This window comes from Hypanus sabinus, chromosome 25 (genome assembly GCF_030144855.1).
Source record: "Hypanus sabinus isolate sHypSab1 chromosome 25, sHypSab1.hap1, whole genome shotgun sequence".
Taxonomy (NCBI): Eukaryota; Metazoa; Chordata; class Chondrichthyes; order Myliobatiformes; family Dasyatidae; genus Hypanus; species Hypanus sabinus.
This window is the reverse complement of record NC_082730.1, coordinates 1,153,005-1,213,952: the sequence shown is the minus strand read 5'-3', so window position 1 is coordinate 1,213,952 and position 60,948 is coordinate 1,153,005. Positions and strand designations below refer to the sequence as shown.

The 60,948-nt window shown below is 47.9% G+C and overlaps 1 protein-coding gene across 1 annotated transcript; it reads right to left on the bottom strand.

Annotated features, from left to right (window-relative positions):
* Positions 1 to 12,734: 12,734 nt before the first annotated feature.
* cadm3 (cell adhesion molecule 3) lies at positions 12,735 to 55,019 on the bottom strand. Its single transcript, XM_059950628.1, has 9 exons — positions 54,874 to 55,019; positions 47,086 to 47,235; positions 34,590 to 34,742; positions 32,881 to 33,018; positions 31,705 to 31,872; positions 28,205 to 28,295; positions 26,795 to 26,967; positions 16,443 to 16,568; positions 12,735 to 13,065 (listed from the first exon to the last, which is right to left on the bottom strand). The coding sequence occupies exons 1-9, from the start codon at positions 54,953 to 54,955 to the stop codon at positions 12,947 to 12,949; spliced, it is 1,200 nt and encodes a 399-aa protein (XP_059806611.1). The 5' UTR covers positions 54,956 to 55,019; the 3' UTR covers positions 12,735 to 12,946.
* Between the last annotated feature and the right edge of the window lie 5,929 nt (positions 55,020 to 60,948).

Here is a 60,948-nt window from a genome sequence, read left to right as displayed (position 1 = left end):
TTGTGTCTGGGACCAGTCTGTGACAGATGCCACTGGCCCAGGTTTGTGTCTGGGACATGTCTGTGACAGATGCCACTGGCCCAGGTTTGTGTCTGGGACATGTCTGTGACAGATGTCACTGGCCCAGGTTTGTGTCTGGGACAGTCTGTGACAGATGCCGCTGGTACAGGTTTGTGTCTGGGACATGTCTGTGACAGATGCCGCTGGTACAGGTTTGTGGCTGGGACATGTCTGTGACAGATGCCACTGGCCCAGGTTTGTGTCTGGGACCAGTCTGTGACAGATGCCGCTGGTACAGGTTTGTGGCTGGGACATGTCTGTGACAGATGCCACTGGCCCAGGTTTGTGTCTGGGACCAGTCTGTGACAGATGCCGCTGGTACAGGTTTGTGGCTGGGACATGTCTGTGACAGATGCCACTGGCCCAGGTTTGTGTCTGGGACATGTCTGTGACAGATGCCACTGGCCCAGGTTTGTGTCTGGGACATGTCTGTGACAGATGCCACTGGCCCAGGTTTGTGTCTGGGACCAGTCTGTGACAGATGCCACTGGCCCAGGTTTGTGTCTGGGACATGTCTGTGACAGATGCCACTGGCCCAGGTTTGTGTCTGGGACATGTCTGTGACAGATGTCACTGGCCCAGGTTTGTGTCTGGGACAGTCTGTGACAGATGCCGCTGGTACAGGTTTGTGTCTGGGACATGTCTGTGACAGATGCCGCTGGTACAGGTTTGTGGCTGGGACATGTCTGTGACAGATGCCACTGGCCCAGGTTTGTGTCTGGGACCAGTCTGTGACAGATGCCGCTGGTACAGGTTTGTGGCTGGGACATGTCTGTGACAGATGCCACTGGCCCAGGTTTGTGTCTGGGACCAGTCTGTGACAGATGCCGCTGGTACAGGTTTGTGGCTGGGACATGTCTGTGACAGATGCCACTGGCCCAGGTTTGTGTCTGGGACATGTCTGTGACAGATGCCGCTGGTACAGGTTTGTGTCTGGGATATGTCTGTGACAGATGCCGCTGGTACAGGTTTGTGTCTGGGACATGTCTGTGACAGATGCCACTGGCCCAGGTTTGTGTCTGGGACATGTCTGTGACAGATGCCACTGGCCCAGGTTTGTGTCTGGGACATGTCTGTGACAGATGCCGCTGGTACAGGTTTGTGTCTGGGACATGTCTGTGACAGATCCCACTGGCCCAGGTTTGTGTCTGGGACATGTCTGTGACAGATGCCACTGGCCCAGGTTTGTGTCTGGGACATGTCTGTGACAGATGCCACTGGCCCAGGTTTGTGTCTGGGACATGTCTGTGACAGATGCCACTGGCCCAGGTTTGTGTCTGGGACATGTCTGTGACAGATGCCACTGGCCCAGGTTTGTGGCTGGGACATGTCTGTGACAGATGCCCCTGGTGCAGGTTGGATGCTGTCCATGTGGAGTACTTAGAAATGGAGAGGACAGTTGAAATGAGCTGATCTTTGGCAATGTTTCAGGGTTGATCGCGTGAAGTAAGGGATCAGTGGAGCATCGGACCAAAAGTCCGTTCAATGAACTGTGAGAACAACTGAGAGGATAATAGGGGTCTCCCTACTATTCATCGAGGACATTTATCAGAAGCGCTGTGTACGTAGGGCTCTTAGTATTATTAAGAAACATAGAAAACCTACAGCAAAATACAGGCCTTTCAGCCAACAAAGTTGTGCCAAACATGTCCTTACCTTAGAAATTACTAGGCTTACATACTGTATAGCCCTCTATTTTTCTAAGCTCCATGTACCTATCCAAAAGTTTCTTAAAAGACCCTATCGTATCCGCCTCCGTTTGCCACCGCCGTTGCCAGCAGCCCAATCCATGGACTCACCACTCTCTGAGTAAAAAACTTACCCCTGACATCTCCTCTGTACCTACTCCCCAGTACCTTAAACCTGTGTCCTCTTGTGGCAACCATTTCAGCCCTGGGAAAAAGCCTCTGACGATCCACACAATCAATGCCTCTCAACATCTTGTACACCTCTATCAGGTCACTTCTCATCCTCCGTTGCTCCAAGGAGAAAAGGCCAAGTTCACTCAACCTATTCTCATAAGGTATGCTCCCCAATCCAGGAACCATCCTTGTAAATCTCCTCTGCACCCTTTCTATGGCTTCCACATCCTTCCTGTAGTGAGGCAACCAGAGCTGAGCACAGTTCTCCAAGTGGTGTCTAACCAGGGTCCTATCTAGCTACAACGTTACCTCTTGGCTCCTAAATTCAACTCCATAATTGATGAAGGCCAATACACCACATGCCTTCTTAACCACAGAGTCAACCTGCGCAGCCGTTTTGAGTGTCCTATGGACTCGGACCCCAAGATCCCTCTGATCCTCCACACTGCCAAGAGTCTTACCATTAATACCATATTCTGCCATCATATTTGACCTTCCCAAATGCGCCACTTCACACTTATCTGGGTTAAACTCCATCTGCCACTTCTCAGCCCAGTTTTGCATCCTATCAATGTCCCACTGTAACCTCTGACAGCCCTCCACACTATCCACAATACCTCCAACCTTTGTGTCATCAGCAAACTTACTAATCCATCCCTCCACTTCCTCATCCAGGTCATTTATAAAAATCACAAACAGTAAGGGTCCCAGAGCAGATCCCTGAGGCACACCACTGGTGACTGACCTCCATGCAGAATCCCACCCATCCACCCAGCATCCCTTTGACTTTCTCCTGTCAGGCAGGAGCCTCCGATGCATAAAAACAAGAACAGTCAGAATGGGAATAAGTTTCTTGCCTGGGTCATTAGGCTTCTGAACTCACTGCTGCATCATTCTTGAAGTGTCACTGCTTAATCTATTCTGATTCTTACAATATTTAATGTTAAATCACTTTAGTTAGTTACTTAGTCATCTGTAGACTTTATCCTTACCTTCGTAAGTTGTTGTGTGTGATTTGTGTTATGTGTTTTACACCCTGGTTCAAAGAAATGTCTCGTTTCTATATATATTATACACATGTATGTAGTTAAATGAAAATAAGCTCCACTTGACTTGAGCACAGTCCAAAAATATCAAGAAGCATGAAGAAATGAAGGTTCAATTAGGATCCATGTCAATGGGATAAGTGGGAGTGATGTGGATGTGATGGGACAGTGAAGATGGAGATGTGACAGGATGATGTAGATGATGACATGGGAGTGATGTGGATGTGATGGAATGGTGTAGATGGAAATAAGTGGGAGCAATGTGGATGTGATGGGACAGTATAGATGGAGATGTGACAGGATGATGTAGATGATGACGTGGGAGTGATGTGGATGTGATGGGACAGTATAGATGGGGACATGGGAATGATGTGGATGGGATGGGACAGTGAAGATGGAGATGTGACAGGATGATGTAGATGGGATGGGACAGTGTAGATGGGGACATGGAAATGATGTGGATGGGATGGGATGGTGTAGATGGAGATAAGTGGGAGCGATGTGGATGGGATGATACAGTGTAGTTGGGGAAATGGGAGTGATGTGGATGGGACAGACAGTGTAGATGGGGAAAGGGAGTGATGTAGTTGTGATGGGCTGTTGTACATGGGGTTGTTGGGTTGATGTAGGTATGTTTGGACAATATAGTTGTGGATGTGGGAGTGATCTGGATGGAATACTCTCCCTATATATATATAGCCTGCTTTAGGAAAGATGACATTAAGATGAAAAGTGTTGCTGTTGAGATTAACCAGCGTTTTCCTGGGAATCAATGGACTGTGTTATGGCGAGAGCTTGAGCAGGATGGGAGCGTTTTTACTGGAACATTGGAGACTAAGATTTATCCTATAAAATATCAAAGGGCTTCAATGGGGTGAATGCACACAATTTCTTTCCAGGGTTTGGGAATGATGAGCCTGAGGGCAGAGGTTTATGGTGATCAGGCAGAGACTTTATAGGAACTTTAGGGGCAAGTTTTTCACCCAAAGATTATATAGATATTATATTGATCCAAAATTAAATTACAGTGTCATAGTGGCATTGTGGGTGCACAGGTATACAAATATTATTAGAGAAGTAAGAGAGAATACAAGTAAGTTACCTCAAATAGTCTGACAGGAGGAGGTCATCACTCTCCCGGCTATAGGTTGACTCATAAAAAAGCCTCATAGCCAAGGGTAAGAATGACCTCCTGTAGTGCGTAGTCTATTACTAATAGTGCACCTCTGTTCAGCCAACGTGGCATGCAGAGTGTGAAAACCATTGTCTAGAGTTGCCAGGATTTTCTGTAGGCTCCTTTGTTATATTCCAGCCTATAGGGTGTCCAGTTTGATTCCAATAACAGAGCTAGCCTTTCTAATCAGTTTATTGAGCCTATTGGCATCACCTGTGTTGATGCCATTGCCCCTGCACACCACCGCATAGAAGATTGTACTGCCGATAACAGACTGGTAGAACATGTGAAGGAGAGGCCAGCATACTCCAAAGGACCTCAGTCTCCTCAGGAAGTAGAGGTGACTCTGGCCCTTCTTGTACAGAGGTTGGTCAGTATCTGGAATGAGCTGTAGGGGAAGTGATTGAAGCAGGAGCATTAACAACATTTAAAAGGCACTTGAATGAGAAATGTTTATCAATGGACGACACATGGGCACATAGAAACATAGAAAAACTACAGCACAATACAGGCCCTTTGGCCCACAAAGTTGTGCCGAACATGTCCCTACTTTAGAAATTATGAGGATTACATATAGCCCTCTATTTTACTAAGCTCCGTGGACCTATCCAAAAGTCTCTTAAAAGACCCTATTGTATCCGCCTCCACCACCGTTGCCAGCAGCCCAGTCCATGCACTCACCACTCTCTGAGTAAAAAACTTACCCCTGACATCTCCTTTGTACCTACTCCCCAGCACCTTAAACCTGTGTCCTCTTCTGGCAACCATTTCAGCCCTGCAAAAAAGCCTCTGACTATCCACACATTCAATGCCTCTCATCATCTTATGCACCTCTATCACAGGTCACCTCTCATCCTCCATCGCTCCAAGGAGTAAAGGCCGAGTTCACTCAACCTATTCTCATAAGGCATGTTCCCCAATCCAGGCAACATCCTTGAAAATCTCCTCTGCAACCTTTCTAAGGCTTCCACATCCTTCAGTGAGGCAACCAGAACTGAGCACAGTACTCCAAGTGAGGTCTGACCAGGGTCCTATTATAGCTGTAAAATTCAATTCAGCTCCTAAATTCAATTCCACGATTGATGAAGGCCAATACACCATATGCTTTCTTAATCATAGAGTCAACCTGAGCAGCTGCTTTGAGTGTCCTATAGACTCGGACCCCAAGATCCCTCTGATCCTCCACACTGCCAAGAGTCTTACCATTAATACCATATTCTGCCATCATATTTGACCTTCCCAAATGCGCCACTTCACACTTATCTGGGTTAAACTCCATCTGCCACTTCTCAGCCCAGTTTTGCATCCTATCAATGTCCCACTGTAACCTCTGACAGCCCTCCACACTATCCACAATACCTCCAACCTTTGTGTCATCAGCAAACTTACTAATCCATCCCTCCACTTCCTCATCCAGGTCATTTATAAAAATCACAAACAGTAAGGGTCCCAGAGCAGATCCCTGAGGCACACCACTGGTGACTGACCTCCATGCAGAATCCCACCCATCCACCCAGCATCCCTTTGACTTTCTCCTGTCAGGCAGGAGCCTCCGATGCATAAAAACAAGAACAGTCAGAATGGGAATAAGTTTCTTGCCCGGGTCATTAGGCTTCTGAACTCACTGCTGCATCATTCTTGAAGTGTCACTGCTTAATCTATTCTGATTCTTACAATATTTAATGTTAAATCACTTTAGTTAGTTACTTAGTCATCTGTAGACTTTATCCTTACCTTCGTAAGTTGTTGTGTGTGATTTGTGTTATGTGTTTTACACCCTGGTTCAAAGAAATGTCTCGTTTCTATATATATTATACACATGTATGTAGTTAAATGAAAATAAGCTCCACTTGACTTGAGCACAGTCCAAAAATATCAAGAAGCATGAAGAAATGAAGGTTCAATTAGGATCCATGTCAATGGGATAAGTGGGAGTGATGTGGATGTGATGGGACAGTGAAGATGGAGATGTGACAGGATGATGTAGATGATGACATGGGAGTGATGTGGATGTGATGGAATGGTGTAGATGGAAATAAGTGGGAGCAATGTGGATGTGATGGGACAGTATAGATGGAGATGTGACAGGATGATGTAGATGATGACGTGGGAGTGATGTGGATGTGATGGGACAGTATAGATGGGGACATGGGAATGATGTGGATGGGATGGGACAGTGAAGATGGAGATGTGACAGGATGATGTAGATGGGATGGGACAGTGTAGATGGGGACATGGAAATGATGTGGATGGGATGGGATGGTGTAGATGGAGATAAGTGGGAGCGATGTGGATGGGATGATACAGTGTAGTTGGGGAAATGGGAGTGATGTGGATGGGACAGACAGTGTAGATGGGGAAAGGGAGTGATGTAGTTGTGATGGGCTGTTGTACATGGGGTTGTTGGGTTGATGTAGGTATGTTTGGACAATATAGTTGTGGATGTGGGAGTGATCTGGATGGAATACTCTCCCTATATATATATAGCCTGCTTTAGGAAAGATGACATTAAGATGAAAAGTGTTGCTGTTGAGATTAACCAGCGTTTTCCTGGGAATCAATGGACTGTGTTATGGCGAGAGCTTGAGCAGGATGGGAGCGTTTTTACTGGAACATTGGAGACTAAGATTTATCCTATAAAATATCAAAGGGCTTCAATGGGGTGAATGCACACAATTTCTTTCCAGGGTTTGGGAATGATGAGCCTGAGGGCAGAGGTTTATGGTGATCAGGCAGAGACTTTATAGGAACTTTAGGGGCAAGTTTTTCACCCAAAGATTATATAGATATTATATTGATCCAAAATTAAATTACAGTGTCATAGTGGCATTGTGGGTGCACAGGTATACAAATATTATTAGAGAAGTAAGAGAGAATACAAGTAAGTTACCTCAAATAGTCTGACAGGAGGAGGTCATCACTCTCCCGGCTATAGGTTGACTCATAAAAAAGCCTCATAGCCAAGGGTAAGAATGACCTCCTGTAGTGCGTAGTCTATTACTAATAGTGCACCTCTGTTCAGCCAACGTGGCATGCAGAGTGTGAAAACCATTGTCTAGAGTTGCCAGGATTTTCTGTAGGCTCCTTTGTTATATTCCAGCCTATAGGGTGTCCAGTTTGATTCCAATAACAGAGCTAGCCTTTCTAATCAGTTTATTGAGCCTATTGGCATCACCTGTGTTGATGCCATTGCCCCTGCACACCACCGCATAGAAGATTGTACTGCCGATAACAGACTGGTAGAACATGTGAAGGAGAGGCCAGCATACTCCAAAGGACCTCAGTCTCCTCAGGAAGTAGAGGTGACTCTGGCCCTTCTTGTACAGAGGTTGGTCAGTATCTGGAATGAGCTGTAGGGGAAGTGATTGAAGCAGGAGCATTAACAACATTTAAAAGGCACTTGAATGAGAAATGTTTATCAATGGACGACACATGGGCACATAGAAACATAGAAAAACTACAGCACAATACAGGCCCTTTGGCCCACAAAGTTGTGCCGAACATGTCCCTACTTTAGAAATTATGAGGATTACATATAGCCCTCTATTTTACTAAGCTCCGTGGACCTATCCAAAAGTCTCTTAAAAGACCCTATTGTATCCGCCTCCACCACCGTTGCCAGCAGCCCAGTCCATGCACTCACCACTCTCTGAGTAAAAAACTTACCCCTGACATCTCCTTTGTACCTACTCCCCAGCACCTTAAACCTGTGTCCTCTTCTGGCAACCATTTCAGCCCTGCAAAAAAGCCTCTGACTATCCACACATTCAATGCCTCTCATCATCTTATGCACCTCTATCACAGGTCACCTCTCATCCTCCATCGCTCCAAGGAGTAAAGGCCGAGTTCACTCAACCTATTCTCATAAGGCATGTTCCCCAATCCAGGCAACATCCTTGAAAATCTCCTCTGCAACCTTTCTAAGGCTTCCACATCCTTCAGTGAGGCAACCAGAACTGAGCACAGTACTCCAAGTGAGGTCTGACCAGGGTCCTATTATAGCTGTAAAATTCAATTCAGCTCCTAAATTCAATTCCACGATTGATGAAGGCCAATACACCATATGCTTTCTTAATCATAGAGTCAACCTGAGCAGCTGCTTTGAGTGTCCTATAGACTTGGACCCCATGATCCCTCTGATCCTCCATACTGCCAGAAGTTTTACCATTAATACAATATTCTGCCATTATATTTGACCTACCAAAATGAACCACATCACACTTATCTGGGTTGAACTCCATTTGCCATTTCTCAGCCCAGTTTTGCATCCTATCAATGTCCCGCTGTAACCTCTGACAGCCCTCCACACTATCCACAACACCTCCAACCTTTGTGTCATCAGCAAACTTACTAAATCATCCCTCCACTTCCTCATCCAGGTCATTTATAAACATCACAAAGAGTAAGGGTCCCAGATCAGATCCCCGAGGCACTCCACTGGTGACTGACCTCCTTGCAGAATATGATCCATCTACAACCACTCTTTGTCTTCTGTAGGAAAGCCAGTTCTGGATCCACAAAGCAATGTCCCCTTGGATCCCATGCCTCTTCCTTTCTCAATAAGCCTTGCATGGGGTACCTTATCAAATGCCTTGCTGAAATCCATATACACTACATCTACTGCCCTTCCATCATCAATGTATTTAGTCACATCCTCAAAAAATTCAATCAGGCTCATAAGGCACAACCTGCCCTTGACAAAGCCATGCTGACTACTCCTAATTATATTATACCTCTCCAAATGTTCATAAATCCTGCCTGTGAGGATTTTCTCCATCAACTTACCAACCACTGAGGGAAGACACACAGGTCTATAATTTCCTGGGCTATTTCTACTCCCTTTCTTGAATAAAGAAACAACACCCGCAACCCTCCAATCCTCAGGAACCTCTCCCGTCCCCATCGATGATGCAAAGATCATCACCAGAGGCTCAGCCATCTCCTCCCTCGCCTCCCACAGTAGCCTGGGGTACACCTCATCCGGTCCCAGTGACTTATCAAACTTGATGCTTTCCAAAAGCTCCAGCACATCCTCTTTCTTAATATCTACATGCTCAAGCTTTTCAGTGTGTTGCAAGTCATCACTACAATCACCAAGATCCTTTTCCATAGTGAATACTCAAGTAAAGTACTTGTTTGATAGGAAGTTTGGTTGGCATGGTCAGTTGGGTCAAAGGTCTTGTTTCCTTAATGTCTCCCCTGACCCTGGTCATCCTCAGGTTACACCCCTGTCTTCCGTCCCCCATTGTTTCACTCCACTAATCCAACCAACCCCACGGATTGACCCAAGCTGCTCCTACCTGCAGACGAGACAGACAGAGTGCAGAAGGCTGCAAGGACAAAGCAGATGAGATGGCTGCACGTCATTTCACTGTTGACAGAGGAAGGAAAGCCTGAGGTAGTGGGCTAATACTCGAGGGGTTCAGGGCAAAATGTGCACAGGCTGACTCCTTGAATTGCGGGCTGGATCCACCATTCCCTAGGTTGGAGGCTGTCCATCGTTTCCAAACTGGGCTCTCAAATCCCCAGCTGCGATCAGTCTGCGACAGTCCCAGTCACTCCCCTCACAACACTCCCCATCTTGTTCCTCCTCTGTCTCTGTTCCCCTCTCTACTAAATCCCCTCCCTCTCCCTGTCCTAGATGCCTCTCCTTAAACCACTTTACATCACTATTGTCACTCTTCCTTTCCCACTCCTGGTTGCCCACATTCCTTTCCCACCCCACTTTCTTCTACCAGCAAACTCCAAATACAAAATCTCCTCTGCCTTTTGTCCCTTTCTCACTGTCTCTCCATCGGTCTGTCTCTGCCTCACATCCCTTCCCACACTTTCTCTCCTTCTCTCCCTTTCTCTGTCCACTCTTTTTTTTCTTTCCTTCTCTCTCTCTCTGAGCCAGTCTCCTGCACTTCCTTTCTTTGTCCCTGTCACTCTCACTTTCTATTTCTGTGCCCTCTGACTCTTTCTCCCCTCCTTTCCTCTCTCTCTCTCTCCCTGTCCCTATACCTCACTGTCTGTGCTCTCTCCTCTCTCTCTCCCTGTCCCTCTCTCACACTTTTCTTTCTCAGCTCTCTCTCTCTCTCTCCCAACACAATCCCGTCCCTCTCGATCAGGGACTCTCTCCCTCTACACTAGACCCCTGTGCTCCTCCAGTACAACCTCAGACCTGTCCTGCCCCGAATGGTCCTGTGGTGACTGGACTGGCAGTGAGAGTTCCCAGCCAGACTGTAGCCTGCCTCCAGACGGCCAGGGTCCCAAGCCTCGACTGAAATCTGATGTCCTTGCTCTCACATTTCCTCCTCACACAACCCAGCTACAACAATAGACCACTGTCCCTCATTCCCCCAACCCCCTAACTCTGTGCTGATGGGAGGGGCCAGGAACAAAAGGTGAGGCGTTATGGCTTCACCCTGCCTGGTGTTGCCAGGGGCAACAGCCTCAGCTTACAGGCAAAATTAGGCCAAAGGCTCAGAGGCCAGCCTGAAGCAAAGAGGGAGAGATGGAGAGAGGGAGGAGGAAGGGGAGGGGGAGAGAGGTGAGAGAAAGAGAGAGGGGAGAAAAAGATGGAGAGGAGGGGGAGGGGAGAGAAAGTGAGGGGGAGAAAGAGAGAGAGAGGAAGAAAGAGAGATGGGAAGAACCCATCTTAGATACAGCCCATCAGAGACCCCACACACTGAATCCTCTCTCTGAGCCCAAGGACTTCTTTCAGAGAGGGAATATCTCTGTCTCTCTCTCTCTCTCTCTCTGTCTCTCTTTCCCACCCCCCTTCTGTTGAGGCACCAGCACTAGATGGGAGCCTCTCTCTCTCTTTCTTTGGCCTCCTAACCCCTGCAGTAAACTCTTTGAGAGTCTATGTTTCTCTAAAGCTACTCCTCTCCCCTCAAAGACCGCTAGTTGATTTTGCTCTCGTCCTGTCAGGACAGTCTTCCTCTCACCCCTTCGCTTCAAACTTGTCCCTCTCCCTCCCAGGCACTTCCTTGCCAAAACCCTGCACTTGCCTCTCCTCACTTTCCCTACTCCTTAAGACAGTCCCTCTTGTCACAATCCCTCTTCACCTATGACCCACTCTCCCAAATGCCACACTACCCTCCAAACCCACCCCTCCTGAACCCCTCCCACCCCAGCCCCTCCCTTGCAAACCAATCCAATCCTTCTCTCTGCCCATCCCATCCCTCCCTCTCCTATCAATGCCCCACTCCCACTCCAAAGGATACTTTCCAGCAGTCAGGCCTCTGCAGATTCCTGACTCTCTCACTGCAGACCGAGCCAACTATCCCGTTCCTCAGTGTCTTTCCTCGACCACCTGCGGCTCAAGTACCAACCCCGAAAGGAAAACACATCTCTCGCTGAAGGGTTTAAATCTTTCCCTTTTATTATTTAAAATATTTGCAAAAACAACACCCAGTACCCCCAGTGACCAAACCCAGATACAACACGTTGCCCTTACTGTGTGTGGGGCAGTGTGCAGACACAGCAAACAACCAATTACAGCGCTGCTTAATATACACGTGAAAACTCCCAGCCAATTGCAGTGCTGCTTTTTCAAGACACATGTAGACATCCACTTATTATTCATAGTTATATGTATATATTTATAACGTATATGTATATAATTCCAGCCAATCATATCAAACTTTGCAGAACAGGAGTAAGGTTGGGAGGGGTAGTAAGACTTGGCCATTGAGAAACTGAAAGACAAGTGATGCAGATGTCTTCCTATGCTTAGCCAGGGTAGAGGGCTTGCTGCTTAGCAGTGACCATGCAGACATTGATAATGCTGCCAAACTCCAAAATGTGGGAAATACCCGACACCAAGGCAGACCAGCAATTGTGCGGGTCAGACACAGAGAGATGCTCCCTCTACACTGTCCCATCACACACTCCCAGGGTACGGGTCAGATACAGAGTGAAGCTCCCTCTACACTGTCCCATCACACACTCCCAGATTACGGGTCAGACACAGAATGAAGCTCCCTCTACACTGTCCCATCACACACTCCCAGGGTACGGGTCAGATACAGAGTGAAGCTCCCTCTACACTGTCCCATCACACACTCCCAGATTACGGGTCAGACACAGAGTGAAACTCTCTCTACACTGTCCCATCATACACTCCTAGTGTACAGGTCAGACACAGAGTGAAGCTCCCTCTAGACTGTCCCATCACAGACCCCCTGGGCACAGGTCAGACACAGAGTGAAGCTCCCTCTAGACTGTCCCATCACAGACCCCCTGGGCACAGGTCACACACAGAGTGAAGCTCCCTCTACACTGTCCCATCATACACTCCTAGTGTACAGGTCAGACACAGAGTGAAGCTCCCTCTAGACTGTCCCATCACACACTCCTAGTGTACAGGTCAGACACAGAGTGAAGCTCCCTCTACACTGTCCCATCACACACTCCCAGGGCATTACTTGGAGGAATAATCTTGAAAACGCCCAGGTGAGGATGGACATTGCCGATGATGTCTGGTTCCTGGACCCATCCCAATTTACTGGCCCACCCCTTTCCCTACCCCTCCCCTCTGTTTCTCCTGTTCTCTCACAAATAAATCTTTGAACAGAAGGATATTAAACCAATAACTAGACTTAACAGCGATCGTGTTTACAACAGTAAGTTATAATCAGGCTGCACGCTAGGCGTAAGTTTGAGCAAACTCTGGTGGTGCTTGTGCAACAGGAGGAGCCATCCACTCTCATCGGCAGCAGACCAAGGTGCTCTCTACAGATGGCATCTCCTTCTCAACCGCCGGGACCCTTCATTTCTCTTCTCTCCCGTGCTCTCTCTCCCCCCTCGCTCCTGCACTAAATGAAATACTCCTTCTTCTCCTCCGAGCTGGAGTGACCCACCTCCGCATTAATGATGGCCGTGTCAGCATCTGGAGCATCATCCAAGCCCTTAGCCTCATGAGTCAGGTAGGTGCCTGTGGGGGAGAGGGGTTGTGTGTTAGGATGGGAGTCGGTTCTACACTGGCTTTGGAGGCAGTGTGAAAGAGGTTTAAGAGCTTCATTCCGGAGATATAGGATTTAGCCTCTGAGCAGACACCGAGTTGTCTGGGTCTGGAACTCAGAGAAACAAGAGGGGATCTTGTAGAACAATATCAATTTAGGAGAGGGGTAGATAAAATACAGTAAAGTTGTATTTCAGACTAGAAATAGGGGACAGAGACTTAAGATCTAGGATGATGATAAGAAGGAACTGCTTTCCTCAGAGAGTAGTGCATCTGAGAAATTCTCTGCCAAGGCTACGGTACCTCATTAAATAGATTTAAAACATGGATAGATTTTTGTACTGTAAGTCATTCTACAAGCATGTGAAGAGCAAGAGGATAAGATGTGAGAGAATAGGACCAATCAAGTGTGACAATGGAAAAGTGTGTATGGAACCGAAGGAGATAGCAGAGGTACTTAATGAATACTTTGCTTCAGTATTCACTATGGAAAAGGATCTTGGTGATTGTAGGGATGATTTAAAAGCTTGAGCATATAGATATTAAGGAAGAGGATGTGCTGTAGCTTTTGGAAAGCATCAAGTTGGATAAGTCACTAGGATCGGACAGGATGTACCCCAGGCTACTGTGGAAAGTGAGGGAGGAGATTGCTGAGCATCTGGTGATGATCTTTGCATCATCAATGAGGACGGGAGAGGTTCCGGAGGATTGGAGGGTTGTGGATGTTGTTCCTTTATTCAAGAAAAGGAGTAGAGATAGCCCAGAAAATTATAGACCAGTGAGTCTTACTTCAGTGATTGGTAAGTTGATGGAGAAGATCCTGAGAGACAGGATTTATGAACATTTGGGGAGGCATATATGATTAGGAAAAGTCAGCATGGCTTTGTCAAAGGCAGGTCGAACCTTATGAGCCTGAATGAATTTTTTGAGAATGTGACTAAACACATTGATGAAGGTAGAGCTGTAGATGTAGTGGATTTCACAAGGCATTTGATAAGGTACCCCATGCAAGGTTTATTGAGAAAGTAAGAAGGCATGGGATCCAAGGGGACATTGCTTTATGGATCCAGAACTGGCTTGCCCACAGAAGGCAAAGAGTGGTTGTAGACGGGTCATATTCTGCATGGAGGTCGGTGACCAGTGGTGTGCCTCAGAGATCTGTTCTGGGACCCTTACTCTTTGTGATTTTTATAAATGACTCGGATGAGGAAGTGGAGGAATGGGTTATTAAATTTGCTGATGACACAAAGGTTGGGGGTGTTGTGGATAGTGTGGTGGGCTGTCAGAAGTTACAGTGGACATTGATAGGATGCAAAACTGGGCTGAGAAGTGGCAGTTGGAGTTCAACCCAGATAACTGTGAAGTGGTTCATTTTGGTAGGTCAAATATGAATGCAGACTATAGCATTAATGTTAAGACTCTTGGCAGTGTGGAGGATCAGAGGGATCTTGGGGTCCAAGTCTTTAGGACACTCAAAGCTGCAACGCAGGTTGACTCTGTGGCTAAGAAGGCATACAGTGTATTGGCTTCATCAATCATGGGATTGAGTTTAAGAGCTGAGAGGTAATGTTGCAGCTATATAGGACCCTGATCAGACCTCTCTTGGAGTACTGTGCTCAATTCTGGTCGCCTCACTACAGGAAGGACGTGGAAAACAAAGAAAGGGTGCAGAGGAGATCTACAAGGATGTTAACTGGATTGGGGAGCATGCCTTATGAGAATAGGTTGAGTGAACTTGGCTTTTTCTCCTTGGAGCAATGGAGGTTGAGACGTGACCTGATAGAAGTGTACAAAATAATGAGAGGCATTGATTGTCTGGATAGTCAGAGGCTTTTTCCCAGGGCTGAAATGGCAAGCATGAGAGGGCATAGTTTTAGCATTGATGGGCCAAATGGCTGATTCCTGTTCATTATTTATGTCCTTTTGGAGAATGGACTGCTCAGCCTCTGTCACAAAGTAGGCCTGCGTTTGCAGGAAGGCCTGACGAGACCAGTCACTTGCTGGGGCCAGGCCCAAATGCAGCCTTCTATCTGGGCAAAAATTCAAATGCTTTCTCCATTCTAAAAATCCTTGAACATCAAGGATGGAGTGAAGGTGCATTTCATAATGGGGCTAGGGCTGAGTTGATAGATCCAGGGAGTCCTGAGCAAAGACACGCACAGGGCCAGGGATGGGGAGAAGGACAGTGATGCCCACTCCCCTCCACGTTTAATATAGGCAAGGCGCTCCAGTTCACAAGCCCCAAAACACGAGCCACTGTCTGTTCAAAATGAATTGGGGCAGTGAGCCAGCGGGGGTGATGGGCAATGGAGAGAAGCTAGTTTATGGAAGGAAATACAGAGATTAGGCCCCGTGCAACATGGACACCCATGGCCTGGTGAAGGTTGCATGCTGGCATGGCGGAAGGAGGACATTTGTGGCATTTGCAGGAGGGAGCAAGGAAATCCATTCAGAGGGTGTAAGTGTATTCTAATAGACAGGGAGGAGTATAGGGACCAGAGGGTTTTACAGAAACAGGGAGGGGTGTAGGAGCCAGATGGGGTCACAAAGACAGGGAAGGATGTTGGGACTGGAAGGGGTTACAGAGACAGGGAGGGGTGTTGGGACTGGAGGGGGTTACGGAGACAGGGAGGGGTGTTGGGACTGGAGGGGGTTATAGAGACAGGGAGGGGTGTTGGGACTGGAGGGGGTTACAGAGACAAGGAGGGGTGTTGGGACTGGAGGGGGTTACAGAGACAGGGAGGGGTGTTGGGACTAGAAGGGGTTACAGAGACAAGGAGGGGTGTTGGGACTAGAGGGGGTTACAGATTTAGAGAGGGGTGCAGGAGCTGGAAGGGGTTACAGAGACAGGGAAGACTGTAGGGGCTGGGGGGTTGTTACACAGACAGGGAGGAGTTTAGAGGCCAGAGGGGATTATAAAGAAGGGAGGGTTGTAGGGGCCAGAGGGGTTTATAGAGACAGGGAGTGATGTAGAGGCTAAAGGGGGTTATTGAGACAGGTAGGAGTATAGGGACCAGAGGGGGTTACAGACAAGAAGGGGTCTGGAGGTGGAGGGTCTTACAGAGATACAGGGGTGTGGGGGCTGGAGAGGGTTATAGACACAGGGAGTGGTGTTGGTATTGGAGGCTGGGAGGATACAGATTCAGAGAGGATTTCAGGGGCTGGTAGGGTTTACAGAGAGGGTGATGTAGGATCTGGGGGGGGGGGAAGGGATGGGTTACAGTGACAGGGAGGGGTGGAGATGCCAGAGGAGGATATAGAAACAGGGAGGGGTGTAGTCGTTACAGAGACAGAAAGAGGTCTAGGGGCTTACAGAGACTGGGTGGGGTTTTGGGGAGGGAGGATTTTACCCTTGTGTCTGATCAGATAGCGGACCAGAACGATGAAGAGACACAGTACGATGAAGACAATGACGGCCACAATCCCACCGATGACAGCGTGGTCAATGCCCGACGGGGTGATCTGTGAAAGAGGATCTGGTCGAGAGAGAGAAAGAGAAAACGGGGAGAGGGAGGAACAGAGAAATTGCAGAAACAGGAATCAGAGCACAGAGCTCTCACAAATTTAGGAACTCCAAATAATATCTGAATTGTGGCATTCCCTCAACACCCCTCCATAATGGGCCCTGCCTCACCTCCCCTTCCATATCGTGGTGGTCCTTAACTGACCTTCACACAATGCAGCACTCCATCACTTCTTCATATCAGTGACTTCCCCACTCTCTCTCTCCCATGTTACTCAGGCTCTGTCCCTGCCTGTGGGCACATCTATATCCTCTCCCTGTCGATGGGAGGTGAGGGTACCAGGTCCCTGGGTGTAACCAGGACCCCACTAATTCCCATGCTCACCTGTACACTGTCTCTGAGGTATAAACTCAATCCAGGACACTCCTCTACCCTGCATCCCTCTTCTTACTCTGGGACCACTCCTCTTACCCTACTTGTCCCTCATTCACCCTCCCTCTTGAACTTCTGCCATGTCATCTCATTTATGGACTCTCTATCTCAATCGCAAATGTTTGTTCTCTGCCCCAGACCGGGAATCCCATTTGCTCTGTGGCATCCTCAAACCTGGAATTGTAATGACTACCTCATGACTGTGGCGAAGCACAACTGCACCAACCAATTCACCGACGACACCACAGTAGTTGGTAGAATCTCAGATGGTGACGAGGAGGCAGACATGAATGAGCTAGATTGGCTGGTTGAGTTAGGATACAGCAACAGCCTTGTATTCAACATCAGTAAGACCAAGGAATTTCAGAAAAGGGAAGTTGGGAGAACACACACTAGTCCTCATTACAGGGTCCATAGCGGAAAGGGTGTGCAGATGCAAGTTTTTGGACATCAACATCTCACAGAATTCTTTCTGGGTTCAACATATTGATGCAAAGATGAAAGTGTCACTATATTTTGTCCAGAGATTGAGGAGATCTGATTTGTCACCAAACACTCTAGTAAATTTCTACAGATGTAGTGTGGAGAACATTCTGACCAAATGACCTGGACACATTTGTGGGGAATTGGAGGAGACACCAAATCTCCTCAAACTCCTGATGAAGTATAGCCAGTGGAGTGCCTTCTTGCTTTGAGATGTTGACAGCCAGGAATTTGAAACTGTTTACTCTTTCCACTACTGATCAATCAATGAGGACTGACCTGTACCCTCCTGCCTCCTCTCCCTGAAGTCCACAATTAATTCCTTGGTCTTACTGAAACTGAATGAAAGACTGGGACGATATTTGAGAAACAATCTGAGAGGCAGGTTTGATGATCACTTGGAAATGTAGGGACGTACTGTGCACCAACCTATTAATGCAGTCATGAAGAAGGCACACCAGTGACTGCACTTCATTAGAATGTTGAGATCTGGTATGCACCAAAGACTTTGGCAAATTTCTGCAGGTGTACGTTGGTGAGCATCCTGTCTGGTTGCATTCTGCCTGGTATAGAGGCTCCAATGCACAGGAATGAAAGAGGTTACAGAGTACTTAGACACAGCCATCTCCATAACAGGCACAACCTTCCCCATTATCAATGTCATCTTCACAAGCTGGTGCCTCAAGAAGGTGCCATCTATCTTTAAGGATCTTCACGATCTGGGGCATGCCCTCTTCTCATTACTACCATCAGAAAGGAGATACAGGAGCTTGGAGACCCACACTAAATGTGTTTGGAATAGTTTTACCCCTCTGAATGTTCCATGAACATTAACTCACTATATCACTTTTGCACCATAAATTTATTTAGTTCTATAGCCACTTGTAGTAATTTTTTATCTTGCAGTGAACTGCTTAAAGAAAACAACACATTTCATGACAGTTTACAATCCCCAATCACCAATCCTATTTCCTAATATCCCCAAATCCCACTCTCAAACGAACAATCCTACTGGGAATCCAGAATCCCAACCACATCTTTAGCAGGATTCTACAACTAAATGACACCACCCTAAGTAAAAAAAAAACAGCCCAGATATGAGAATGCCATTAAAAGGCCATTCTTGCTATGGAATGCAAAGACATTTCCAGTTGCACATTCGTGCAGGAAATTGTAAAATATTTACTGGCTCTGACATCTCAGTCTAGGCCCTGTAAACTAATCCACCTCTCTGTAACCCCATCCAAAACTAATCTACCCTGCAATCAAATCCCAATCTAATCCATCCCTCTGTAAACCCATCCCAAAGTAATCCACCCCAGTAATATCATCAAAAACCAATCCACCTCTCTGTAACCCCACCCTAAACTAATCCACCTCTCTGTAACCCCACCCTAAACTAATCCACCTCTCCGTAACCCCACCCTAAACTAATCCACCTCTCTGTAACCCCACCCTAAACTAATCCACCTCTCCGTAACCCCATCAAAAATTCATTCACCTCTCTGTATTCCCATTCCTTATTTATCCAAATCTCTGTTATCCCATTGCAAAATAATCCACCTCTATGTAATCCCATCTCAAATGAATCCACACTTTTCTAACCCTATCTCAAAGTAATCCAGCTCTCTGTACTTCCATCAAAAACCAATATATCCCCATAATCCCATCCCAAACTAAACCACCCACTCTAATCCTATGCCTAACCAATCCATCCCCATAATCTCATCACAAACTAATCCATCTCTCTGTAATCCAATCATTAACTAATCCACCTGCTGTAATCCCATCCCAAAGTAATCCTCCTCTCAGCAATCCCATCCCTAACCAACCCACATCACTGTAATCCCATCACAAACTAATCCAACTCCCTGTTATCCCATCCCAATATAATCCATCTCCCCATAACCCCATCCCAAAATAATCCACATTTTTGTAATCCTGTCCTAAACTGATACACCTCTCTGTAACCCCATCCCAAGCTAATCTACCACCTGTAATCCCATCTCAGACTAACTCACATCCTGTAAACCCACCGCAAACTGATCCACCCCTGGAATCTCATCCCAGACAATCCATATCTCTGTAATCCCATCCCAACCTAATCCACCTTGCTGTCATCCCATCCCAAACTAGTCCATCTCTGTGTAATCCCATCAGACAGAAATATGTCCACCTACCTGCAATCCCAGTACAAATTAATCAACCCATGTAATCTTATCCCAAACTAATCCACCTTTCTGTAATCCATCCTAAACGGATCCACCACATTCTAATCCCATTCCAATCTATTCAACCCCTGTAATCACACGTCAAACTAATCCACCCCTGTAATTCCATCCTAAACGAATCCACATCTCCATAACACCATCCCAGACTAACCCACCTCTCTGTAATCCCATTGCAAACTAACCCAGACACTGTAATCTCAATCCAAACGGGCCCCCCAGTAATCCCATCCCAAACTACTCCACGGTCATGTAATACCATCCCAAAGTAAACCATCCCAGGGCAATGCCGTCATAAACTATTGCACCTCACTGTAACCCTATCCAGATCTAATCCAGCCTCTGTAATCCCATTACAAACTCATCCATCTCTCTGTAATCCAACCACAGACTAATGTACCTCACTGTAAACCCAACTCCATCTAATCCTCCTCTTCATAGTCCTATTCCAAAATAATCCACATTTCTGTAATCCACACCTGTAATTCCATCCTAAATGAATCCACATCTCCATAACACCATCCCAGACTAACCCACTTCTCTGTAATCCCATTGCAAACTAATCCAGACACTGTAAACCAAATCCAAACTAACCCCCCAGTAATTTCATCCCAAACAATCCACATCTCTGTAATCCCATCCCAACCTAATCCACCTCTGTGAAAACCATCCCAAACTAATCTATCCTATAATTCCATCCCAAATGACTCCACCTCTCTGTAATTCCATCCCAAATGAATCCACCTCACTGTCATCCCATCCCAAACTAGTACACTTCCCTGTAATCCCATCTCAAACTAATCTACCACTTTTATCCCATCCCAAAATAATCCAGCCTCTGTAATCCTTTTTCAAATTAATTCACCCCCATAGTCCCATCCAAAACTAATCCATGCAAAGACATAGTGAGAGACAGACAGACTGTCAAATCACAGAGACCTGGAAAGAGACAGAGTGAATGAGAGTGAGAGGAAAGAGAGAGCCAGACAGAGAGATAGTGAAAAGGAGAAGGGGAAACGAGGATTGAGAGAGAGAGGGTTTGGTTAGAGGGAGGGAGGGGTGGTTACAGAGAAGTGGTGTGAAAGAGAGAAAAGAGAAGGACAGATAAAGAGAAAGAGACCGTGAGAAAAAGAGGGATGGAGAGAGAGAGAGAGAGAGAGATAATTGGAAAATGGACAAAAGAAAATGAGAGAGATGGACAACAACGAAACAAGAAAGAAAGACAGGCAATGAATGAAAGGGAGGGTGAGTTGGAGTGGCAGCATTTAGGGATGGAGTGAAAGGAGAGAGCAGGAAGAGTGAGACAATCACTAGAGAGTGCTCAGTAATGAGTGTAAAGTGTAACAGAGGGAGGTGAAGAATGAAAAAGGGACAGAGTGCTGAGAGGGAGAGCAGCCAGCAGTCAGACTGTACCTGTGTCCGGGGAGGGACTTGAGGTGGAGACTGATGGTCACACCGATGGATGAAATCAGTGATGGAGAGGGATGGGGAGTAAGGGAGGGAGTAGGGGAAGGAGAGATGGAGGATGAGGATGAATTGCCATGAAGGATGTGAGTGAGAGTGAGGTAGATGGAAGGGGAAGTGGAGGGGTCGGAGTGGGATATGGTGGAGGTGGGAAGGGAGAGGTGTAGGGGAGGGAGTGTGAAGTCAAGGAAGGGGGAGGTGGTAGGAAGGAAGGGGAGGGAGAGTTGGGCTGGAAGTAGATGGAAGGAAGGGGGAGTGTAATGGGTGGAGCAGGAGCAGTTAGTGTAGGGAGGGAGGGGTGGAGGGAATGGGGGTTGGGGTGCAGGGAGGGAGGGGTGTAATGACGATGGGAGGTGGAGCCAGGGAGAGAGGGAGGGAGGGTCGTGCAGGGAGGGGGGGTGGAGTAAACAATGAACAGAGAAATGTAGACAATGATTGGAGCAATAAAGCATGACCGACATCTAACCATACCAATGAGCACAGAGAGGTGGGACCAGACACCACTGAGTGAGGCTCAGGCAATGAACATGGAAACTCACATGGATATGGGGCAGAAGAAAAAGGAGTAATGGGGAGGATAGGGAAAGGAGGACAAAGAGAGGGGGGAGAAAGAGACAGCACGGGGGTAGAGTGGAGAAGAAAGGGAGAAAGGGATAGAGGGGGAAAGAGAGTGGAGGAGTGAGAGGGAGAGAGTCAGCAAGGGGTAGAGAATGGGGGAAGAGTATGAAAGAGACAGTGAAGGAAGAGGAAGATGATGGGGAGAGGCTGAGGGAGGAAAGTGGAAGAGAGGCATAGTGAAAGAATTGAGGGGAGCGATAGGGAAAGTGAGGGATAGACAGTGAGAGTGAAAGGAGGAGAGAATGAGAAGCAGAGGGTGTGGAAGAGAGACTAGGAAGTGGATTGACAGTCAATGTGAGAGGGGACATGTAAGACATTGAGAACAGGGAGAGACAGTCAGAGGAAGAGATAGAGACTGTGAGAGGGAGAGAGGTCGAGGGAGAAGGGTGGGGGGACATTGAGAGGGGGAGACAATGAGTGGACAATGAACGGGTAGGGGTGAGGGAGAGTTAAGAAGGAAAGGAGAGAGTGTGAGAATGCAGAGAGACACAGAGAGGGGAGGAGAGAGAATGGGAGTGAGAGGAAAAGAGAGAAATAGACAGTGAGTGGTGAGATAGAGAGGGAGACGGAAAGTGGTGAGAAGTGAGGGAGAGAAAGAAAAGATGGGGGTGGAGTAGAGACAAAGTGGGATGCTGGAGAAGAGCAGGAGGAATTGGGGAAGGGATGGGGAGTTGAGAGGAAAGACAGAGTGATGTTGGGGTTAAGTTTAGGGATGTGACCAACAGCCAGTCACACATCTGAGGCCTCGTGTGGTTGAACAGCTAGGACCTCTCCTGAGCTCACCAGTGGTCTGGGACCACCATCCTCACTCAGATTTCCTGCACACCACACCCACAACACTACAAGCAGACCTGCCCACACAAACCTTGGTGCAAGACACAGAGTGACGCGCACATCACCGGGAAAACAGAGAACACTCATCCCCTCCAGCCTCTTCCACATAAACAACACTGTTGCGATAACTGTAATCATATCTTCATTCACCCCCAGTGAACTTCCACCCCTCTTCAACCCCATCACCAATCCATCTCACTCTGCCCTGGGAACACCCAAAGGCTCTGCTCCTGGGAGGGAAAGAACCCACCCTCTGAGAGAAAACATTTCCTCTTGTCGTCCATGGCCGTGACTCCTTGTAATTATACACTGACTCCTGGTTCTAGAGCCCCACCTAGGGAGAACTCTACCCCATGCCTACCCTGCCCACTCTTCAGAACCCGTCCCATCACGCACTCTCAGGACATTGGTCAGACACAGAGTGAAGCTCACTCTACACTGTCCCATCACACACTCACAGGGAATGGGTTAAACACAGAGTGAAGCTCCCTCTACACTGTCCCATCACACACTCCCAGGACACGGGTCAGACACAGAGTGAAGCTCCCTCTACACTGTCCCATCACACACTCCCAGGACACGGGTCAGACACAGAGTGAAGCTCCCTCTACACTGTCCCATCACACACTCCCAGGACACGGGTCAGACACAGAGTGAAGCTCCCTCTACACTGTCCCATCACACACTCCCAGGGTACAGGTCAGACACAGAGTGAAGCTCCCTCTACACTGTCCCATCACACACTCCCAGGGTACAGGTCAGACACAGAGTGAAGCTCCCTCTACACTGTCCCATCACACACTCCCAGGGTACGGGTCAGATACAGAGTGAAACTCCGTCTACACTGTCCCATCGCACACTCCCAGGACATAGGTCTGAAACAGAGTGAAGCTCCCTCTACACTGTCCCATCACACACTCCCAGGACATAGGTCTGAAACAGAGTGAAGCTCCCTCTACACTGTCCCATCACACACTCCCAGGGTACGGGTCAGATACAGAGTGAAACTCCCTCTACACAGTCCCATCACACACTCCCAGGGTATGGGTCAGACACAGAGTGAAGCTCCCTCTACACTGTCCCATCACACACTCCCAGGGCACGGGTCAGACACAGAGTGAAACTCCCTCTACACAGTCCCATCACACACTCCCAGGGTATGGGTCAGACACAGAGTGAAACTCCCTCTACACAGTCCCATCACACACTCCCAGGGTATGGGTCAGACACAGAGTGAAACTCCCTCTACACTATCCCATCACACACTCCCAGGACACGGGTCAGACACAGAGTGAAGCTCCCTCTACACTGTCCCATCACACACTCCCAGAGTATGGGTCAGACACAGAGTGAAGCTCCCTCTACACTGTCCCATCACACACTCCCAGAGTATGGGTCAGACACAGAGTGAAACTCCCTCTACATTGTCCCATCACACACTCCCAGAACACAGGTCAGACACAGAGTGAAGTTCCCTCTACACTGTCCCATCACACACTCCCAGGGTATGGGTCAGACACAGAGTGAATCTCCCTCTACATTGTCCCATCACACACTCCCAGAACACAGGTCAGACACAGAGTGAAGCTCCCCCTACACTGTCCCATCACACACTCCCAGGGTATGGGTCAGACACGGAGTGAAGCTCCCTCTACACTGTCCCATCACACACTCCCAGGGTATGGGTCAGACACAGAGTGAATCTCCCTCTACATTGTCCCATCACACACTCCCAGAACACAGGTCAGACACAGAGTGAAGCTCCCCCTACACTGTCCCATCACACACTCCCAGGGTATGGGTCAGACACGGAGTGAAGCTCCCTCTACACTGTCCCATCACACACTCCCAGGGTATGGGTCAGACACGGAGTGAAGCTCCCTCTACACTGTCCCATCACACACTCCCAGGGTATGGGTCAGACACGGAGTGAAGCTCCCTCTACACTGTCCCATCACACACTCCCAGGGTATGGGTCAGACTCAGAGTAAGCTCCTTCTGCACTGTCCTAGCACACACTCCTTGGACGTTGGTCAGTCAGAGTGAAACTCCCTCTACAATCTTATTGGTTCCTTTCTCTTGCACCAAGTTTGTTACTGGCCCAAAGCATGCTTATCTCTAGACAGGCAAGGGTATTGCAAGAACCAATGGGATTGGTCACCTGGCTCTGCCTGTTTTGATTGGCTGGCATTGTCCCGAGACAACAAACCCCAATTTGCACTGATTCCCCAGCCTATTGGATTCCCTTCAGCCAATCATGTTTCCTGGAGCAGTCAACAGGCGACCAACCCTATTCCTGCACCCATGGCCATACCAGGCCAGCCCTACCCCACCCCACTGGTGGAGGGTGGAGGAGTCACGGAGAAAGCAGAAGGGAGTCAGGATAAACCTACCGCCGATGGCCAGTGTCAGGGAGTCATTGACAGAAGCAGGGGAGGAGGTGGGGGCCATCTCCAGGGCGTCCCCTGCGATTGGGCGAGAAGGAAGACACACGCGTGACACATAAGACACAAGGTGATCAGGCACGTGAAGACGCTTGGCACCCACCCTCGAGGGAGACATGTTCACCAAAACACACAGATGGGACTGGAACATCCATATCAAATTAATAACACTCACCCCCACCTAAACCTGGACCCCCACTCACTCCCCACTCAAAGCCCCACCTTCCCATTTACTCACTCTCCACCCCTCCCACTCACTTTCCACCCTCCCACCCACTCCCTCCCCACCCTCTCACCCATTCACTCCCCTCCCACCCAACCCTTCACACCCCACCCTCCCACTCACTCACTTCCCACCCTCCCATTCTCTCCCTACCCACCCAACCAACCCTTCACTCCCCATACTCCCACCCACTCCCCACCCTCCCATTCACTCACTTCCCAGTCTCCCACTCACTACCCTCCCACACACCCATCCTCACCCTCTCACTCAACCCCTCCTTCCCACCATCCATCCCCACACTCTCACTCACTCACCATCCTCCTTCCCATCACTACCCAACCCTCCATCCTCGCACTCAGCACCTCTCCATCACTTCCCTCTCCCTCCATATCTCACTACTCATCTCTTGCACTGAACTTCCTCACTCACTCTCCCATCCCTTCTCTCCTTGCCTTATTCCCCTCACACCCCTCCTTCTCCACCCCTCCCCCTCTCCTCCATTCCTCACTCTTCCTCCATCACCAGCCCTGTATCCCCTCCATCACTACCCTTCTTACCCCCCCATATCTCTCTGCCCCTCTCTTGCACTGAGCTCCCTCCAGTTTCCAACCTAAATCCTTTCCCTCCTACAAGGGAGTGTTTTTCCTCACCCCTGCTGAATCAGGCGGACCCCGTATTCTCAGACTTATTCCCCCAATCCCCCCTTTATCTTCACCACCGGAGGGAACCCTTCTGCTTGTCCCTGGTGGAGCCCCTTGGCACCTGCAGTTTCCTGAGGCACCCGGCACTCTAAATTGCAGCCAGCACCCTCTTGGTGAGAGAGAGCACCCTGAGGTGCACCCAGTCACCCTTTCTGTGCTCTCACCAATACCAGCGGATGGATCCCTGCAAAAGCAGAGACACACTGACAGATTACGTGAGTGTGTCCGGACACGTGTGGGAAAGGTGAGACCCTGGTGTCGTGAGGACAGAGACACAGCTGGCTGTGTAAACGGAGAGAGGGGCTGAAGGCTGGGTGGCCAAGGATGTGAACAGAGCACATGGGTACAGCGTCTCTCCCAGGGCAAGTGGTCAGCTGGTGTTTATCACAGAGGGGAGGGTGTAATAGTGGGCAAGAGTCCGTACCAGCAGACAGAGTGTAGTGGGACCTCACCCAGAGCACAGACAGACTGCTACTCTTGTTTAAGAAGGGATGCATGTGTGTGAGAGAGACACACACACAGACAGAGAGATACAGATAGAGAAAGAGAGAGAGAGATGAATGGACAGAGAGACAAAGAGAGGAAGGTCAAAAGGGAGAAAGAAATGGGGTAAAGAATATTTTTATTTAGAAAGAAAAGCAAACAGGTGAGAAAAGAGAGTATAGAAAGAAAGATAGAGAGACAGGGAGAGAGGTGGTGATAGCAAAAGGACTTTAAACTGGGGCTTATACACTCGCCAGCTCTGGGAACACCACACCCTATAAACAGCAGACGGCACTGAACTGGTGTGGGAAGGCAGTTACCAGCTCACCATGCACTATCAGTGTGAAGTTCTTGCCACCAGTCCCAATGATGTTCTTGGCTTCACAGCGATAGGCTCCTGCGTCAGTCTTATTCAGGTTAGTGAAGGTTAGGTTCTCATTCCGGACAAATGCAGATTCAGACAGATCCCCGTTAAAACGGACCCAAGTGAAGAAACTGGGTCTGAGGTCAGAAAGAGTAAAGAGTCACCAACAGAAAGCCTAACACCATGCAAGCACATTGACAAAATGCAGCTCCTCTACACTGTCCCATCACACACTCCCAGGGTCGGACACAGAGCGAAGCTCCCTCCACACTGTCCCATCACACACTCCCGGGGTCGGACACAGAGCGAAGCTCCCTCCACACTGTCCCATCACACACTCCCGGGGTCGGACACAGAGCGAAGCTCCCTCCACACTGTCCCATCACACACTCCCGGGGTCGGACACAGAGCGAAGCTCCCTCCACACTGTCCCATCACACACTCCCGGGGTCGGACACAGAGCGAAGCTCCCTCCACACTGTCCCATCACACACTCCCGGGGTCGGACACAGAGCGAAGCTCCCTCCACACTGTCCCATCACCCACTCCCGGGGTCAGACACAGAGCGAAGCTCCCTCCACACTGTCCCATCACACACTCCTGGGGTCAGACACAGAGCGAAGCTCCCTCCGCACTGTCCCATCACACACTCCTGGGGTCAGACACAGAGCAAAGCTCCCTCCGCACTGTCCCATCACACACTCCCGGGGTCAGACACAGAGCGAAGCACCCTCTACACTGTCCCATCACACACCCCCGGGGTCAGACACAGAGCGAAGCTCCCTCCACACTGTCCCATCACACACTCCTGGGGTCAGACACAGAGCAAAGCTCCCTCCGCACTGTCCCATCACACACCCCCGGGGTCAGACACAGAGCGAAGCACCCTCTACACTGTCCCATCACACACCCCCGGGGTCAGACACAGAGCGAAGCTCCCTCCACACTGTCCCATCACACACTCCCGGGGTCAGACACAGAGCGAAGCTCCCTCCACACTGCCCCATCACACACTCACGGGGTCAGACACAGAGCGAAGCTCCCTCCACACTGTCCCATCACACACTCCCGGGATCAGACACAGTGAAGCACCCTCTACACTATCCCATCACACACTCCCGGGATCAAACACAGTGAAGCTCCCTCCACACTGTCCCATCACACACTCCCGGGATCAGACACAGAGTGAAGCTCCCTCCACACTGTCCCATCACACACCCCCGGGGTCAGACACAGAGTGAAGCTCCCTCCACACTGTCCCATCACACACTCCCGGGGTCAGACACAGTGAAGCTCCCTCCACACTGTCCTATCACACATCCCCAGGGCACAGGTCAGACACAGAGTGACCCTCCGCGTGTACTTTTAACTCACTCTGGATTTCCCCGTCCAATACAACGCAGCATAAAATTTGCACCTTCCTCAGCAACGATTTTGGACTCCCGGATCTCAACAGTTGGGGAATCTGTAGCGGAGAGAGGGAGTGATCAGTGTGCCTGTGACCAGTAGACATGGCATACTTCATGGAAACATGGCGAGAAGAGAGGAGGTGCATTGAGTCTAAAATAAACAGGAATCATATGTAAGATTCAAGAAGATAAAATCAGACAGGACCCTTCAGGGATGTAAAGGTAGCAGGTAAGAGCTCGATGGGGAATTAGAAGTGCCAACAAGGGCTAGGAAATGCCCTTGGCAAGTAGGATTTAGGAGAATTTGGACATATTTTATATCACTAAGTGGAGGATAACTAGGGGGAGGGTTGGATCACTCAAGCATAAAGGATGGAATTGAGGACTGAAGCCAGAGGATGTGGACAAGGTATTTTACTTTGGTATTCACAAGGTGAAAGATATGAAGGACAGTGAGAGTGGTATGGAGGGTAAAATGAATCAGGCTGTTCTGAGATTGGAAAGGAGGTGGTGCTGGGTCTCTTGAGCTGGATAGTACCCCAGAGTCTAATAAGATATAGCTCTGGTTATGGAAAGAGGCAAAGGTGGAGAATATGGGGCCTTGACAAAGATCTTCATATCCTCTCCAGCAACAGGTGATGTGGTAGAGGACTGGAGAGCGGCAAATCTTACTTTGTTCAAGGAGGGAAAATGGGATGATCCAGGTAGTGTTAGCTAGCAGGTCTCACGTCTGTACCACAGAAGCTATCGGAAAGGATTTCTTAGCAATAACAACTGTGTGCATTTGGAAAGGCATGGCCTAATTGGGGACAGTCAGCATGGCTGTGTGTGGGGCAAGTTATGCCTTATTAACTTAATAGATTTTTTTGAGGAGCTGATAAAGGTGATTGTTGATGGTAGGGCTGTGGATGTTGTCCACATGGACTTCAGTAAAATCTTGATAAGGTCCTCATTGTATGCTGGTACAGATTATTATGCGTGTGATCCACAGTGACTTGGTAGTTTGGAATCAGAATTGGCTTGCCCAGAGAAAACAGAGCATAGTGAAGGAGGAACATTATTCTGGCTGGAAGTCTGTGACTAATGGTGTTCTGTAGGGGTCAATATTGGGATCCCTGTTTTATATATTCATTTAGAGATACAACATTAGGCCCTTCCAGCCTAATGAGCCCCTGCTGCCCAATTAACCTCCGAACCATTTGGAATGTCTTTGGACTGCGGGAAGAAACTGGAGCACCAGGAGGAAACCCATGTGGTCACAGGGAGAACATACAAACTGCTTTCAAACAGTGGTGGAAATTGAGGTCAGGTTGCTGATACTGTAGTAGTGTTACACTAACCGGTCCACCACATGCTCTGTTGTGTGTAATGTATAAAAATTACCTTGATGAAAATGTAGACAGGTAGCTCACAGGCAGCATAAACGTTAGTAAAGTTGTAGACAGTGAAGAAGATTATCAAAAGATACAGCAAGATATAGATCAGTAGATATGGGTGAAGAAATTGCAGATGCCGTTTAATCCAGGCAAGTGTGAGATGTTGCACTGTAGAAGGTCAAATGTAAGGGGAAAGCACTCAGTTAATGTCAGAACCCTCAAAGGGACTGTGATCTTGAGAGCCAAGTCCATAGATCACTTTAAGTGCCATGCAAGTGGGTAGAGTGGTAAAGGTGTATTCACGTTTGCCTTCACTGCTCAGAACATTTAGAGCATGAGTCAGTGAGATATGTTCCAGCAATAGAAAACTTTGGTCAGGGAACTGTGTGCATTTCCTATTGTCTCACTACAGCAAGGGTGTTGAGACTTTGGAAAGTTTGCAGAAGAGGCTCACCAGGACATTATGGTGGATTTGAAGTTATTACCCACAAGGAGAGGATGGACAAACTTGGGCTTTTTTCTCTGATGTGTTGGAGGGGAGGCATGGACAGGGTGGGCAGACAGAATCTCTTTCCCTGAGGTTGAAATATCAAAGACCAGAAAGTATGCATTCAAAGTGGGAGGAGGAAAATTTAAAGGTGATAGAGGCATGTTTGTCTTTGACGCTGAGAGTAATAGGTGTTGAGAAAAGGCTGCCAGATATGGTAATGGAAGCAAATGGTGATCATGGTGTTCAGGAGGTGTAATGCCATGGTTAAGATTTTTACTGCTAATGCTGTAGGGTATTTAATTTAGTAGATTTCTGTAGAAGCAGGGTGTCCTGCTATAGCATGTTTGGGTTTTCAGATAAAGATAAAATGGTTATGATGCTCAACTTAGGAATGTTGTGTCCTTTTATTTTATGTAATAGGCCTTTTTATTTTTTTCCCTTTTCTTTTCCCTACTGTTTGATAAAACTGAACTTTGTAAATATACTTACTTTATAACTTTATAGAGAGTACAATTTGTTATTTCTTGCCAATCAACAATTGGGTATGGGCAGCATTTATACAGTATTCACTCAAATCAAGGTTTCTTTAATCAGAACATCACAATATTCCTGTTTGGTTGAACCCCAAATCATACCGACCTTAGACGCCTATCGTTTATGAAAGGTGACTTTTCACTGCAGACTCCCATGCTGTTAGTGGGGCCGGCAAAGATTCAAGTTTCCATTCGAGCCCAGTGAAGGGGCTTCAGAGAATTTTAAATCGGAATGTGAAGACACGTGGAACAGAACAATATGAATAAACGGATCAAAGAGAGGAAGTTTAATTTGGCACCGCATTAGGGTTAGGGTTAGGTCAGAACAGACCTGCTGAACCTCTTGTTCTTGTTCTATGGTCCCTCCCTAGAAACCCACCACAGGACCATACATCAGAGGGCAGTGTCTGTGGAAGTGGGAAACAGTGGGTAGGAAGGGGGATACGGGGATAATTCAAGGGTGCAAGGAATCTCTTGTGTCACTATCACCCAGCGCAGAGAGATTCAAAGCAGAGTGGAGTCCCTTTGTACTTTATCAGTTGGACAGTGAGAGTGAATGGGAAGCGGGTGGGGTCTGTTGGGAATGTGGACAGTGGAAGTGAATGGAAAACGGGTGGGGTCTGTTGGGAATGTGGACAGTGAGAGTGAATGGGAAGGGGGTGGGGTCTGTTGGGAATGTGGACAGAGTGAATGGAAAGTGGGTGGGATCTGTTGGGAGTAAATAGAAAATGGGTGGGGTCTGTTGGGAGTGTGGATGGTGGGTGTGAGTGGAAAGGGGTGGGGTCCATTGGGAGTGTGGATAGTGGGAGTGAATGGGAAGGGGATGGGGTCTGTTGGGAGTGTGGATAGTGGGAGTGAATGGGAAGGGGATGGGGTCTGTTGGGAGTGTGGATGGTGGGTGTGAGTGGAAAGGGGTGGGGTCCATTGGGAGTGTGGATAGTGGGAGTGAATGGGAAGGGGATGGGGTCTGTTGGGAGCGTGGATGGTTGGCATGAGTGGGATGTGTGTTGGGTCTGTTAGGAGAGCATAGGGTGATTCTCGATAAGGCAGCGGTATGGACACTCACAGTAAACTTCAATCTTCTGTTGTGTCCTGTAGTCATTGTTGTCGATGGCCGGTTGGTCCAGTGCACATATGATGAGGGCACCATTGTCCTCCCGTGAGACGGTGATGTTCACCAGGCTGAGAACAGAGGTTTGCTGGTCAGTGGACTCCCCCTGGTGAGTGGAGTAACCTGGGCAGGGGGTTGGGAAGGGACAGGGAATGGTTTGGGGGTAACAGGTGGTGGGTGACATTGGGAAGGAGGGTGTAGGGGGAGTAGGCAAGACGGAGCAGGGAGATGCAAAGTAAGGGGGAATGAGAAAGTGAGTGGTGGAGAGCAAGGGGAAGGTGGGGAAGTGAGAGGGGTGTGAGGAGAGAGGGGTGTAGGGATGTGAGGGTATGGGAGAGAGAGGAAAGGGGTTTGTAATGTGGGAGGAGTAAAGTGAGCAAGAGGGAGGGAAGGGAGGCCAAGGGATAGGGTTCAGAGGGAATGAGTGGAGAAGGAGAGGAGGGGAGCGGGTGGAAAGAGGGGAGGGAGGGCAGGAGGGAAGGGGAGAATAGAGGGAATGAAGGGGAGGAAGGGAAGGAGGGGAGGGGTCAATGTAAAAAGAACACAGCAGAACAAGATGAATGAGGGTGGAACAATGAGAGGTGGAGGGAGGACAGAAATTGTAATGGTGTGAGAAAACAGAGAAGAGAGAAAGAAAGGGGAAGAGACCGATAAAACAGAGACAGATTACACCCACACCCATCCCTGTCTGTCATCCCCATCTGGTCCCTACACCTGTCCCAGCCTCTGTAAAACCCTTTGGCCCTTTCACCATTCCTATCTCTCTAATCCTCTCCAGCCCCTCCATATTTCTGTAACCTCACCCACCCCTGGGCACCATAAACCCCTCCACCCCCTTCGTGCCTTGTCAACCCTCACTGGTCCCTACATCTTCTGATTCCCTGACTACTGTTATTCTGCAATATGTCCCCCATGGCCTGTGGTACATACTCCGAAATGCCTGCTCTCCACGATCTTGTGTTTCAGGTGCTTATTGACACTCCCCCTCCCATCCCGCTGGCCCCATCACTGCCATGGGATAGGATGTCCTTACTCTGGAGTCAGGTGCCCTCGACAGGACACCAGAGGATGTGGAGAGGTACTGTGGGCAGCCTCTGTCATGGAGAGGAATCCCAGAGTGCATGGGCTCACCTGGCAGTTCTTCATTGCCCTTGAACCAGCGGATGCTAGGGAGTGTCCTACTGCCTGTGGTGTTACACATCAGAGTGATCGTCCGCCCTTCTGTAATTGGACCAAGGTATCCCGAAATCTCTGGCTTCTTGGGAACAGCTGATGTGCACAAAAAACAACGTTATCACACACTCCAGGAACACAGGTCAGACACAGAGTGAAGCTCCCTCTACACTTCCCATCACACACTCCCAGAGTAAAGGTCAGACACAGAGTGAAGCTCCCTCTACACTGTCCCATCACACACTCTCAGGGCATAGGTCAGACATAGAGTGAAGCTCCCTCTACACTGTCCCATCACACACTCCCTGGGCATGGGTCAGACACAGAGTGAAGCTCCCTCTACACTGTCCCATCACACACTCTCTGGACATGGGTCAGACACAGAGTGAAGCTCCCTCTACACTGTCCCATCACACACTCCCAGGGCACAGGTCAGACACAGAGTGAAGCTCCCTCTACACTTCCCATCACACACTCCCAGAGTAAAGGTCAGACACAGAGTGAAGCTCCCTCTACACTGACCCATCACACACTCTCAGGGCATAGGTCAGACATAGAGTGAAGCTCCCTCTACACTGTCCCATCACACACTCCCTGGACATGGGTCAGACACAGAGTGAAGCTCCCTCTACACTGTCCCATCACACACTCCCTGGACATGGGTCAGACACAGAGTGAAGCTCCCTCTACACTGTCCCATCACACACTCCCTGAACATGGGTCAGACACAGAGTGAAGCTCCCTCTACACTGTCCCATCACACACTCCCAGGGCACAGGTCAGACACAGAGTGAAGCTCCCTCTACACTGTCCCATCACACACTCCCAGAGCACAGGTCAGACACAGAGTGAAGCTCCCTCTACACTGTCCCATCACACACTCCCAGGGCACAGGTCAGACACAGAGTGAAGCTCCCTCTACACTGTCCCATCACACACTCCCAGGACACGGGTCAGACACAGAGTGAAGCTCCCTCTACACTGTCCCATCACACACTCCCAGGGCACGGGTCAGACACAGAGTGAAGCTCCCTCTACACTGTCCCATCACACACTCCCTGGACACGGGTCAGACACAGAGTGAAGCTCCCTCTGCACTGTCCCATCACACACTCCCAGGGCAAGGGTCAGACACAGAGTGAAGCTCCCTCTACACTGTCCCATCACACACTCACTGGACATTTGTCAGACACAGAGTGAAGCTCCCTCTGCACTGTCCCATCACACACTCCCAGGGCACGGGTCAGACACAGAGTGAAGCTCCCTCTACACTGTCCCATCACACACTCCCAGGGCACAGGTCAGACACAAAGTGAAGCTCCCTCTGCACTGTCCCATCACACACTCACTGGACATGGGTCAGACACAGAGTGAAGCTCCCTCTACACTGTCCCATCACACACCCCAGGGTACAGGTCAGACACAGAGTGAAGCACCCTCTACACTGTCCCATCACACACTGCTTGGGCAATGGTCAAATACAGAATGAAGCTCCCTGTACACTGTCCGTTCACACACTCCCATGGTCAGACGCAGAATGGTACTCCCTTTACGTTGTCCCATCATACAAACCTAGGACATGGGTCAGACACAGAGTGAAGCTCCCTTTATTTCTCCCATCACACGGTCCCAGGACACGGGTCAGACATAACGGGACTGTTCCTTACCCCAGACCTCCACTCTAGCCACTGCTGTGCGGACAGGCTTGGTGAAGATGGAGCAGGTGTAGTTGCCCTCGTCCTTCAAGCTCATGTTACTGATGCTGATGGTGAGTTCGTGCCATGAGTAGTAGACCAGGGAGATCCGATTGTCCCGCAGTGCTGGAGGCAGACCAGGAGATTGGCATTCTGAACGTCAGTCTTACCAAATCCCCTACTCCCCACTCCTCCCACAAACTCTGCCGCCCACATCCCACCAAGGGGAACCAACACCACATATACAGGTGTGAAGTGAGTGGAAGAGTGAGTGAGGAGCGGCTGCGAGGGGAGGGCAAGGCAGTTGGAGTGTTCCTCTGTGTATGATGTGGTGGGAAGGTCATTCTCCACTTTTCCCCAGTGCTGATGACAACATGTCTGAGTTACTCTCTGCATTGACTGGAATTGTCACAAAGCCCAGGGCTTGGGTGAGACAGAACTTGTTCAGCTTGACCAGTGCAGCCATATGTGGATGGCCCTACTAGAGAGGGGGCCCACACTGGAAATAAGGCTGGGAAAGTGGCTGGGTGTCAGTGGTAGGGACCACTGGTCAGAGGGACCTGTGACTATAAATCCACATGACATCTAAAGCTGACAACATTCCATAGATGTGTGGTGAAGAATATGTTGACTAGTTGCATCATGGTCTGATAGGGAAACATCAATGCTCTTGACCCAAAGATCCTTCAAAAATCAGTGGATATGGCCCAGTCCATCACTGGTAACACCCTCCCCTCCACTGACCACATCTACATGGATGCGCTGTAACGGGAAAGAAGCTTACATTATCAGGGATCCCCACCACCTAGGCCATGCTCTCTTCTTGCTGCTGCCATCAGGACTCTCACAACCAAATTCAGGAACAGTTAGTACTCCTCAACCACCAGGCTCCTGAACCAGGGGTTGAACTTCACTTGCCCCATCAGTAAACTGTTCCCACAATCTATGGACTCTCTTTCAAGACTCTTCATCTCATGTTCTCCTTACCTATTGCTTACTGATTTATTATCTTTATTACTATTCATCCTTTTTATTTCTTTTGAATTTGCAAAGTTTATTCTCTTTTGAACATTGGTTGTTTGTCCATCCTGTTGGATGTGGTCTTTCGTTGATTCTGTAACGTTCTTGGATTTACTGAGTAAGCTCATAAGAAAACAAATCTCAGGGTTGTACATGGTGACATATATGTACTTCGATAATAAATTTACTTTGAATTCGAGTTATTTCAATATAATAGAACTGTTGCTCAAGTCAATATCCTTCATTAGCACTGTGATGTTACTAATGTCAATTGCATTACACAAGAACTTACAAAGGTTGATTAGGACAGGATGTTTGCAAGTCGGAGAGTTTTAAAAGTGAGAAAATGAGAGTTCAGGGATAACATGCTCTGATTAGAGAGAAAGGCAAGGCTGCAGGATGATGGAAACCTAGTTGATGAGGGACGTTGAGGCTCAGGTCAGGGAAAAAGAAGATGACATGGGTCAGGTATAGGGATATGACAGCAAGTGAGGGTTCAAAGAATGTAGGAGTGCATTTAAGGGGAGAATCAGGAGGGCAAAAAAAGGGACTTAAGATATCGCTGGCGGAGAGGGTAAAAGAGAATCCTAAGACCTTGGGAAGGTGCACTAGTGTGGTTGGGTTGTGGAACCCTAAGCAATGGATGGATTGAGAAGGTAGAGGTTAGGTCATGCATCATGAAGTTTTTTGGAATAGTTCACAAGGCACAGGATCAATACGTCCCACAGAGAAAGATGTTTTCAAATTGCAGGGGTAGGCAACCGTGGCTAACAAAGGTCAACATAAAAGCCAAGGAAAGGTCATACAAGGTAGCAAAAGTGAGTGGAAAGTTGGATGATTGGGAAGCTTTTAAAATCCAACATAAGGCAACTAAAAAAGCTACAAGAAGGGGGCAAACTAGTCAATAATATAAAGCAATATATCAAAAATATTTTCAGTTATATAAAGAGTAAAGGGAGACAAGAGCTTATATTGGATGACTGGAAAATGATGCTGGTGAGGTAGTAATGTGAGGCAAAGAAATGGCAGATGAACTTAATGGGTACTTTGCACCTGTCTTCACTGTGGAAGATACTAGCTGTGTGCCAGAGGTCCATGAGTACCAAGGAGCAGGAGTGAGAGCTATTATTATTACAAAGGAAAAATGCTAGGCAAACTAATAATCTTAAGGTGGATAAGTCACCTGGGCTAGACAGACTACATCCTAAGAGAGGTTGCTGAAGAGGTAGCGGATGCATTGGTCATGATCTATCAAGAAGATAGATCCCGGAGGACAGGAAGATTACAAATGTCACTCCACTCCTTAAGAAGGATGGAAGGCAAAAAAAAAAGGAAATTATAAGCCAGTTAACCTAACATCAGTGGTTGGGTAAGTGTTGGAGTCTATTATTAAAAATGAGGTTTCAAGGTACTTGGAGACTAATGATAAAATAAGTCAAAGTCAGCATGGTTTCCATCAAGGCAAATCTTGCCTGACAAATCTGATAGAGTTCTTCAAGGAAGTTACAAGCAGGTTGGACAAAGGAGAGGCAGTGGATGTCATTTACTTGGATTTTCAAAGGCATTTGATAAGGTGCCACACAAGATTCTGGATTAGTTCCTGAGGATTGGAGGGTGGCTAATGTAATCCCACTTTTTAAAAAAGGAGGGAGAGAAAAACGGGGGAATTATAGACCGGTTAGTCTGACATCAGTGGTGGGGAAAATGCTAGAGTCGGTTATCAAAGATGTGATAACAGCACATTTGGAAAGAGGTGAAATCATCGGACAAAGTCAGCATGGATTTGTGAAAGGAAAATCATGTCTGACAAATCTTATAGAGTTTTTTGAAGATGTAACTAGTTGAGTGGGTAGGGGAGAGCCAGTGGATGTGGTACATTTAGATTTTCAAAAGGGTTTTGACAAGGTCCCACACAGGAGATTAGCATGCAAACTTAAAGCACAAGGTATTGGGGGTATGGTATTGATGTGGATCTTAGCGATTGTAGTGTTGACTTGCAGCAGACTGAAAAGCTTGGGCATGTAGATATTAAGAAAGAGGATGTGCTGGAGCTTTTGGAAAGCATCAAATTGGATACGTCTCCAGGACTGGACGAGATGTACCCCAGGCTACTGTGGGAGGCAAGGGAGGAGATTGCTGAGCCTCTGGTGATGATCTTTGCATTGTCAATGGGGACGTAGAGGATCCAGAGGACTGGAGGGTTGCGGATGTTGTTCCTTTATTCAAGAAAGGGAGTAGAGGTAGCCCAGGAAATTATAGACCAGTGAGTTTTACCTCAGTGGTTGGTAAGCTAATGGAGAAGATCCTGAGAGGCAGGATTTATGTACATTTGGAGAGGTGTAATATGATTAGGAGTAGTCAGCATGGCTTTGTCAACGACAGGTTGTGCCTTACGAGCCTGATTCAATTTTTTGAGGCTGTAACTAAACACATTGATGAAGGAAGAGCAGTGGATGTAGTGTATATGGATTTCAGCAAGGCATTTGATAAGGTACCCCATGCAAGGCTTATTAAGAAAGTAAGGAGACATGGGATCCAAGGGGACATTGCTTTGTGGATCCAGAACTGGCTTGCCACAGAAGGCAAAGAGTGGTTGTAGACGGGTCATATTCTGCTTGGAGGTCGGTCACCAGTGGTGTGCCTCAGGGATCTGTTCTGGGACCCTTGCCCTTCGTGATTTTTATAAATGACCTGGATGAAGAAGTGGAGGGATGGGTTAGTCAAGTCAAGTCAAGTTACTTTTATTGTCATTTCGACCATAACTGCTGGTACAGTACATAGTAAAAATGAGACAACATTTTTCAGGACCATGGTGTTACATGATACATTACAAAAACTAGACTGAACTACTTAAAAAAAAAACACAGAGAAAGCTACACTAGACTACAGACCTACACAGGACTGCATAAAGTGCACAAAACTGTGCAGGCATTACGATAAATAATAAAGAGGACAATAGGGCAAGGTGTCAGTCCAGGCTTCGGGTATTAAGTCTGATAGCTTGGGAGAAGAAACTGTTACATAGTCTGGTCATGAGAGCTTGAATGCTTCGGAGCCTTTTCCCAGACGGCAGTAAGTTTGGTTAGTAAGTTTGCTAATGACACAAAGGTTGGAGGTGTTGTGGATGGTGTAGAGGTCTGTCAGAGTTTACAGCGGGACATTGATAGGATGCAAAACTGGGCTGAGAAGTGGCAGATGGAGTTCAATCCAGCTAAGTGTGAAGTGGTTCATTTTGGTAGCTCAAATATGATGGCAGAATATAGTATTAATGGTAAGACTCTTGGCAGTGTGGAGGATCAGAGGGATCTTGGGGTCCGAGTCCATAGGACACTCAAAGCAGCTGCTCAGGTTGACTCTGTGGTTAAGAAAGCGAATGGTGTATTGGCCTTCATCAACCGTGGAATTGAATTTAGGAGCCGAGAGGTAATGTTGCAGCTATATAGGATCCTGGTCAAACCCCACTTGGAGTACTGTGCTCATTTCTGGTTGCCTCACTACAGGAAGGATGTGGAAGCCATAGAAAGGGTGCAAAGGAAATTTACAAGGATGTTGCCTGGATTGGGGAGCATGCCTTATGAGAATAGGTTGAGTGAACTCGGCCTTTTCTCCTAGGAGAGACGGAGGATGAGAAGTGACCTGATAGAGGTGTATAAGATGATGAGAGGCATTGATCGTGTGGATAGTCAGAGGCTTATTTCCCAGGGCTGAAATGGTTACCACAAGAGAACACAGGTTTAAGGTGCTGGGGAGTAGGTACAGAGATGTCAGGGGTAAGTTTTTTACTCAGAGAGTAGTGAGTGCATGGAATGGGCTGCCGGCAACAGTGGTGGAGGCAGATACAGTAGGGTCTTTTAAGAGACTTTTAGGTATACATGGAGCTTAGTAAAATAGAGGGAAAGCCTAGTAATTTCTAAGGTAGGGGCATGTTCAGCATAATTTTGTGGGCCAAAGGGCCTGTATTGTGCTGTAGGTTTTCTATGTTTCATGTTTTTATTTCTCTGACATTAAATGTACCTTTAAAACCTTGAAAAATGGAGGGGTAGGTAGTGCTGAGGAAACAATGCAATTGCAGGACTTAGACAAATTGGAAGAATGGGCAAAAAAAGTGGCAGCTGGAATAGTGTTGGAAAATGTATGATAATGCATTTTAGTAAAAGGAACAATAGTGCAGACTGTTATCTAAATGGGGAGAAAGTTCAAACATCAGAGGTGCAGAGGGACTTAGGAGCCCTCATGCTAGACTCCCAGAAGGTTAATTCACAGGTTGAGTCTGCGGTGAAGAAGGCAAATGCAATGTTGTCATTTATTTTAAGGGTAATAGAATATAAAAGCAAGGAGATAATGCTGAAGCTTTATGAGACACTAGTGAGGCTGCACTTGGAACATTGTTAAGTTTTGGGCTCCATATCTTAGAAAGAATGTGTTGTCATTGGAGGGAGTCCAGAGGAGGTTCACGAGGATGGTTCTGGGTATGAAGGGGTTAACATATGAGCAGTGTTTGGCAGCTTTGGGCCTGTACTCACTGGAATTTAGAAGAATGTTTGGGAAATCTCTTTGAAACCTACTGAATGTTGAAAGGACCAGATAAGATGGATGTGGAGAGTATGTTTCCTATGGTGGGACTATCCAGAACTAGAGGGCACAGCATCAAAATTGAGGGGTGACCTTTTAGAAGAAAGGTAAGCAGGATTTTTTTTCACCAGAGAGTAGTGAATCTGTGGAATGCTCTGTCACAAACTGAAGTGGAGGCCAAGTCCGTGCATACACTTAAGACGGAAGTTGATTTTTTCCTGATCAGTCAGGGCATCAAAGGATATGGTGAGAAGGCAGTGGTATGGAGTTGAGTGGGATCCGGGAACAGCCATGATGGAATGATGGAGCAGTCTCAATTGGCTTAATTCTGCTTCTATGTCTCATGGTCTTATCTGACGGGAAGTTCATGGATACATGGATTCATGATTGATTATCTGATTGCTGATTTATTATCCCAATTCAACCTCCACCTTAAGTACCCACTGACTTGGCCTGCACAGCCAGTTGTGATAATGAATTCCACAAACTTACTATCCTCTTACCAAAGCAATTTTTCCTTATCTCTGTTCTAAACGGACATCTCTCAATTCTGAGCAGGTGGCCTCCAGTCCGAGACCCCCACTATAGGAAAAATCCTCTCTACATGTACTCTATCTATACTGACCAATATTCAGTAGTTTTCATAGTTACAGAAAACATGTTTGGACATTGCAGAAACAGGCCCTTCATCCTTTCTAGTTTATGCTGATCCATTTAAACTGCTCATACCCATCAACTTGCACCTGGACCATAGACCTCCATACCTCAACTATCCATGCTCCTATTCAAACTTCTCTTAAGATTGAAATCAAGTTGGCATGCACCACTTGCACTGGCACCTGATTCCACACTCTCACAACCCTCTCCATGAAGAAATTTTCCATCATGTTCCTCTTAAACTTTTGACCTTTAACCCATGGCTTCTAGTTGTAGTCCCACCCAACCTCAGTGCAAAAAGCCTGGTTTGCATTTACCCTATCATATCCCTCATAATTTTGTATACCTCTATCAAATCTCTCTTCAATCTTCTATATTTCAGGGAATAAAGTCCTAAATGGTTCAATCTTTCCCTATAACTCAGGGCCTCCAGTTCTGGCAACATCCTTGTAAATTTTCTCTGTACTCTTTCAACCTTGTTTACATCTTTCCTTCAGGTAGGTAACAAAAACTGCAGACAATACTCCAAATTAGGCCTCACCAAATGTCTTATACAATCTCAACATAATATCCCATCTTCTGTACTCAGTACTTTGATTTACAAAGGCCAATGTGCCAAAAGTTTTCTTTATAGCCCTATCTAGCTCTACCACCACTTTCAATGAATTATGGACCTGTATTCCCAGATCTCTTTGTTCTACCACACTCCTCAGTGCCCTACCATTCACTATGTAAGACCTATCCTTGTTGGTCTTACCAAAGGGCAACACCTTGCACTAGTCTGCATTAAATTCTATCTGCATTTTTCCAGCTGATCCAGATCCCATTGCAAGCACAGTTAGTCTTCCTTGCTGTCCACTACACCCGTGAATCTTGCTGATCCAATTAACCACATTATCATCCAGATCATTGATATAGATGACAAACAACAATGGACCCAGCACTGATCCCTGTGACACACCACTAGTCACAGGCCTCCAGTCAAACAGGCAACCATCTACTAACACTCTCAGGCTTCTCCCACAAAGCCACTGTCTAATACAATTTACTACTTCATCTTGAATGCCAAGAAACTAAACCTTCTTGACGAACCTCCCATGCAGGACCTTGTCAAATGTCAATGTTTCAATGAGACCCCCCCCCCCCCCACCACCCATTCTCCTAAACTCCAGTGAATATAGGCCCAGAGCCATCAAATAAGCCTTATATGTTAACCCTTTCTTTTCTGGGATCATGCTTGTGAACTCCTCTGGACCTTCTACAATGCCAGGACATCTTTTGTTAGATAAGGGGCCTAAAACTATTAACGATACTCCAGATGCAATCTGACCAATGGCTTATAAAACCTCAGCATTATATTGTTGCATTTGTATTCTGGTCCTCTCAAAATGAATGCTGACATTGCATTTGCCTTCCTTACCACTGACTCAACCTGCAAGTTAATCTTTATGGAATCCTGCACAAGGACTCACAAGTACCCTTGCACTTCTGATTTTTGAATTTTCTCCCCTTTTAGAAAATAGTCCATGCTTTTACTCCTTCTCTCGAATTGCATGACCATGCACTTCTGGCACTCTATTCCATCTGCCACATTCTTGCCCATTCCCTTTGCCTATCTATCCTTCTGTAGCCTCTCTACTTCCTCATTACTACCTGTCCCTTCACCTGCCTTCACATCATCTACAAACTTTGCCACAAAGGCATCAAGTCCTTCGTCCAAATCATTGACATATAAGGTGAAAGGAAGTGGTCTCAACACTGTCCCCCGTGGAACACCACTAGTCACTGGCAACCAATCAGAAAAGGCTCTCTTTATTCTCATTCTTTGCCTCCTGCCAGTCAACCAATCTTCTATCCAAGCTCATACATTCCTTAAAGTACCATGAGCTCTTATCTTGTTATGGAGCCTCATGTGCATCACCTTGTCAAGGGCCTTCTGAAAATTTAAATCAACGACACCCACTGATTCTCCATTGTCTATCTTGCCCAAAATTTCCTCAAAGAATTCTAACAGATTAGTCAGGCAATATTTTCCCTTGAAAAATCCATGCTGACTTTATCCTATTTTATCTTATGTCTCCAAGTACTCTGAAACCTCATCCTTAATAATGGACTCCATCATCTTTCCAACCACTGAAATCAGGCTAACTGGCCTATAATTTCCTTTCTTCTGCCTCGTTCCCTTCTTAAAGACCCAAGTAACATTTGCAATTTTCCAATGCTCTGGAAACATTCCAGAATCTGGTAATTCTTGAAAGATCATTACTGATGCCTTCACAATCTCTCTGGTGTAGTCCATCTGGTCCAGGTGACTTATCTACTTTCAGACTTTTTAACTTCATAAGCATCTCTCCTTAGTAATAGCAATGACAGTCATGTCTGCCCCCTGACACTCTCATATTTCTAGTATTCTGCTAGTGTCTTTCACAGTTATGACTAATACAAAATACTTACGCACTTCATCCACCATTTCTTTGTTCCCCATTACTACCTCTTTGTGTCACTTTCCAGCAGTTCAATATCTACTCTTGTCTCTCTTTTACTCTTCATTGACTCTGTATATCTAAAAATACTTTTTGTATCCACTTTTATATTAATTGGCTAAATTACCTTCATGTTTCATCTTTTCTGTCATTATGGCTTTTTAGTTGTTTTCTGTTGGTTTTTAAAGTTTCCTTCCCACTAATGTTTGCTGTATTACGTGCTCTCCCTTTTGCTTTTATGCTGCCTTTGACTTCCCTTCCCAGCTACGGTTGCCTCAACCTCCCTTTAGAATACTTCTTCATAGTTGGGATGTATCATTCCTGTGTTTTCCAAATTCCCCTCAGGAACTGCAACCATTGCTGTTCTGCCATCATCCCTGCTAATATCCCTTTACAGTAAACTTTAGCCTTCTCCTTTCTCATGCCCCTATATTCCCCTTACTCCACTATAATACTGATGCATCTGATTTTACCTTTTCTTTCTCAAACTATTTGTGAAGCCCATCATATTATGATCACTGCCTCCTAAGGTCCCTTTACCTGAAGCTCCCTAATCAAATCTGGATCATTACATAACACCCAATCCAGAATTGCCATACCCTTAGTGGGCTCAACCACAAACTGCTCTAAAAAGATATCTCATAGGCGTAGTACAAATTCCCTCTCTTGGGAATTCCAAACCCAATGATTTAGGAAGAGCTTCTTCCCCTTCTCGGTCAGATTTCTGAACAGTCCATGAACTTGCTATTCCTTTCCTTGCTATTCCTTTCTTTTTTGCACTATTGATTTTTGTAGTTTGTAGTAATGTTCATGTATTTACACCATACTGCTGCTGCAAAACAAAATGTCATATAAGTCAGTACTTATTGGCCTGGTTTTGTGGTCATTACAGAGACTTTGTTCATTGCCATCCTGGACAATGACTCCCATCCACTCCATAATGTACTGGTTAGGCATAAGAGTACATTCAGCCAGAGACTCATTCCACCGAGATGTAACACTGAGCATCATGGGAAGTCATTCCTGCCTGTGGCCATCAAACTTTACAACTCCTCCCTCGGAGTGTCAGACACCCTGAGCCAATAGGCTGGTCCTGGACTTATTTCCACTTGGCATGATTAACTTACTATTATTGAATTATTTATGGTTTTATATTGCTATATTTCTACACTATTCTTGGTTGGTGCAGCTGTAATGAAACCCAATTTTCCTTGGGATCAATAAACTATGTCTGTCTGTCTGTTGGGGGAAGGGCCGGACCAGCAGCCCAATGGTCCAGGATTCAGATGAGACAGGGAGAAATGTAATGAGGTGGAAAGCTGCTCTACTGACCAGGGAGAAAGTCACAACTGTACTCTGAGTGGACGACCCAGAAAACTTGTCCAGTGAAGCAAAATGGGTCAAGCTTGGGAATAAGAAAGGTATGTATACTCTGACGGGCATATACTATAGACCTCCCAATAAATAAACCAGTGGGAGACAAGGGAATAGGTTTGTAGGCAGATCATGGGAAGGACAAAAACAATAAGGTAATTCAGGTGGGTGACCTTAACTTCCCCAATAAGGACAGGAGCTACCTTAATACCAAAGGCTTAGATGGGGCAGAATTTATTAGGTGCATTCAGAACTTTTTGAATCAGTACGTAGGTAATTCAACCAGGGAAAGGGCCATACTGGGAAATGAGCCTGACCAGGTAACTGGAGATTTAGTGGGTGAGTATTTCAAAAATTGTTGTACTAGGTCTTCACGTAGTTTTGGATAAGGATAAGGTTAATCACCACAGTATCAGGCAGGAGCAGAGCAAAGTAGATCGGGAGAGGATTTTACTGGGTAAGTTCACATCTGATGTGAGAGATGTTTAAAGGGCAGTTGGTCAGAATTTCAGACCTGCGTGTTCCTGTGAGGAAGAAAGACAAAGACAACAAGTTCAAAAACCTCGGTTGTTGAGAGAAAAGGAAGCTGAAATCAGACAGGGCCCTTGAGAAGCAGGTGAGAAATTAATCAGGGAATTGGGAGGGATAAAAAGAGACATAACATGTTCTTAGCAACTAAAATCACAGAGAATCTCAAGATATTTAACTGTATATGTATATTAAAAATAAGTAGGCAGCTAGGGAGAGGGTAGGACCACTCAAGAACAATGGAGGGAATTAATGTCTGGGGCCAGAGGATGTGGCTGAGGTCCTAATTAAGGACTATCCATCAGTATTCACCCAGGAGAAGGTCTTAGAGATTAGTGAGACCAGGGAGGGGTATGGTGATTTCCAGGACATGTTGATATCAAAAGGAAAATGTGTTAACACCTGTTGGAGTTTATTAAGGTAAATGCCTGATGGGATCTATTCCACGTCACTGAGAAAGGCAAGAGGGATGACTGCTGGGGCTTTGACAGAAATCCTTGTAGCAATAGATGAGGCCCCAGAGGACTGGAGAATAGCCAGTTTTGTTTCTGTGCTTAAGAAAAGCAGTAACAACAAACCAGGACAATATAGGCCTGTGAGTCTAACATCAGTGGTAAGAAAGCTACTGATGATTCTTTAGAATAAGATCAACCTACATCACAAGTATATTAGGGACAAGGTGTGGAGGTCCTGTCTATCAAATTTGATTGCTTTTTTTGGGGATGTGATCAATGAGGGTAGGTCAGTGGATGTTGTCTAGATGGACTTTAAGGAAGGCGTTGGACAAGTTCCCTCCGCTAGGCTCATCCAGGTGCATGGAGTTTAGACTTGATAGAATGGATTCAAAATTGGTTTGGACATAGAAGAGAGGGGGCAGTAGTGGAGGGCTGCTATACTGCCTGTGACCAATACTGTTCTGTATGGACCTATGCTGGGGCCTCTGTTGTTAGTGATATATATAAACGACTGGATGAAAGTGCAGATGGGCTGATTAATAACCTTCCAGGTGACACACAAGCTGAGGAATTGTGAATGTTGAGGAAGATTATTAAAGGATGCAGATGAGTTGGAAATGTGGGCAGAGAAATGGCAGATGGAGTTTAGTCTGTAAGGTGCTTCTCTTTGGGATGTGAATGTACGAATAATGTATACAGTAAATGGCAGGACCTTTAGGAGGCGAGTCTTGGGCTGAAACTTCACAGCTTCCTGGAAGTGGTGACACACGTGAAGAACTTGATGAAAAAGACACACAGAAAACCTGCCCTCCTCAGAGGGGGCATTTGGTAGAAGAGATGGGACAATTGTACAAGATGTTGGTGGAAGAGTCAGGGAGGAGTGAGGAAGGGATAAGATTGAGGGAGAGAGGAAGGGACGAAGAGCAGGGAAGGGGAGGTGGGGAAACAGAAAGGAGGGGGTGAGGAGGGGGTAGGGGAAGTAAGAATAGAGGAGAGTATGGAGGGGATGAGGAAGAGGGTGGAAGGAAAAGGGGAGGAAGGTCAAGATAGATGGGGAGGGAGAGGAAAGAGGACAAGAAGGAAAGAGAAGGGGACCAGGAGGAGAGGAGGATAGGGAGAAGGGGAAGGGAATGGGGAGGGGAGAGTATCTGTAGTCTGGTGTGTATGTTGTAGATTTACATCTTTGGAGATCCAGGGGATACATGGATAGTTGGAAGCAGGAGAGGGGCCATGGCCTGGCAGAGATCCTGGCTCCTTGGGCACTATCCTGGCCATGCTTCATCTGCCCATCCCTTCGCCTTTTCGCCTTCCCCTCCCCACATCCTCCCTCCCAACTCTCAGCGCCCTTCTCCCTACCTCCATGCCCCTCTCCCCTCCTACCTTTCTTGTCATCGAAGTAGAGGGTCTGCTGAGTGGGGTTTGACCACTGTAGGGAGGAGTTGTCGTTCTCCTGGACCGTACAACGGAGGGTCACTGTGCCACGCTCCTGTACCTTCTCGTCCTTGGTGACTGGGCACAGCAACTCGGCCTCTGGGGAGAAAGCAACAGAGACAAGGTCAGCACTGGGAGTGGGGGGGAAGCAATAGGGTAAAGGGGTGGGTGGAAGTAGGTAGGAGGGAAGAATATTTAGAAAAAGTAAGAGTGGGAGATGAGTGAGACAGGGAAGGGGGACAAACAAAAGACAGTATCTGGGGTAGGAGAGAGAAGAGGAGTTTCAAGGGAGAGTGAAGAAGGGTAGAGGGGACAGAGGCAGGAGAGTGAGTGAGGGTGGAAAGACAAAAGAGAGTGAGGGAGAGACAGACAGGGAGAGAGAGGGGAGGAGGTGGAAGGTGTGAGGGGGAGAGGGAGAGAGAGAAGGGGCCAAGGGAGAGTCAGTGCTGGGTACAGAGCAGAGGAGGGATAGGAAGAGGAGGTAAGGCAGAAAATGAATGTAAGTGGGAGGTACAGAGAGAGTGCACGAGTGAAGGAGGAGAAAGAATAGGTTGGAAAGAGGGTAGGAGGGGAAAGAGAGGGGTGGACACGCAAGGGTGGGGTTAGCAAGGGGAGAGAGCAATGGAAAATAATTGCAGAGAAGGACAAAGGAAAGTAGGGGAATAGAGAGGGGGACAGGGGAGAGAAAAAATGAGAGACAGGGAGGTGCAGCAGCAGGCGAGTGAGTGGACAAGAGTAAGAGAATGGAGTTGAGCATACGTTGATGAGAAGTGGGTGAGAAAGGGAGAGAGATGGAGGGGGAAGGGAGAGGGGATAGACAGAGAAGGGAAGAGGGAGAGGGGATAGAGAAGGAGGGGAGAGAGGCAGAGGAGGAAGAAAGAGGGTATGGGGAGGGAAGAGGGAGAGGCAGAGGGGGAAGAGAGAGGGGATAGAGAGGGAAAGGGAAAAGGGAAAGATGAAGGAGGAAGGGAGAGGGGATAGAGAGGAGAGGGAAGGAGAGAGGCAGAGGGAAGAGGGAGAGAGACAAAGGGAGAAGGGGGATAAAGAGGGGAAGGGCAGAGGGAGAGAAAGAGGGAGGGGGAAGGAAGGTGCTTTAGAGAAGAGGAGGAAAGAGGGAGAGAGAGAGATGGAGGGGAAGGGAGAGGCCATAGGGAGGAGGAGCGAAGAGGAGGGGGAATGGAGAGAGAACGGAGAGGGGAAGGGAATAGAGGTGGGTGAGAAAGGTTGGGATAGAAGTGGGGGAGGTATCTGCCCTCCACCTCTATCCCCTGCTCTTTCTCCCCCACATTTAGGGAGATAGGAGGGGATAGAGGTAGGGAAGAGAGAAGGGGATAGAGGTGGGAGAGAGAGGTTGGAATAGGTGGGAAATAGAAGGTGATAGAGGTTTGGGGATAGAGAGGAGGAGACAGAGATCAGAGATGGGGAATAGAGAAGGGAGGAGAGGTGGGGACAGATAGGGGAGAGAGCAGAGTGGATAGAAGTTGGAGGAGAGAGGAAGGGATAGAGTTGGGCAAAGAGAGGAGGATATAGAGGTTGAGGAGAGAGGAAGCAATAAAGGTGGGTGTAGAGAGAAGGTGATGGGGAGAAAGAGGAGGGGATAGAAGTGTAGGGGAGATAGGTGGGCAGAGAAGAGGGGATAGAGATGGTGGAGAGAGGTTGGGATGGGGGGAGATGAGGAATAGAGAGGAGGGGAGAGTTGGGGAAGAGAGGTGGGGACAGATAGGGGGAGAGAGACAGAAGGGGATAAAAGTGGAGGGGAGATAGGTGAGCCAGAGAGGAGGGGATAGAAATGGAGGAGATAGAAAGAGAGAGAGGAGGGGAGAGAGGTGGAGAACAGAGGAGAGAGGGAAGATGGAGATGGGGGAGAAAGAGGTTGGTATAGAGGTGGGGGAAGAGAGGAGGGGTTAGATGTGTAGGGGAGAGAGGATGAGAGAGGTGGGGGAGAGGATAGAGATGGGTAATAGAGGTGGAGGAGAGGAGGGGATAGAGAGGAGGGGTGGGGAGAGGTGGGAGAGAGGTGGGGAGAGAGGTGGGGAGAGAGGGGGAGAGAGGTGGGGAGAGAGAGGAAGCGAGAGAAGGAATGGGATAGAGGGAGAAATAGATGGAGGAGGGAGACGGAATGAGAGGGCATAGAGGGAGGAGGGGGCATGTGGGAAGACTGGGTAGAGAGAGGTAGGGTGTCAAGGGGAAATGGAGAGGTTGGGGAAGGGTTTAGAGACAGGAGAGTGGAAAGGGGAAAGCAGGCCAGGGAAGAGTATAGAAATTGGGGAGAGGTACAATGAGATTAGGGTGAGCAAAGTGGAAAGAGGTGAGGGGTGTGAGAGATTGACAGAGAGAGCAGGAAGTAGAGAAGATAAGTTATGAGGGGGGATGCGCAGGAGGAGTGGGTGTAGAGGTAGAGGAGGGGATAAAGCAGGGAGGACAGTGTGGGTAAGATGGTGAGATGAGAAGATAAAGGGGGAAAGAGGATGGGTTACAGTGGAAGGGGGTAGGTGGGAATACAGGGAGGAGGAGGAGGCAGGCATGATGGGGAAAGAGAGTGGAAGGGGAGAGAGTGGTGTGGGACAGAAAAGGAGGGAAGATGTGCATGGGAATGGTGTGAAATAGCTGGAGGAGAGAGGAGAGAGATGGGGAAAGGGTGATGGGGATGGAGATGAGGAGGGTGTTGAGAACAGAGATGGGAAGAGGGGTGGGAAGATAGATGGGAAGAGAGATGGGGAAAGATTGGGAGAGGATGGGCAGAGATGCAGAGAGAGGAGAGAGATGGGGAGGGATGGGAAAGAGGCAGGGGTAAAGGGGATGATGAGGGGTAGATACAACAGAAGTGAGAGGAAAGGGAGAGAGGGGAGTTGTGGGGGAGAAGGTGGAGGGGAAGTACAGAGGGGAGAGTCGTGGGATGAAACGGTTGGTGAGAGAGGGAAGAATGATGCTCTGGAGAGTGGTTGGGGACTGAGAGGGGAAGAGAGAGGGTTGTGAAAGTTGGAGAGATGGGAGGCTTGATGGAGATAGTGAGATGAGGGAATAGCAAATCAAGATCTGTCCATGATGGATAACTTTTTTAACAATTTGAATATTCCCAAACTGACAGATGAAGATCGTAGCTTGTTTGATGCTCCTATCTCTCTGGCCGAAATAGGAGAGGCCATCTCATTAATGAACTCAGGGAAAGCTCCTGGTCCTGATGTTTATATTATAGAATTTTTAAAAACTTTTTCTTCTTTGCTTTCCCCTTGGCTATGTGAAATTTTTAATGATGCATTTGTTAAGACGAGATTACCTCAATCTTTTTATGAAGCTACTATCTCTCTAATTCTTAAAAAAGATAAGGATCCCACTTTATGTGCATCTTATCGCCCTATATCACTATTAAATGTAGATTCTAAGATTCTTACAAAAATTTTAGCTATTAGGTTAGAAAAGGTATTATCACAGATTATTTCAGAAGACCAAACTGGTTTTATTAGGAATCAGTATTCCTTTTTTAATATTAGAAAATTGATTAATATAATTTATACTTCATCACCCACAATTCCAGAATGTGTTATTTCACTAGATGCTGAAAAAGCCTTTGATAGAGTTGAATGGGCATAGTTATTTAACACTTTGAGATATTTTAATTTTAGTCCTAATTTTATATCATGGATCAAATTAATATATCATAAACCTGTTGCTTCTGTTCTTACAAATAATTACAGATCTTCTTTTTCTCAATTATCTCGTGGTACGAGACAAGGTTGTCCCTTAAGTCCTTTATTGTTTAATATTGCATTAGAACCTTTAGCCATTGCTATTCGTGAATCTCCTAATATTTTTGGTATTACCCGTAATGAGAAATTATACAAGTTATCACTTTATGCTGATGACTTGTTGTTATATATTTCTGATCCTGACAGGTCTATTCCCGCTATTTTATCCTTGTTGGCTCAATTTGGTAGTTTTTCTGGTTACAAACTAAACTTGGATAAGAGTGATTTATTCCCTTTAAACGCGCAAACTTTATTGAATGAAAGGACACCATTTAAAGTTGTTGATGATAACTTTATCTATTTAGGTATAAAAATTACTAAGAAATATAAAGATTTATTTACATTGAATTTTCTACCTATGCTTTATCAAATTCAACAACTTACTACAAGATGGTCTCCCTTATCCCTATCATTAGTTGGTCGGATTAATGCTATTAAAATGATGATTTTACCAAAATTTTTATATTTATTTCAAGCTTTACCAATTTTTATTCCTAAATCTTTTTTTGATAACATTGATTCAAAAATTTCTTCATTGGTGTGGCAAAATAAAAATCCTAGGTTAAGTGAAAGGCAATTACAAAAATCTAAAAAAGATGGTGGTTTAGCTCGACCTAACTTTAGATTTTACTATTGGGCGAATAATATTCGTAACTTAATTTATTGGAAATCAGATTTGGATTCACCATTGTGCCCACAGTAGGTAAATTTAGAATGCAATGAGGCACAGGGATATTCTCTATTCTCCGTTCTGGGTTCTTCTCTTTCTGCCGATTTAGTTAAATTCAATAAACAGATATCCAACCCTGTTGTCAAACATACATTACGAATTTGGTTTCAATTTCGTAAATTTTTTACTCTGAAAAACTTTGTTCTTGATAGCCCTATTTTACTTAATTTTTTTTTTCAAACCTTTGACAGATCAAGCCTTTAGCATATGGAAAAGGAAAGGTATAAAATGTTTTCGTGATCTTTTCTTTGAAGGTAGTTTGATGTCTTTCGACCAACTTTCCAACAAATTTGAGTTACCTAAATCTAACTTTTTTAGATATTTACAAATTAGAAATTTTTTATATAAAATTCTACCATCCTTCCCCAATTCAACTTCAATGGACTTTTTAGGTATGATTTTTACCTTAAATCCCTATCAGAAGGGATTAGTGGCTTTTATTTATAATATGATTATGAAGATACAACCAGAAATATCAGGTAGAATTAAACAAGAATGGGAAAAAGAACTTCAATATAATATATCAATAGAAAAATGGGAAAAAATTTTAAAAATGGTTAATTCTTCTTCTATATGTGCTAAACATGCTTTAATACAATTTAAAATTGTACATAGAGCTCATATGTCTAAAGATAAGCTTGCTCGATTCTATTCTCATATTAACCCTCAATGTGACAGATGTCATTCAGATGTGGCTTCATTGACCCACATGTTTTGGTCATGTCCCACCTTATATAACTATTGGAAGGACATATTTGCTACCATTTCCTCAATTTGGAATATCGATTTACAACCTCATTTTATTACTGCAATTTTTGGTATACCAAATGAGGATGATAATCAATTTTCCCCTTCAATTAGACGAATGATTGCTTTTGTAACATTAATGGCCAGAAGGTCTATATTACAAAATTGGAAAGAAGTAAATCCTTCTACCACTTTCCAGTGGTTCTCTCAAACTATTTCTTTTCTGAGCTTGGAAAAAATTAGAAGCACTATTTTTGACTCATCAATTAAATTTGAAGAAACATGGGGACCGTTTATTCGACATTTTCATATGAATTAATTTGGCCTTTTCCAGACCTTCTCTCTGCTTGTTCAGGTATGGAGTTCCGGAGTTTTTGGCACTATCATATACAAATAATCTGTTAGTATTGCCCATGTTAATTTAGTTTAGTATTTTTTTATATTTTTTGCCTGTATTTTTGTAATTTTTTTCTTTTTCTTTTGATGATTATTCTTATTTTTTTCATATAACTATTATAGACTTGATTGATAATGTACTATGTTTTTCTGTTGATATTTTAATAGGATATTGTTATCCTACTATTAATTCAATTTCAAGTCTTATGCATTTATAACCTATATTATATATAGGTTATAACCTATATTATTATATTATGTTTTTTTATATATGAAATTCAATAAAAAGATTGAAAAAGAAAAGGAATAGCAAATCAAGAATAGAGAGGTGGAGATCACTGAGGGGGAGGGAAGAATAGAGAGAGGGATAGCTGGGGGGCGGGAGAGAGAGAAGGGGCGAGGAACGGAGAGGACATTAAGAGATGGAGCGGGGATCTTAAGGATCTGAGGAGATCGAGTAGCCGTGGGAGTTTGTGTGAGGAGTCGGGCCCCTACGGTACACTGCCCCTCCCTGCGGCTTTTCCCGTCTCTGCGGCCGGCCGGTCTCACGCAGCGGATGGCCCGTCGCCAACTCCTGCTGCTGCAGCCCAGTACCAGGGTCCCTCCGCAGCCTCCGGGATCCTGCGCCGCCTCCTCCCGCAGTGTCGCAGAACGGGTGCTTGACAAGGGCTGCGGATCGGAGGGAGGGGGCGAAAGGATGAAGCAGGGAGATGACGGGATGAAACAGATGGGACGTCTGTCACTGACAGGAAGATAAACAGGCAGCCTCTAGATCATGATCCGGGTTCTCCTTGTCTCCCCCCCCCCCCAGACAGAGCAGACCCCACCCAAATGATCGCAGCCCCGATGACAATGCAGACCCGCTGCACAGTCCCTCTGCCGTAAGATAAACACATTCCTCCTTGAAACAGAATTCCCGTGTTAACATGGTGTCCCCAGCCACAACAGCGCCTTCCACACCATCACCTTTCACCTCAAAACAAAGGGACCACTCGTCTCCCCTGTAACCACTGTCCTCACCCTCCAGCACAGTCCCACAGCCCACCAAACAGACCGCCTTCAGCGACACATCCCCGCGGAGACCTCGAGACACAACATCCACACGCACAAGGAATCTACCCCTCCCAAAAGGACACAGTCTCTCTCACAGAGACAGGAGACTGCGGATGCAGGAATCTGGAGCAGCAATCTGTTGGAGGCATTCAGCAGGTTAAGCAACATCCTTCCACTGAACCCGCCGAGAGCCGCCAGCGCACAGCGTCTCATTCCCACCGTTTATCTCCTGCACACACACACACACACATTCTCATTCTCTCTCTCTGACCTGTCCCTTATCACATACATTCCCTCTTCAACGCAATCTCCGGAACACTAACACACACACAATCTCTAACACATAGATACAACCTGTAACACACACACACACAACCCATCTCTAACACACATATACAACCTGTAACACACACACACACACACACACACACACACACACACACACACACAACCCATCTCTAACACACACATACAACCTGTAACGTACAAACGACAAACAAACAAACAACCCATCACTAACACATACACACGGACACTGTATCCTGGTCGCTTCCCCAGACCCTGCACTCTCACGCCCCACATCCAGCTCTATGTGAAGACAAAACGCCGAGTACTGGGTGTCCAGAGATGCGAGCAAGGGCGACAGTGAGCGCTGACTGAACATCGCCGCCATTCGATGCATCACTTGGCAAAAACAAGGGCTTTGCGCTCGGGAGCCGCCACTCGCTCCCAAACCCGGGAAACAGCGGGGGAACAATACGGCCGCCCTGTCCCAAATAACTCGGTACCAGGTGGGGGGCCACCGCGGTCTGTGGATGCCTGAGTGAGTTTGCCTGTGTCTAGGTGTGTTTGTATGTATGATGTGCGTCTGTCTCTGTCGAAGTGTGTGTCTCATTCCTGTTCCTTTATCTGAATTTTGTTTCTCTGTGTGGGTGTGTGTGTGTGAACGAGGGAGAGAGAGACTGTCGGTCTCTGTGTTTGCGTGTTTTGGGATTGTTGTTGCTGTCCCGGTATCCCGGTTCTCCCACCGATCAGACGGATGCAGGCGAGTTCTGCCCTCCCTACCTTCCAACCCGCAGTCGACGGGTAAGTTGCAGCGGACGAGAGGCGTCAGCCAGCATGTCAAAACGACAACCCGCAGCAACATTGCGGCAACGCGGAGCCGGTCACTGTCCTAGGAGCCGAAGCGCCGAGCCTCGGTATCTGGATGATGGAGTGGAGGGACGGAAGAGAGGGGAGTGGGGAGGGGGCGGAGGGAGGGGCACGGCTGCCAATAAGGCGAGTGGATCCGCAGGAAGGGCGCAGCCGGGAGAGACCGCGCCCACGCCGAGCTCAGGCAGACAGCAGAGCCAATGCAGCAGCCGTCCGTAAACAGGTCGGCCGCAGATCTGTGGGGAGACAGACGGAGATGTGCCGCATCAGCACCTCCCGAGGCTGCGGGAGAAGGGTGCGAAGGACAATGGGGGACAGATGGGGAGGTGTAAGAACAGAGTCCGATGGGGAGAGTGGGAAGAGAGAAGGGGTGGACGGAAAGAGAGGGATAAGACAGAGGGGAGAGGGGAAAGATGCAAAAATGCCGGAGGGAAGAGAGGGGGAAAGGGGTTAGAAGGGAGAACAAGAACTGGGGGAAGAGAGGAGGGGAATTAAGTGAAAGGACGGGAGAAAAGGGGTAAAGAGAAGAGAGGGAGAGAAAAAAGATGTGGTAGGCTGTGGAAGGGGAGGAGATGGGAGGAAAGGAGGTAAGGGCATGGGGGTTGAAAGGGGGAGGAGATGGGAGAACAGTGAGACGAAAGAGGGGAGGGGTAGGCAAAGTGAAGGGGATGGAAATAGGAAAAGTGGAAGTGGGGGAGTGAGAGGGGGAGAGAGCGGTGGAAGGTAGAATGCAGTGAGAAAAGGACTGGAGAGGGATAGACGGGAAAGAGAGGGGTGGAGGGGGAATGGAGTGGAGAGGGGTAGACGGGAGAGAGAGGGCAACGAGGAGGAGGAAGTGTGCATATGGGAGAGAAGGACAGAAGAGATAATCAAAGGAGAGAAGGGGAGGGGGAGAGGACGAGGAACAGGAGAGGATGAGGAGGGGAGAGAATGGGAGGGTGGAGAGGGGAGATAGAGGATGGGGAGAGGTGGAGAGGATAGGGAGGAGAGGGGGTAGAAAGATGCTGAGAGGAGAGGAGGTGAGGGGTAGAAAAATATGCAGGGGAGAGGATGGGGAGGGGAGGAAGTGGAGAGGGGCTAGTATGGTGAGGAGGTGAGGATGGGGAGAGGGTGGGGAGGGGAGGATGGGAGAGATGGTAGGATGGGGAGGGGAAAGATGGGGAGATAGGGAAGGGAGAGGAGGTGAGGGGTAGGATAATATGCAGGGGTAGAGGATGGGGAGGGGAGAGGTGGACGAGAGGATGGGGGAGGGTGGAGAGGGGAGGATGGGGAGGGGGTGAGGGTGGGGGAGGGTGGAGAGTGGGTAGGATGGGGGAGAGAGGATGGGAGAGGGCGTGAGGAGGGGAGTGGAGGGGATGGCAATGAGGGGGAAGGAAAATGAGAGGAGGAATGAGGAGGGAAAGAGAGGAAGCAGAGGGAGGAATGGGAGATGGAGAGCACAAGGATGGAAGAGATGGAAACAGGGGTAGGAACAAGATGATGAGAGGGAGGAAGGGAAAACAGAAAAGAAAGGAGAAAGAAGAAATAAGGGGAGAGAAGAATAGAGAGTAGGTGGCGCAAGAAAGGGAAGGAAAGAGCGAGGGGATGGGAGAAAAGAAAGGTGAGAAGTGACAAAGGCAAGCTGGTAGAGATGATGGTAGAAGCAGGGGGGAGGAGGAGAAGGTGAGAAATCAGTGAATGAAGATAAAGGTAAAAGAAAGAAAGGGAGAAAAAAGGCAAGAGTGGAGACAGGAGGAAGAGGTAAAGGGGGAGTGACAGGTAGACAGTAGGGAGGGAGGGTAAAGGCCAGGATGAGTCAAAGGGCAAGAGTAGGAGAAAGATGAATGTTTCCTCTGACCACATCCTTCCAACTCTTATTTCTCTCCCTTCCTCTCTTCCCCTCTCTCTTCCCCGCGCTGTCTTTCCTTTTCTTAACTCCGACACACTCTTCCTTCATTCTCTCCGCTCTATCCCTACCCTCTCCTGAAACCTCTTTTCCCTTCAACTCTTTGTCTGTCTTGTCTCCTGCTATCACATACAGTACCTCTCTCCATCTTGGGCACATTCTTTTGGATGCCTTACTTGCTCTCCCAATTCCCACTTGAACTCCCATTGACACCTCAACCAGTCCACTTTCCCCAGCACCCACCTCCCATATGCCATTCTGTCCTTCCCGATGCTTTTTTCCCCACTCTATTCTCTGCCCTCCCAGTCCTTTGCTGCAGTATCTCCAATGATACAACATTCTGTCCCATCTGTTCCATCCCTCTGTCATCCTTCTGAATAACTCCAACTTTCTCACTCTCTATTAGTCAATTCCCACTTTCCCATATTCCCTCCACCATTGTTCATAAAACACTCCCTACCTACAAAACTTTCCACTCTCCTTATTCCATCAGTTCTGCTCCTACGACTCCTTATCTGTGCCTTCGTCGCACTTCCAACTACCAAAACACTCACTTCCTGCAGACACATTCCCTGCCTAATGACCTCCTCCAACAACTGTTTCCCTCACCCCCGACACATTCCCCTCAACAATTCACTGTGGTCTATTGCAAAGTAGTATGCAGTGATGTACAATTCTGTGGTGAGGCGTATTGGTCAGTGGTATGGGGTGTTGGTCTGTGGTGAGGGGTATTGGTCTTTGGTGTGGGGTGTTGGACTGTGATGTGGGGTACTGGACTGTGGTGAGGGGCACTGGTCTGTGGTGAGGGGTACCAGCCTGTGGTGAGGGGTACTGGACTGTGATGTGGGGTATTGGTCTGTGGAGAGGGGTATTGGTCTGCTGTGTGGGTATTGGACTGTGGAGTGGGGTATTGGACTGTGATGTGGGGTACTGGACTGTAGTGAGGGGTACTGGTCTGTGGTAAGGGGTACTGGTCTGTGGTGTGGGGTATTGGACTGTGGTGAGGGGTATTGGTCAGAGGTGAAGGGTACTGGACTGTGGAGTGAGGTACTGGATTGAGGTGAGGGGTGCTGGACTGTGGTGAGGGGTATTGGAACTTAGTGAGGGGTATTGGACTGTGTTGTGGGGTATTGGACTGTGTTGAGGTGTATTGGAACAGTGAGGGGTATTGGACTGTGGTGAGGGGTACTGGTCTGTGGTGAGGGGTACTGCTCTGAGGCGAAGGGTGTTGGACTGTGGTGAGGGCTATTGGTCTGTGATGTGGGCTATTGGTCTGTGGTGTGGGGTACTGGACTGTGGTGTGGGGTACTGGACTGTGGTGTGGGGTACTGGACTGTGGTGTGGGGTACTGGACTGTGGTAAGGGGTACTGGACTGTAGTGTGCGGTATTGGACTGTGGTGTGCGGTATTGGACTGTGATGTGGGGTATTCGACTGTGGTGTGGGGTACTGCACTGTGGTGATGGGTACTGGACTACAGTCTGGGGTACTGGTCTGTGGTGTAGGGTATTGGTCTGTGGTGTGGGGTATTCGACTGTGGTGTAGGGTATTCGACTGTGGTGAGGGGTACTGGTCTGTGGTGGGTGGTATTGCTCTGTGGTGAGTGGGACTTGTCTGTGGTGTGTGGGACAGGTCTGTGGTGTGGGACTGGTCTGTGCTGTGGGGTACTGGACTGTGGTGTGGGTACTGGACTGTGGAGTGGAGTACTGGACTGTGGTGCTAGGTATTGGTCTGTGGAGAGGGGTATTTGAAATTGGTGAGGTGGACTGTGGTGTTGGGTACTGGACTGTGGTGTTGGGTACTGGTCTGTGATGTGGGGTACTGGTCTGTGGTGAGCGGTACTGGTCTGTGGGGAGGGGTACTGGACTACAGTCTGGGGTATTGTTCTCTGGTGTGGGGTATTGGACTGTGGAGAAGGGTACAGGTGAGGTGCATTGGAACTTGGTGAGGGGTATTGGACTGTGATGTGGGGTACAGGTCTGTGTGTGGGATACTGGTCTGAGGTGTGGGGTATTGCACAGTGGTGATGGGTACTGTACTACAGTCTGGGGTCCTGGTCTGCGGTGTTGGGGCCTGGTCTGCGGTGTAGGGTCCTGGTCTGCGGTGTTGCGTACTGGACTGCGGTTTTGGGTCCTAAACTGTGGTGAGGGGTCCTGGTCTGCGGTGTTGGGTCCTGGTCTGCGGTGTTGGGTCCTGGACTGCGGTGTTGGGTCCTGGACTGCAGTGTTGGGTCCTGGACTGTGGTGTTGGGTACTGGACTGTGGTGAGGGGTACTGGACTGTGGTGAGGGGTACTGGACTGCGGTGTTGGGTCTTGGACTGCGGTGTTGGGTCCTGGTCTGCGGTGTGGGGTCCTGGACTGTGGTGAGGGGTGAGAGATATTGGTCTGCAGTGTGGGGTCCTGGACTGTGGTGAGGGGTACTGGACTGTGGTATTGGGTCCTGGACTGTGGTGTTGGGTCCTGGACTGTGGTGTTGGGTTCTGGTCTGCGGTGTTGGGTTCTGGTCTGCGGTGTTGGGTCCTGGTCTGCGGTGTGGGGTCCTGGTCTGCGGTGTGGGGTCCTGGTCTGCGGTGCGTGCCATTGGACTGTGGTGCGGGGTACTGGACTGTGGTGTGCGGTACTGGACTGTGGTGAGGGGTATTTGTCTTTGGTGTGGGGTACTGGACTGTGGTGTTGGGTATTGGACTGTGATGTGGGGTACTGGTCTGGGGTGAGGGTTGTTGTTCTGTGGTGTGGTACTGGTCTGTGGTGTGGGGTACTGGACTGTGGTGTGGAGCATTGGACTGTAATATGGGGTACTGGACTGTGGTGAGGGGTACTGGACTGTGGTATTGGGTCCTGGACTGTGGTGTTGGGTACTGGACTGCGGTATTGGGTCCTGGACTGCGGTGTTGGGTACTGGACTGCGGTGTTGGGACCTGGACTGCGGTGTTGGGTCTTGGTCTGCGGTGTTGGGGCCTGGTCTGCGGTGTAGGGTCCTGGTCTGCGGTGTTGGGTCCTGGACTGCGGTTTTGGGTCCTAGACTGTGGTGAGGGGTCCTGGTCTGCGGTGTTGGGTACTGGACTGTGGTGTGGGGTACTGGACTGTGGTGAGGGGTATTTGTCTTTGGTGTGGGGTACTGGACTGTGCTGTTGGGTATTGGACTGTGATGTGGGGTACTGGTCTGCGGTGAGGGGTGTTGTTCTGTGGTGTTGGGTACTGGACTGCGGTGTTGGGTCCAGGACTGCGGAGTTGGGTCCTGGTCTGCGGAGTTGGGTCCTGGTCTGCGGAGTTGGGTCCTGGTCTGCGGAGTTGGGTCCTGGTCTGCGGTGTTGGGTACTGGACTGTGGTGTGGGGTACTGGACTGTGGTGAGGGGTATTTGTCTTTGGTGTTGGGTACTGGACTGTGCTGTTGGGTATTGGACTGTGATGTGGGGTACTGGTCTGCGGTGAGGGGTGTTGTTCTGTGGTGTTGGGTACTGGACTGCGGTGTTGGGTCCTGGTCTGCGGTGTTGGGTCCTGGTCTGCGGTGTTGGGTCCTGGTCTGCGGTGTTGGGGCCTGGTCTGCGGTGTAGGGTCCTGGTCTGCAGTGTTGGGTCCTGGACTGCGGTTTTGGGTCCTAGACTGTGGTGAGGGGTCCTGGTCTGCGGTGTTGGGTCCTGATCTGCGGTGTTGGGTCCTGGACTGCGGTGTTGGGTCCTGGACTGCGGTGTTGGGTCCTGGACTGTGGTGTTGGGTACTGGACTGTGGTGAGGGGTACTGGACTGTGGTGAGGGGTACTGGACTGCGGTGTTGGGTACTGGACTGCGGTGTTGGGTCTTAGACTGTGGTGTTGGGTCCTGGTCTGTGGTGTGGGGTCCAGGACTGTGGTGAGGGGTGAGAGATATTGGTCTGCAGTGTGGGGTCCTGGACTGTGGTGTTGGGTACTGGACTGTGGTGAGGGGTCCTGGTCTGCGGTGTGGGCTTTTGGTTATGGTGAGGGCTTTTGGTTATGGTGAGGGCTATTGGTCTGTGGCATTGGACTGTGATGAGGGGTATTGGTCTTTGGTGTGGGGTATTGGTCTTTGGTGTTGGGTACTGGACTGTGGTGAGGGGTACTGGACTGTGGTGAGGGGTACTGGACTG

Excerpts from the sequence above, each read along its gene's own strand:
- cadm3 (XM_059950628.1), bottom strand. The coding sequence starts at position 54,955 with ATGTTGCTGCGGGTTGTCGTTTTGACATGCTGGCTGACGCCTCTCGTC. Across the intron at positions 26,968-28,204 it reads ATTGGACGGGGAAATCCAGA|ACCCAGTTTCTTCACTTGGG; the intron begins GTGAGTTAAAAG and ends TTCTGACCTCAG. Across the intron at positions 13,066-16,442 it reads CTATCTGATCAGACACAAGG|GCACCTACCTGACTCATGAG; the intron begins GTAAAATCCTCC and ends TCTCCCCCACAG.